At 48.3% G+C, this 72,089-nt stretch overlaps 1 long non-coding RNA gene across 1 annotated transcript; it reads right to left on the bottom strand.

Moving 5' to 3' along the window:
* Positions 1-891: 891 nt before the first annotated feature.
* On the bottom strand, positions 892-13,434 carry LOC135981081 (uncharacterized). Its single transcript, XR_010598047.1, has 3 exons — positions 13,289-13,434; positions 3,152-3,234; positions 892-2,303 (listed from the first exon to the last, which is right to left on the bottom strand). It is a non-coding gene; the product is annotated as an uncharacterized LOC135981081 (long non-coding RNA).
* Between the last annotated feature and the right edge of the window lie 58,655 nt (positions 13,435-72,089).

Raw genomic sequence — 72,089 nt, forward strand, 5'->3', positions numbered from 1 at the left:
TCGCTTGCCTGATGGCACTTTCTGGTGTACAATCTGCCATTGCTTATAGCATATGAATAATGGTTTTCATCGTACCTTAAATCCTTAAGATCTTCAGAGGGCTCCGTGCCCATATTTCTGCTAATAAAATATATCAGTACTCTTGTCTCTCGATCTGAGCACTGGAGAGCCTCTGTGAATCAGACAGGGGAGGACGTGACCGCTTATGATGTAGGAAGGCAGGTCGTCTCTTCGTCTGTGGGTCTTGGCGAACCTCGTGAGGCTCTTTGAAGAGCTCTCAGGAATGAGTCTTATTTTGAAAGTATATGGTCTGTATTGGAGCTGCTCTTTAATGAATGGAGATATCCCATCTCCTAGAACTGGAAGGGACCTTGAAAGGTCATCGAGTCCAGTCCCCTGCCTTCACTAGCAGGACCAAGTACTGATTTTGCCCCAGATCCCCAAGTGGCCCCCTCAAGGATTGAACTCACAACCCTGGGTTTAAGCAGGCTGATGTTCAAACCACTGAGCTATCCCTCCCCCCAATTTCTTTATGTTGTGGTTCTTATTTATTGAGTCTACTTGTTATTTATTATATGGACATTACCAGAGCTAGGAGAATGCCTCTGAAATCTTTCTACAAATTTTTCCTGTACACCTCTACCCCGATATAATGTGACCCGATACAACATGAATTCAGATATAACGCAGTAAAGCAGCGCTCCGGGGGGGCAGAGCTGCGCACTCCAGTGGATCAAAGCAAGTTTGATATAACGCGGTTTCACCTATAACTCAGTAAGATTTTTTGGCTCCCGAGGACAGCGTTATATCGGGGTAGAGGTGTAATTTAAAAAAAAGATTTGCTTTGCCTGCATTTACGCCCCCAAGACTGATGAAAGTTAGAACCAGGAATGCCCCAAACAGCTTTTAAACTCTTAGAACTTGTTTGGTTTTCCTCCTTGACGCTGGTTCGTGTTCGGTGAATATTTTAACAAGAGGGTCTCTTAGAAGGAATTAGTAATCCTGTTTACTATGGTAGTGCCTAGGAACCAACCAGGAATGGGGACCCTTTGTGCTAGGCACTGAATAAACACAGAGTCTCGGACAGCTGCTGCCCTGAAGAGCTCACAATGTAAGTAGACAAGACAGCCGCAGGGCAGGGGAAAGAGATGAAACATACAAGCAAAGTGAGCAATGTGATTGTAATAAATGTCATTAGTTCCATGACTTGTTGAGGGTGAGGGGTAAGTTAGGAGGAATAATTGGGAAGGGATGTTTGTAGAGAAGATGAATTTTAAGGGCTAGATCATCACAACCCTTGCTAGGCTGTACAGGGAAGTGAGGCAATCCCCGCTCCCTCCCTTGCTCAGGGTGTGACTCTGGGTATGGGAGGAGAGTAGGGAATAGTCACGGGATTCCCTCTGCTGTAAGCAAGTGGGTGGGGAATGGGCAGAGGTGGGGAAGGAGAGGAACCCTGGCTCTGCTCCTTGCTTACCAGAGGTGCTCCAAACAAAGGGGTGAATCACTTACTGCTTCCCAAAGCAAAGGGGGACCAGGGGAGGAAAGCAGTTCATGTTCTAGTCTGTTCCTGTGGTGCTGCAGACATGCATAATCCCTTACTTGGGGCAGATTGTGGTGCTACAAGGATCACATTACTAAGGAACTAAGACCAAATTTGAGGTCCTTACTCACTACTTCCTTAGTCATTATTCAACACCCTGAGACTCCCATTAAATTAAAGGAAATTTGAAAATGATCCCATCAAAGATACTCCATAGAGTTCCGTTCCCCTTTCAGACCACTATCAGGAGGTGATTCTTCAAGGGGCAGAATCTCTCTTATAATGAGGGGGAATAGAGGGCATGTCATCTCAGTATCAAAGGAGAGGATCCTACTCACCATATTTCATAGTCTCAAAAAAAAAAAAAAGGACAGAGAGTGGAGACACATTCTGGACCTACGTCAACTAAACATCGTTATTCAAAAGTTGAAATTCAGGATGGTTATGTCAGCATCAGTAATCGAGGGTTTGTGGGTCTTGACATGAAGGATGCATAGTTTCATGCAGACATTCATCCCTCCTACAGAAGGCGCCTGCAGTTTATGGTGGGCCAAGAACATTCCCAGTTCAGAGTCCTTCCCTTTGGGCTAGCAACAGCACCCAGAGTGTTTACAAAAGTTTTCTCTGTGGTGACAGCCCAAATAAGGTCTCAGAGTTATACAGTTCTCCCATATCTGGATGATTGGCTTTTAGTAGGTTGCTCCTGGCAGAAGTTTAAGTCGGTGATGGGATTTCTGCTTCATCTTCTAGTAGTCCTAGGCATCTGTATAAACGAATAAAAGTCTGTTTTTATCACCCACACAGATGATAAACTTCATCAGAGTGACACCAAACTCTGTTTCCACAAGAGCTTTCTTTCTACTCCTGAGGGAATTCTGCATCAAAAAAGCAGGTTCCCAGAGCTCCTGAAAACATCAGCCCGTTCCCTGAGGAGGATCCACCCCTTCCCAGACCTCCTAACTTAAGAGGGGGGCAGAATCAGACAGCCCAATCCAGACTCGCTCCATCTCATGGGCCTAGTGTTTGGATAGGCATCGGAAATAGAACGCCCCAGTTGGGTATCTCTTCAGGCTATCCATACCCAAAGTAGGAAAGGTTCAACTACAGCCTGCTACTTAGCTGAATGCAGACGTTTCTCTACCTGGGTGCAGCGTAGTCGGTCTACTGCAGATATTTTGGTCATTTTAGATTATTTCCTGCCTCTAAAAAACTCCAGGCCTTTCCATTAGCTTGCTGCAAGTCCATCTCACAGTGATTAGTGCTTTCCTCCCTCTGGTAGACGGACTTTGTTTTCACCCACCTAACTACAGTAAGATTTGTGAGGGGCCTAGTCAGGACATTTCGACCAGTGGTCGGACCTCAATCTCATCCTGTCAACACTCACCAGACCACTGTTTGAACTCTTGGCAACATGCTGAATGTCCCACCTGTCCATGAAAGCAGCATTTTTAGTTGCTATCACTTCAGCCAGGGTTTTGTACGAGTTGGGAGCCCTCCTGGCAGACCCTCCTTATATGGTTTTTCCACAGGGAAAAGGTAGCCCTTCACCTTCAACCTAAATTCCTCCCATGGTTACTTCTGAATTCCGTGTCAACCAAAGTGTCCACTCACCTGCCCCTTTTCTGAAACCCCTCACTTCTGCTGAAGAGAAAAGACTTCGTTCCCTCAACATCAGGCAGGCCCTGGCAGTCTACCTGCAGAGGATCAAATCAATCAGAAAATCACCAAGACTTTTTCTCGCCATCGCAGAAAGATTGGGAGGCCAAACAACATCCTCTCAGAGAATCTTTAAGTGGGTTTCTGGGTGCATCATCAAGTGCTACAGGTTACCACGCGTACCTCCTCCTGATGGAGTCAGGGCACAGTCCAGAAGGGCACAAGCTGCCTCTCCAGCATCCCTGCAGGATGTTCCAATACTGGATGTATTGGGGGGAGGGATAGCTCAGTGGTTTGAGCATTGGCCTGCTAAACCCAGGGTTTTGAGTTCAATCCTTGAGGGGGGCCACTTAGGGATCTGGGGCAAAATCAGTACTTGGTCCTGCTAGTGAAGACAGGGGGCTGGACTTGATGACCTTTCAAGGTCCCTTCCAGTTCTAGGAGATGGGATATCTCTATTAATTTACATAATTTATTTTTAATTTACACTTGAAGAAGAAATGCAGGTTACTTACCTGTAACTGGAAGTTCTTTGATATGTGCGGTCCCTATCTGTATTCCACTACCCACCCTCTGTCCCCTCTGCTTCAGGCCCTGTTGGATTCACAGTAAGAAGAGGGAACTGGAGAGTCGTTGGCCTGTACTGCCTCTGATGCCCTTGGTCAGGAGCATGAGGAGATCTATTACATATCTGCCAGCCAACAGTAACTGCTTGTTAGACTTCCTGGACGTGGGCGCATGGCACGCAGGCATACCCACGTGTGGAATACAGATGGGGCCACACATCTCAGAGGACTTCCAGCTACAGGTAGGTAACTTCCATTTCAGTCCAGGCAGAAGCAATGAGAGAAGAAGCTGTGAGCACCTCGAGCATCTGCGTTAGTCATGAGTGAAATTCCCCCCAGCACAATTCCCATGTACCCAGGGCCGGTGCAAGGATGTTTCCCGCCCTAGGCCAAACTTCCACCTTGCGCCCTCCCCCCTCCCCGAGCCCTGCAGCAGCTCCCCGCCCCGCCTCCCGCCCTGAGGCGCCCCCCCTGCGGCAGCTCCCCACCCCCATCCGCCCTGAGGCAGCCCCCCCTGCGGCAGCTCACCCCCCCCGGCCCAGGGAGTCATGCGGCAGCTCCCCACCCCAGCTCACCTCTGTTCCGCCCCCTTCCCGAGCCCCGCGGCAGCTCTCCATCCCCCCCTCCGCCCTGAGGCGCCCCCCCCCGCCCGGGGAGCCGTGCGGCAGCTCCCCACTCCAGCTCACCTCTGCTCCGCCTCCTCCCCAAGCATGCCGTCACTGCTCCACTTCTCCTGCCTCCCAGGCTTGCGGTGCCAATCAGCTGTTTGGCGCCGCAAGCCTGGGAGGGAGAGAAGCAGAGCGGGGCGGCGTGCTCAGGAGAGGAGGCGGAGCAGGGGTGAGCTGGGGTGGGGAGTTCCCCTGCATGCTGCTCCCGCCCCCTTACTTGCTGCAGGCGGCCCTCCCCGCACCCCCCTGTCCCCAGCTCCCTCCACCTAAATGCCACCGCTGATGGGGCGGCCGAAGATCCGGCCACCGCGATCGCCGCCGAAGAAAATGCCGCCCCACAAATGCTAGTGCCCTAGGCGACCGCCTAGGTCGCCTAATAGGTTGCACTGGCCCTGCATGTACCACACATGGGCAGCTGAGCCGCAATATACTAAGTCTGCAGAAGAGAAGGGACAAGAGAGAAGCATCAGCTGGCTGGCTCCTGGAAGAACAGATTCCTGGGACTGACTTACTGGGAATATCCTGGAAATATCCTGTAAGTGGTGTCATGTTCTTCCAAACACAGCAGATACTTTCGGAATGTCCTGGCTCACTTGTGTGTCACTGCCCTGGCATAAACTAACCTACGCAAGGGTCTGTCTCCACTGTTAACTTGGGCCCTTGCTCAGGAGTTGCCCCTACCACTCCTCCTGTCCACACACAAAATCCTCTCACCCAAGTTAGTGGGTTTTTCAACATGGGTTCGCTGGCCTTAGGGAAGCCATAGGCTAAAACCCGAACAAGGCTTTCACAGGGGATGGTAACCTGCCCACTTTGCAGTGAGTATGCAGGCTAAATCAAGTGCTGATAATCTTCCAGTGCCTTCCCGTAACCCCCCCTCTCGCCCCCGCCCCCGTGTGTCCAGAGCACAGACAAGTTCTCCCACAATTCAATGGGAAAGAATCAGAGCAACTGCTATGCCAAGAACCATGGGATGTGCCCCCAGAAATCTTAACGGCACACATGCAGCACGAAGGAGGACACACTAACTCCAGGAGGGCTTTGCAGTTTGGTCTCTCACACCTGGGCTAGGCTAAGGTCGGTGCTGATCCCCTGAGTTAATTCTGCCATGAAGACATACTCAAGGGCAGCAGGCATCATAGAGCCCTCGTCTTCCCCTTCCCACCAGGAAAATAAGCTTGTCCCCACCCCGCTTGGCTGAGTTAGTGCAGCCCTCCTTGATGAGTATTCCATGTGGCTTGGAAATGGGCAGAGGTGTGGGGAGAGCTTTCCCCTCTCCCTCCCCTCCCACTCCTTCCCCCTCTCTCACACCTGCACAGGGACAGGCAGGATGCATGGGGAGAGTATAGGTAGTGTGTGTGGCTTACAAAGCACTCCAAAAACTCAACACAATGCAGCTGAAACCACAGAGTCTGGGCTGCTTTTGCATCCATCCCACACAGCACCATCTGGTTCACATGGCTGAAAACTCATCCTGATTACTTCAGGAGGTTCCCCAGCCTTGGGAAACCCAGCAAAGCTCTAGGGCAGAGATTGCACTGGGGGCTGACATGGATTCACGTATTCAGCAGCAGAGCAACACCATGGGGGATCCAAGTCTCTTGCCAGCTGGCTGGCATGGACTGGAAATCCTGCAGTCATTCAGCCCTAAGGGAGGGAATATTTTGCTTCAGTTTCTAGATACACCCTCTAGCTAAAACCCTGTTGACAGGCTCTGGAGGGAGCTGCTGTAACAAATACATGTGGTATGGGCAAGAGACCCAATTACTGTTCTAGCCATCACTCCCACTGCTAGGGAGTAGACCACAGGTCTCATCTCCATGAACCTGGGACTGTACCAATGCACTAAAGCAGCAGTTCTCAACCAGGGGTCTGGGGACCCTGGGGGGCAGTGAGCAGGTTTCAGGGGGTCCTTTGAGCAGGGTCGGCGTTAGACTCGCTGGGGCCCAGGGCGGGAAGCCGAAGCCCTGCTGTGTGGGGCAGAAGCCCGGGGCCTGGAGCCCCACCACCTGGGGCTGAAGCTGAAGCCTGAGCATCTTGGCTTTTATACGCAGAAAAACAGTTGTTGTGGCACAGCTGGGCTGTGGAGTTTTTTATAGCATGTGGGGGTGGGAGGGGCTCAGAAAGATAAAGGTTGAGAACCCCTGTGCTAAAGAAATCTTTAATACCACGTATCAGAGTGGTAGCTGTGTTAGTCTGTATCCACAAAAACAACGAGGAGTCTGGTGGCACCTTAAAGACTAACAGATTTATTTGGGCATAAGCTTTCGTGGGCTAAAACGCACTTCTTCAGCCGGTGGCACCTTAAATCTGTTAGTCTTTAAGGTGCCACCGGACTCCTCATTGTCTTTAATACCAGTGATACTCAGACTGTTGCTTTCAAGCTGCAAGTGGCTTTTAAAGTGTCTCCTGCGGCTCTTTGCAGCACATGATATTAATACACTGTGTGATTTAATTACTAACCAATCTAAGTTATTAACCAATCAGGATGCTTTTACTATGTTATTAACCAATGTATTTGATAAAATAAATAATAATACTTGGTCAGTCATTTTGCTGGCATGATAATAATAATTATATATATTTATACACACTCTATATTTCCCATCATACTGTTTAATATGACTATATAGTACTATAGTAAATGAAACAATGAAATCACACTTCTGTGGCTCTTTTGGGTAATGCTGATCTCTAATTTGGCTCCTGTACCACTGAGGTCTGGGTATCACGGCTTTAACTAATACTACTAGTAGGCCCTGTAGCCTCTTTTTAGGACAGCCACTAGGGGGCAGTGTTACTCACTTATGCACACAAAGCCAATGCATTTCACTGCAGGCAGCCCACATTAGTGGAAAAGAAAAATGCTTAAATTCTGGTTTTTAGATGGCAGGGTTTTAGAAAGGGGTATTAAAAACCAGAGGGAACAGGGGGGCTCCTCCAGATTTATTAATGTATTATAAAAAAAACCTTAATTGATTTGAACTGTGCAAAACAATTGCACTGATGCCATTTACAGATCCAGATCTCTGCCTGGCTTTCCCCAGGGAATCTTGGAGTGAGTTCTGAAAAGAATGCTGAGCTACAGACTTTGGGTCTGTGAGTTCAGCAGGACTTAGCACTGTGCATGCACAGTACAGACACCAAGGTCAGGGTTTTTCCAATCCTGGGCCATCTCTTGTGCATGGTCGCTGGGTGCCAAACACTGTACTGAGTGACCAGGAGGTGTTATTCCCATGGCTTTATCTGAACTGTGTGTTAAAACACCCAGGGGTGAAAGTCTCTCCTGAAAGTCTGTACACCAGCAAAGTTTTTGCACAATTAGTATGGTTGCAGTGGAGATGGGCAGGAGTGGGTTAATGGGAACCTCTTCTTAAAATTATTCTGTACAGGTTCTTACACCATGCTCATCACCATAGTATTGGAGTGTCTTCTAGCAGTGCATTAAGCAACGGGGCTAACGTTTGTTACTTGTGGTTCAGTCTCACTCTTCCTCTTCCCAAGAGAAGAATTGTGTGTGCAGTGTAGTGCCTTCTTTCAGTAAGGTTTTGGGTGTTATTTTTACATGTATATGCTCTCTGTGTGCATTAGAGAAAGCAGGTCAAAGGGGAGGCTAATATGACGGGGAAAGGAGTCCAGGAGAGCTGGCTGTATTTTAAAGAAGCCTTATTGAGGGTGCAGGAACAAACCATCCCCATGTGCAGAAAGAATAGCAAAAATGGCAGGCGACCAGCTTGGCTTAACAGAGAAATTGTCCGTGAGCTTAAACACAAAAAAAAAGCTTACAAGAAGTGGAAACTTGGACAGAGGACTAGGGAGGAGTATAAAAATATTGCTTGAACAAGCAGGGTTGTAATCAGGAAGGCCAAAGCACAACTGGAGTTGCAAGGGATGTGAAGGGTAACAAGAAGGGTTTCTACATGTATATTAGCAACAAGAATGTCAGGGAAAGTGTGGGACCCTTACTGAATGGAGGCGGCAACCTAGTGACAGATGATGTGGAAAAAGCTAAAGTACTCAATGCTTTTTTTTGCCTCCATCTTCACAGATGAGGTCAGCTCCCAGACTGCTGCACTGGGCCCAACGGGTAGTGATGAACGGTTCGATGTCTAGTTGGCAGCTGGTATCAAGCGGAGTGCCCTGGGGTCTGTCCTGGGGCCAGTTTTATTCAACATCTTCATTAATGATCTGGATGATAGGATGGTTTTCACCCTCAGCAACTTCGCAGATGACACTAAGCTGGGAGGAGAGATAGATACAGGGCCGGCTCCAGGGTTTTTGCCAGCCAAAGTGGTGGGGGGAAAAAAAAAAGCCACGATCGTGATCGGTGGCAGCTCCACCGCGCCACTTTCTTCTTCGGTGGCAGCTCCTTTCCTTGGAGAGGGACCGAGGGACCCGCCGCCGAATTGCCACCGAAGAGCCCGACGTGCCGCCCCTTCCCCTTGGCTGCCTCAAGCACCTGCTTGCTGGGCTGGTGCCTGGAGCCGGCCCTGGATAGATATGCTGGAGGGTAGGAATAGGGTCCAGAGTGACCTAGACAAATTGGAGGATTGGGCTAAAAGAAATCTGATGAGGTTCAACAAGGACATTGTGGGTGACAGGAGCTGAATGCTGTGCTATACTATCCATACACTACAATTTTTCAGGAAATGTCTCCTCTCACCTCAGTTTCTCTTTTGGGACAGTGGTTTGCTTAAGCCGGAAAGCAAATGAATAGATTCCCCAGTCCCATCGCCTTCCTTGTGCCACACACAACTAGAGTGCGAGTGTTTTATCACAAGCCACATGGAAAGTGGGATTTAGGCAGGAGACCCTGGTTAAAATATCCAGAGCCCATGTCAGACAGAGACATTAGTGGAATCCTTTTCAAACCGTGACCTGTGATCAGAAATTGTCAAAAAAAAATTGAATTTTGACTCTGGTGAGTTTTTTTTTTTTAAATGGAGAACACCCCCCAAAAGGTATTTTGACATGTGGATCCAGAGGCTCTGAGTTCAGTCCCTGCAGGTGACCTGACCAGGTGCCTCATTACACTTGTATGTGGTGTACAATGATGATGATTTTCCAGATACAGACAATGAAATGCTTCCAAACCTCATGGTACCATGTCAAAAATTCCTCTCTCCTCCACCCAACGCCCCCTGTGTCTAGGGAAGCGCACTCCCACCCACCATTCTTCTTGCCCAGCTGCATTTTTAAGTCCCTGCCCTTGCCTGGAGCTCAATAGCTCAGCCATATATATCTTTAAAACAAAAGGAGTTCTGCGGCTGTGCTGACTTCTGGGGTGTGTGACTAATAGATCACCTGGAACCGTAGCCTGGGACATTTTGTAACTCCCTGGCAGAAAAGGCTACAGATCATTCCAGATGAATGAAGCCCTAAGTAGTTAAAGTTCCTATGAATTAATCAAGCTGTTCTCTGCTGTGTACATCATTTAAATCACCAAAGCACTCCTACCGGAATCGGTTGGTGGCGTTCTATTTTCACGGCAGGGAGCCTGTGTGTAGTATCACAGAGAGCTTTCCCTCAGCCTCCCATCCAAACCCAGGATGCAGCTAGGAATTTTAAGTTGAGACACATACAGGCTGTCTGAGCTGCTGTTGCATTCCCTTCTACTTACGCTGGAGCACTTGTAATGAGCTCCCAAAGTAGGCATCCCATTTCCACAAATTTGTTGGTCTCTAAGGTGCCACAAGTACTCCTGTTCTTCATTTCCACATTGTGAAGTCTGCACAGTCAGTGCAGTTAAACAGAGAAGTAATAGCATCTTAGTAAAAAGCTGGATGAAGAGCCAATCCTCCCCCACCCCCACCAGTCTTTAGATGAAATATTGACACTAGAAAGTGGAAGTGATGCTTGTGGGCCTTTACCTGCCTACAGCTCGGAGCAAGGACATGAACTATGGGCCTGATTCTTCTCTCCACTGTAAATCAGGAGTAACCTCACTGAAGTTAACAGAATTACACCAGTGCATGCAAAGGGAAAGTCAAGCCCACCAACACAAGGTAATGATACAATATATGTATTTTGTATGTGTTTGCACACATACAAAATGGGAAATGCCTGCCTAGGAAGGAGCACTGGGGAAAGGGCTCTATGGATCACAAGTTAAATATGAGTCAACAGTGTAACACTGTTGCAAAAAAAAGCAAACATCATTCTGGGATAGGGTGACCAGATGTCCCGATTTTATAGGGACAGTCCCGATTTTGGGGTCTTTTTCTTATATTGGCTCCTATTACCCCGCACCCCATCCCGATGTTTCACACTTGCTGTCTGGTCGCCCTATTCTGGGATGTATTAGCAGGAGTATTGTAAGCAAGACACGAGAAGTAATTCTTCCGCTGTACTCCGCGCTGATTAGGCCTCAACTGGAGTAGTGTGTCCAGTTCTGGGCACCACATTTCAGGAAAGATGTGGACAAATTGGAGAAAGTCCAGAGAAGAGCAACAAAAATGATTAAAGGTCTAGAAAACATGACCTATGAGCAGGGGTGAAAGTAAAATTGAAAACTTACTGGTAAGGGGCCCAGCTCTGTGCCCCCGCCTCCCAGAAGGGGCAGGGCCTCGGGCGGAAGGGGCAGGGTTGGGGTCAGCGTCCCCCAGCCAGCCCATCTGCGCTGCCTGGCCCACACCACCTGGGGCTCCAGTGGCGATTTAAAGGACCCAGGGCTCCAGCCGCCACTACCACAGCTGCAGCTGGAGCCCCGGGCCCTTTTAAATCACCAGACCCAGGGCAGCTGCTCTTTTTGCCTCCCCCCCGCATTGGCATCCTGGTGGGGGCAAAGGGGGCAGTGACAATAAAGTGCTGCCGCGGCAGCGCTTTAAGCAGGGTCCTTTGCCCCGGCAGCATTTTAAAGTAAGGCGGTAGGGGCCGGTACTGGTGGCCACTTTTTACCGGTACGCTGTACAGGCCTGTACCGCCTTCTTTCACCCCTGCTTATGAGGGAAGATTGAAAAAATTAGGTTTGTTTAGTCTGGAAAAGAGAAGACAGAGGGGACAGATAACAGTTTTCAAGTACATAAAAGGTTGTTACAAAGAGGAGGGAGAAAAATAGTTCTCCATAACCTCAGAGGATAGGACAAGAAGCAATGGGCTTAAATTGCAGCAAGGGCAGTTTAAGTTGGACATTAGGAAAAACTTCCTAACTGTCAGAGTGGTTAAGCATAGGCGCTGACTCCGTGGGTGCTCCAGGGCTGGAGCCCCCCCAGGAAAAAAAATGGTGGGTGCTGAGCACCCATCGGCAGCCCCCCATCAACACCTCTCCCTCCCCCCAGCGCCTCCTGCCTGCTGGCAGGCCCCACCAATCAGTGCCTCTCCTTCCCTCCCAGCACCTACTCCTACCATGGATCAGCTGTTTTGCGGCATCTCGAGGCACTGTGGGGAGGGGAGAGAAGCGAGGGCAAAGTGCGCTTGGGGGAGGGGGTGGAATGGGGCAGGAGCAGGCATTGGGGGAATTGGTGAAGTGGGGGCAGGTCCTGGGCGCAGCCAGGTGGGGACCCCCCCCCCCCGACAGGTTAGAAACTTGGCACCTATGTGGTTAAGCACTGGAATAAATTGCCCAGGGAGGTTGTGGACTCTCCATCATTGGGGATTTTTAAGAGCAGGTTGGGCAAACACCTGTCAGGGATGGTCTAGATAATACTTAGTCCTGTCTTAAGTTCAGGGGATTGGACTAGATGACCTCTCAAGGTCCCTTCCAGTTCTATGATACTGTTGGCCCTACCCAAGAGATGAGATGCTTCATCTACTTCATCCACCCTGGGCTTCTGGTTTTCCCCTTCTTCCTAGCCCTGCCCCTTTCCCTCCCTTCCCTCCCTTTTCCAACTCAAGCTGGAGCTGCTACTTGAGAGGAAGTGCTCAGTAACATGGATGATGATTGTCTCTTTCCCAGGAGGAATATCGTTGTCCCGATACTCTGTCTCTTCAAGCCTTCAGGAACTGGAAATCTGCCAGTTGTACCCAACAGCAGGTCTTCCCCACTAGGTTCTTGTTGATATTGACCTTCTCCTAGTGATTTCAAATTAGGAGTCAATAAAGTGTCCCTTCAAGTAGCCTGTTGGCACTTAGATACCTGGGTGAGAGGTACTTCAGAATCCCCTAAGAGAGATTTTACAGTTTGACCTACTTGGCAGGAGAAGACACCTTTCAAGAAGCCAGCCAAGTGAACCTGCAGTGGAAGTCGTACAAGGCACATCTATATGCAAGACCCAAGGTGTTCTTCAAGGTGACACATGATTCACTAGAGAGGCTTTAAATCTTTAATGGAAAATTGCCCTTTGTCCCATAATACATATACTGTAAAGGGCTTTAAATAATAGCTGCTCGTGTGGCCCTGAAAGAGGTCACCATGTGGCTGAACTCGATAAATCTGGACATTTGCTGAATTGACTTTGCCAAGAAGCATACTACAGCTGAAAAATGAGAGCTGCAGGAACAGGGTATATGGGGCTTGCAGAAGCAGCCACCGTGCTGTTCTGCAGAGTGCTTTGTTCCTCATTAAAAGGCTGATCCGGAGCCTGTTGAAGTCAAGGGGAGGCTTTCAGCTGACTTTGAGAGGCACTTGGATCAGGCCCAAAGCCACTCATCAAAGGGGCCTGATTAAAAAAAAAATAACTGGGAGAGAAGGGAAAAATGGTTTGAGTTAAGTAAGAGCAGAGAAACTCTTGCTCAAAGCTCAAACCAAAGCTGATTCCCGTGTGCCCCCAGCTCTTGCTGGTTTTGTCTGATGCAGGTGAGTGGTTTTTGTCTCTTGCATGTCTCTCAGCCGCAAAGGGCTTGTGTACAGGGGAGATTTTTCCAGTTATACCAGTACAGTTCAATGCTCTAGTTGTACTGTGTAATGGGGCAAGACTCACCACTGTGGCGCCTCCTGTCGATCATCCTGGGAATTAGCCCTTTGACCCAGGAGTGCCCTCTGCAGGCTGGTGTCTCGGGCCCCCATGTCCCTCCTGGACCCCGGTGCCCCTTCTGCCGGGATTCTGCCCCCTTCAGTACCCCACAGTCTCTCTGGGTCTCCCCTCCCCAGGGAACCCCCAACCCCCTATCCCCACATCACCTCAGTGGCTACTGCCAGTCACCATCTAGCCCCCTTTCGCTGGGACTGACTGCAGTCTGTATAAGCCAATCATCACAGGCAAGGGGGGTTGGGACCGGCTGCCTCTGCCTACCCTGGGCTGCACTCTTGCACCCTAGTACCTTTCTGGCCTTTGACAAGGCCGCAGCCTGGGGCTTTTCCAGGTGGGAGCTCCCTTGCCCTATTCCCCAGCCCTGCTCCCCTCAGGTACTCTGTTCAGCTTCCCAGCAGCCAGGCCTTCTCCCTCTAGAGACAGAGAGACTGTCTGCTTCTGGCCCTCTTATATGGGCCAGCTGGGCCCTGATTGGGGCGTGGCCACAGCTGAGGCTGCTTCTCCATTCAGCCTTCCCCAGCCACAGCCCTCCCCAGGGCTGCTTGTAACCCCTCTGGGTATACATACTGGTATAACCCTGTGTGGACACTCTTATCCCAGAAGAAAAGTGGGGTTTTTTGTTTGTTTGTTTGTTTTAGCTTAAACTGCTTCCAAAGCGACATAAGCTAAACTGGTAAAAAACCCTCTTGTACCAGAATCAAAGCATCCACACAGGGAGTTATACTGATATAGCTAGAGCAGGGGTCTCAAACAACCGGCCCGCGGAGCTCTTCTCTGCGGCCCACCAAGCTCCCCGCCCCCAGGTTATTTTATGTGGCAGCTAAGCTCCCTGCTCGCTGCTCCCCAATGTTTGGGGCCGGGTCTCTCCCCCGCCTGCTGCCTCCACACGTCTCCCCCGAGTGTCCCCTGGGCTCACTTGCTGCCCCCTCATTGCCCTGGAGCCTGCAGCTCATGCTGACTCTGCTCCGCTCTCCTCTGCCAGCGTCCGGCATCTCCTGCTGCCGCAGGGTCCTAGTGCCCCCTTCCACTATGGCCAGGGCAGGCTGCCCTTCCCCTGCCCTTCTGCCTTAGTCCTGAGCCTCTCCAATGCCCCAAACCCCTCATCCCCAGCCCCACAGCCCTCACCCCCTCCTATCCCCAAACTCCATCCCAGAGTCTGCACCCCCCACCCCCTGCCCCAGCCCGGAGCCTGCACTCAGCACCCAAACTCCATCCCAGAGCCTGCACCCCAGACCCCCTCCCCCACCTAAACTCCCTCCCAGAGCCTTAGGCAGGTGGGGGTGGAGTTGGGGGGGGGGCAGGTTCTGGGCACCACCAAAATTTCTACAAACCTGCCACCCCTGGAAGAGGCAGAGCAGGGGTGGAGTGGTGGTGCAGCCCAGTGCAGTGGTGGGGCTTTAACAGAAGTAAATCTAAGGGCATGTTTTGTCCTTTGAGTGTGGTGCATTACTGTTGGTGGCGCTTAGCACTTTCCAGGAAGGAGTGGGGAGGAGCAGGGAACCGTGCGCTCAGGGGAGGAGGTGGAGAAGAGACGGGGCAGGGGCGGGGCCTCATGGAAGGGGTGGGGTGGGGGCGGGGCCGGGGGCAGCGGGTGTGTGTGTGTGTGTGTGTGTGTTAGTGTTGCGGCCCTCGGGCCAATGCACTAGTCCTCATGTGGCCCTCCTGGTCATTTGAGTTTGAGACCCCTGAGCTAGAGTGTCTTAATTCACACCTGCATTATACTGGTATAACTGCCTATGTAGACAAGCCCTAAGAGTCTTCCAATGTATTGTTCCTTTCTGAAATTCTGATAGCTCCAGATCCATGGTAGGAAAGCTGGTAGGCATCTGCTCTATGATAACCCATATCAGTTTTCTCCATCCTCTGCTTCATAAGCATACGTTGTTACAAAACCAGGAAAGAATATCTTCGCTGTAGCCAAATAGCAAAACCCTAGCTGTGTTTCATTACTACATTGTATTGAAAGAAACCCAAACCATGAATGCTTCCAGGTTCTGGCCATAAAGTTTAAGGCAGCCACCTGAACCATTGTGGCACAAGGAGGATACAAATTTCCTCCACTGTGGTGGAGAAGTTGATCAACCCCACTGGTGAAACTGCTTTAATCCAATGAAGTTACAAACTCTGCCAATGGGGCTTTCCCACATCAACCACTCTGATAGCTCAGCTGTGGCTTCGAGCTGCAGACCTGGGTGTCTAGAATGGTGGCATCCAACCTCTTCAGCCTGAGGGTCAAACATCTTCCAGCAAGGTCCGGGGGCTGCAATCAGGATGTTGGGGGCAGATCCTCTGCCGGCTCTGCTCCCTTTAGAGCACTCCAGTGGCAGAAGCCAGTCACAGGACAATGAAAATGATCAGGGGGCTGGGGCACATGACTTATGAGGAAAGACTGAGGGACCTGGGCTTATTTGGTCTGCAGAAGAGAAGAGTGAGAGGGGATTTGATAGCAGCCTTCAACTACCTGAAGGGGGTTCCAAAGAGGATGGAGCTCGGCTGTAGTGGTGGCAGATGACAGAACAAGAAGCAATGGACTCAAGTTGCAGTGGGGGAAGTCTAGGTTGGATCCTATTGGGATCCAGGAAGTGCTAAAGGACCTCCCCCCAGCCTAAGGGGAGGATCCATGGGACCTGGAAACCAAGTGATTCCGGGGGACAACTAATGAAATAACAGGGACAGGAGTGCGGTCAAAGGGAACCTGACAGGGACACCGAGCCGAGAACCCCGGACAGCGCCCACTGCTCCTCGAAGGCATCAAGGGAGCCAGCGGACGCCACCCAGAGGAACTCTGCCCGGATGCATGAATGGACAGAGGATCGGAAATAGGCCCCACAGTCACAGGCGTCTCCATTGGGAGGTCTAGGTTGGATATTAGGAAACACTATTTCACTAGGAGGGTGGTGAAGCACTGGAATGCGTTACCTAGGGAGTTGGTGGAGTCTCCTTCCTTGGAGGTTTTTAAGGCCCAGCTTAACAAAGCCCTGGCTGGGATGATTTAGTTGGGAATTGGTCCTGCTTTGAGCAGGGGATTGGACTAGATGACCTCCTGAGGTCTCTTCCAACCTTAATCTTCTATGAGTCTATGATTCTATATCCCACTTCTGGGGACTCCCTCAGCGTGGGAGTCTCACAGAATTGGCACAGCTGCAGGGCCGGTGCTACCATTTAGGCAAACGAGGCGGTTGCCTAGGGTGCCAAGATTTGGGGGTGCCAAAAAGCTGTGCCCCCAATTTTTTTTACAGCGTTCCTACGCCCCCTCCCCGAGCGCGCGGTCGATGCTCCACTTCTCCCGCCTCCCAGGCTTGAAGCGCCAATCAGTTGTTTGGCGCCGCAAACCTGGGAGGGGAGGAGAATTAGAGCGGGGGCAGCGTGCTCGGGGAGGAGGCAGAGCAGAGGTGAGCTGGGGTGGGGAGCTGCTGTATGACTCCCCGGGAGGGGGGAGCTGCCGTGGGGGGAGGGCGCCTCAGGGCGGAGGGGTGGGCAGGGAGCTGCTGCAGGGCTGGGATGTGGGGGGCGCAAGGTGGAAGTTTCGCCTAGGGCGCGAAACTTCCTTGCACCGGCCCTGCACAGCTGGCTCCTAAGCCGCCTTTCATAGATTCTAGGGCTGGAAGGGACCTTGAGAGGTCATCGAGTCCAGTCCCCTGCCCGCATGGCAGGACCAAATACTGTCTAGACCATCCCTGATAGACATTTATCTAACCTACTCTTAAATATCTCCAGAGATGGAGATTCCACAACCTCCCTAGGCAATTTATTCCAGTGTTTAACCACCCTGACAGTTAGGAACTTTTTCCTAATGTCCAACCTCCTCCTTATGATACCCTTTTAGATACCTGAAAACTGCTATCATGTCCCCTCTCAGTCTTCTCTTTTCCAAACTAAACAAACCCAATTCTTTCAGCCTTCCTTCATAGGTCATGTTCTCTAGACCTTTAATCATTCTTGTTGCTCTTCTCTGGACCCTCTCCAATTTCTCCACATCTTTCTTGAAATGTGGTGCCCAGAACTGGACACTATACTCCAGTTGAGGCCTAACCAGTGCAGAGTAGAGCGGAAGAATGACTTCTTGTGTCTTGCTCACAACACACCTGTTAATACATCCCAGAATCATGTTTGCTTTTTTTGCAACAGCATCACACTGTTGACTCATATTTAGCTTGTGGTCCACTATAACCCCTAGATCCCTTTCTGCCGTACTTCTTCCTCGACTGTCTCTTTCCATTCTGTATGTGTGAAACTGATTTTTCCTTCCTAAGTGGAGCACTTTGCATTTGTCTTTGTTAAACTTCATCCTGTATACCTCAGACCATTTCTCCAATTTGTCCAGATCATTTTGTATTATGACCCTGTCCTCCAAAACAGTTGCAATCCCTCCCAGTTTGGTATCATCCGCAAACTTAATAAGCATACTTTCTATGCCAATATCTAAGTCGTTAATGAAGATATTGAACAGAGCCGGTCCCAAAACAGACCCCTGCGGAACCCCACTTGTTATGCCTTTCCAGCAGGATTGGGAACCATTAATAACTACTCTCTGAGTATGGTTATCCAGCCAGTTATGCACCCACCTTATAGTAGCCCCATCTAAATTGTATTTGCCTAGTTTATCGATAAGAATATCATGCGAGACCGTATCAAATGCCTTACTAAAGTCTAGGTATACCACATCCACAGCTTCTCCCTTATCCACAAGGCTCGTTATCCTATCAAAGAAAGCTATCAGATTGGTTTGACATGATTTGTTCTTTACAAATCCATGCTAGCTATTCCCTATCACCTTACCACCTTCCAAGTGTTTGCAGATGATTTCCTTAATTACTTGCTCCATTATCTTCCCTGGCACAGAAGTTAAACTAACTGGTCTGTAGTTTCCTGAGTTGTTTTTATTTTCCTTTTTATAGATGGGCACTATATTTGCCCTTTTCCAGTCTTCTGGAATCTCTCCCGTCTCCCATGATTTTCCAAAAATAATAGCTAGAGGCTCAGATACCTCCTCTAGTAGCTCCTTGAGTATTCTAGGATGCATTTCATCAGGCCCTGGTGACTTGCAGGCATCTAACTTTTCTAAGTGATTTTTAACTTGTTCTTTTTTTATTTTATCTGCTACACCTACCCCCTTCCCATTAGCATTCACTATGTTAGGCATTCCTTCAGACTTCTCGGTGAAGACCGAAACAAAGAAGTCATTAAGCATCTCTGCCATTTCCAAGTTTCCTGTTACTGTTTCTCCCTCTTCACTGAGCAATGGGCCTACCCTGTCTTTGGTCTTCCTCTTGCTTCTAATGTATTGATTAAAAGTCTTCTTGTTTCCCTTTATTCCTGTAGCTAGTTTGAGCTCATTTTGTGCCTTTGTCTTTCCTGCAACCTCTGGCACAGGGGGCTTGTAAGGAGGGTCACAGAGAGAGAGTGGCTGGAGACTGTTGTGTCCCAGTTACCTTATGGACCTTAGCGGAGTATAGCCACCTGGTGCAAGTTAGAATTCCTCCACCGCTGGGCTGCTCTGGGTGGCTGTCTGAGGGAGGGAAGCCATCCTTTATTAGCTGCTCAGGCAGAGCCCGTCAATCTCCTGTCAGTGCTCTCCTTGGGGCTGTTACAGCCTGGCAGGGCAGCAGGCAATGGAGTAGCCAAAGCCACTACTCTCCTCCTTCCCTTGTGATGCAGCAGTTGCTAGTGCGGCAAACAGCTGCTGCAGGGCAGGGACAGCAGCTGCTCAGACTAGCACTGCCAGGCTCACAGCGGAGCCGCTCCTGGGGCAGCCGGGCAAGCACGGGAAGGTGGTGCCCTGTGCCGTCTGCCCCCTCGTAGTGATGAGGCTGATTCAAACACTTCCATTTCAACGTCATAGAGCCTGGCTCAGGAAACACATTTTCAATTCCTAACCAAACACGCGTTTTCTGCTCAATGCACAGTCACCCTGGAGTGGCGCGTGCTGGGAGCCACTGCTCTAGGCTATGGCTTGGTCGAAGCATCCTCACAAAGGGGAGAATCGCACGGGAGACAGCTAACCAAAGCCACTAATATGGATCCTACTCCAACAACAAAGTTAGAGCTGGGGACCCCCACACTGCTGCTCTGCCCAGCCTTTCATAGGCACTTACCTACCCCCATTATCATCCTACCTGAGCACCTCACAATCTCTTTAAAGTAAGTTAATGGAAATATCTTATTTCCTAGAACTGGAAGGGACCTTGAAAGGTCACTGAGTTCAGCCCCCTGCCTTCACTAGCAGGACCAAGTACTGATTTTGCCCCAGATCCCTAAGTGGCCCCCTTAAGGATTCAACTCACAACCCTGGGTTTAGCAGGCTAATGCTCAAACCACTGAGCTATCTCTCCCCCAAAGTGTATTTATCTCCCCAGCAGCCCTCTGAGGGAGGCAGGAAGAACTGCCCAGTTACAGATGGAGAAAGGAGGCAGAGACTAAGTGACTTGCTCAAGGTGACCCAGAAAAATCTGTGGCAGAGAAGGGCTTGACCCCAGCTTGTCTGATTCCCAGGCTAGTAGCCATTGGGCCAGCCTCCCTCTCTACTCAGTACTCCTTCTCAGTCTCACCGAGGAACTATCCTGCAAAACCCTGACGCACACCCTGGTGTCAGTGCCGAATGCTGTGCAACAAAAGCAACGCCACCATTCCACAGCCTGTCTGTTGTTCTTCTCTGAGCAGGCGGTGTGCACGCCGGCAACAAGAACCGATGCAGAACTAAGAAGAATGAAGACGATCCCGTACACAATCTGCGTTTCTCCACCACTGCAGGCACTGAGGAGAAAAGCATCTGATAATGACTCCCAGGCAGAGACTGACTCCTGCTCAAAGTGTTCAGCCGGCTGTGGCAACAGAGAATTATGAGTGCTGAAGGACAGCTTTTACCCTTCCCCCTCCTAAAAACAATCTGGTTAGCTAGAGCCAGTACAAAATCCGACATCTGTGTAGCAGATAGACACGGCTCCCTGTCTGTCTCTGTTGAGTCACCTGCAGCACATGCTACAGCCCAGCTACATTACATTGTGGCAAAGAAAGACAAGGGATCTATTAGACAGAAAAAGCCCACAGTGTAATTAGGAATCAAACAGGGTTTTCTTCTTTTTTGTGTTGCCCTAATATTTCTTCCTTGCTTTACAGTCCTTTGTCCTTTTTAATTAGGCTGATACAGGGCTGACTAGTCTGGCAAATATAAGGAGCTATTTTTGTTTTGTTTTTAAAGCAAGCTTCTTCCAGTGTTTTTTTTTTTAAAGCCCCTAGCCTTCAGTTTTTTCCAGCTGAGCACCGGTTTCTGACCCATTTTGTGTGAGAAAAGTGGTATTTTCAAGTGGATAGCAGATTTGATCTGAGGCAGGGGCTCTCTAGGTGTGGTCGAGCAATCACTGGTGATTTCTCAAGCCAAAAGGCATAGTCTACAGAAACCATACAATGATAGACAGGAAAACGGTGCAATGATAGGGGTGGTGACAGGGAAGATGGGCTATGACTGTGAGAGAATGTCCCCCTTAAGTGGTCCATGCAGAAACGGGGAGGCGGGGGAATGGAGAACCACTAAGCTAAAATAAAACTTCCCCATATCTGCTAGTAAATGCAACTGCTTGTGACAAAATTCCATCCTGTGAGGAAAAGTTTACACATGCACTATGTGGTAATTTTTAATGTTTTACAGATAAATGTCAGCATTTTAGCAGCCAAAAGTGCTCCCAGCAGTAAAATGACCCATTTCTGTCCCCAGAAACAGCCATTTTTATCTGTATAAATATTCACAGGAAGGATGACTCAGAAATGATAACAGGATACATAACTCATCAACATTGTGTCACCAATTCAAATCCAGCTGTGTTCACCTGTTGCTATCTTACAATTCTTTGATTTGTGAGAAATGAGTTGGTGGTGCCAGTGTTGTCTTGGAGTCACCAGATGATGCGATTACAAAACAATCTTTCAAAAACAACAAGGAGTCTGGTGGCACCTTAAAGACTAAGAGATTTATTTGGGCATAAGCTTTCGTGGGTAAAAACCTCACTTCTTCAGATGCATAGAGTGAAAGTTACAGATGCAGGCATTATATACTGACACATGGAGAGCAGGGAGTTACTTCGCAAGTGGAGAACCAGTGTTGACAGGGCCAATTCAATCAGGGTGGATGTAGTCCACTCCCAGTAATAGATGAGGAGGTGTCAATTCCAGGAGAGGAAAAGCTGCTTCTGTAATGAGCCAGCCACTCTCAGTCCCTATTCAAGCCCAGATTAATGGTGTTAAATTTACAAATGAATTTTAGTTCTGCTGTTTCTCTTTGAAGTCTGTTTCTGAAGTTTTTTTGTTCAATGATAGTGACTTTTAAATCTGTAATAGAATGACCAGGGAGATTGAAGTGTTCACTTACTGGCTTATGTATGTTACCATTCCTCAAGTTCAGTTTATCTAAGCGTGTAGGCAGTTAGATCTCTAAGAAATGCTCTGCTGTGCTGCATGTGTTTTTAGAAGTTGTTGCATTTGTCTGTGGAGCTGGTTTTCTGCAGAGCGAGGTGAATACCTTCAAAAATATTCGTGTTCCATGACTATGGAACTCAAATAATAAACTGAATTTACTTTGTGTTTGCCTAATGCAGCCTAAGATCGCATTTGCTTTTTTCACGGCTGCATCACATTGGTGGCTCATCGTCATCCTGTGACTGACCCGTACACTCAGGTCTCTCTCCTCCCCTGTCATGTCCAACTGATGAGCTCCCAGCTTGCAGTAGAAATTCTTATTATTAGACCCTAAATGCTTGACCTTGCATTTTGTACTCTTGAATTTCATCCCATTTCTGTCACTCCATTATTCAAGGTCCACCAGATCTTCCCGTAGAACATTCTGATCTTCCTCTGTATTGACGATGCCTCTCAACTTAGTATCATTAGCAAATTTCATTAACACACTCCTATTTTTTTTGCCAAGGTCATTAATAAAAATATTGAATAAGGTTGGTCCCAAGACTGATCCTTGAGGAACTCCACTAGTCACCTCCCTCCAGTCTGATAATTCACCTTTCAACACTACCCGTTGCCTTCTCCTCTTTAACCAATTCCTTATCCTTATCTTTTACTGATCCCCCATCTTCCCTAGTTTAACTAATAATTTCCCTTGTGGCACAGTGTCAAATGCTTTCCTGAAGTCCAAGTATATTAGATCTACTGCATTTGCCTTACCTAAAAAATCACTTATTTTCTCAAAGAAGGAAATCAGGTTTACTATTTTTTCCTTCACAATTTGTTCTAAAATCTTGCATACTACTGAGGTCAGACTAACAGGTCTGTAATTGTCCAGATCACTTTTATTTCCCTTTCTTAAATATAGGGATGACATTAGCTATTCTCCAGTCATATGGTACTACCTCTGGCTAGATAGACTTACTAAAAATCCTTGCTAGTGAATTAGCAATCTTTGCCACCTTCACTGAGAAACTGCAGAAAAACAAAGGGCTGATCCAACTCTCATTGAAGTCAATGGAAAGACACCCATTGGCTTCAGTGGGCATTGACTCAGACTCTAAATGGTTATGGACATTCTACCACCCTTATGGCCCCAGCAGTGTTCTTCCCAGAACAGGGCTGTTACACTGATGGAGCAGGCAGGGGAGCTTTCACTGTCCATGCTGTGCTTGTTCTGTACCTGTCAGCTAGACGAATGAAGGGCTGCAACCTATAGGGCTTTCAGTCCAGCCTCTTACCGCAGTGTTTTCAAGTGAAAATTATAATATTCCATGGTGGGCTTGCAGGGGGGAGGGGTTCAGGAGGGAGAATTGTTTTCCCACCCAGCTGTGCTCACCCCTGACAGATTTAGGTCAAGCTCTTCACGCTGCAATAAGTGACAGTTGAATGTTGTGGCCAAACAACTTCCCTATTTCCAACGAGACTGCTTTAAAACCAAAATAAAACTGAAAACCCCAGCCAGAGTTGATGCTGTTTTCTGGGCAGCTCTTCCAGTGCTATCGCTTCAGCCCCTCCCCGGTGAGTCTTGCTTAAAATAGCAAACAGACCACAACTATAGCAATAGCCCAAACAGCAGTTATTCAAGCAGCCTCTTCTGTTTTGATATAACCCTTTCATCTCTGACCTTCAGCAACAGTCGGGGGAGGGTGGGTGTTGGTGAGACTTGAAATACTCAGTTTCAAGAGACATTACAGACAGCCCTATTGGAGTAACAAACATATTGACCAGAATGACAGATTTCACTCTTCAACGTCATGGATTCATCATGTTGTTTTGTTTTTTAAGCAAGAAGTTTCCATTATAATCATCTAATCTGACCTCCTGCATAACACAGGGGATCTCCTGCCCTGCAAGGTGACTTCCATTGGGTACCACTAAGTTCCTGTATAACAAGATCCAGCCAGGAAGAATTATAGGGCTCTGGGGTTGTAAAGTCATTGAAATTTGACAGCACTGGGGCATGCCCTTTGTTTCTACTACTTATTAAATCACTGCCCCTTCATCCTTCCAAGGTACTGTAGCACTTTATTAAGTGAAAATCACATGGACAGGCCCTTAGAACTGAAGGCCTATGTTGAAGTCCTGGTCACATTGAAGTCAAATGGGAATTTTGCCATTAACTTCAATTGGGCTAGGATTTCACCTTCCATCTGCTCTCCATGGATGTTGACGAGCCAACGGCTTCTCTCATCAGAGCAGAAGTCTGCCCTGGTGTCCTTGTCCTGCTGTTGCTTCCTTCCTATCCAAAAAATGCCAATTGTCCCTAATTAGGAGGGGAACGAGGTGCCCCTGTTTTTTCTCTCGAAATGTCCATTTAGATTTAGAACATTAGCAGGTGTTCCCTATTGTTGGTCAGCACGCTGCCCATCTGCTTCTCCCCACTTCAGAGTTGGCTCCGTTTCAGAGGTACTGTATATAAACCAGTTGTATAGTGCTGGGATTCTTTGGGATGGAAGGTGCTATACACATGTAAAATACTGTGTATTTATATTCTGGTAGCATGTAGGGGCTCAACAGAGATCAGGGCCCCAACGCATGGGAAGAGACAGTCCTGCCCCAAACAGCTTACTATCTAAATGGACAAGATAGACAAAAGGTGGGAAGGGAAGCTGATGTGAAGTGACTTGCATAAGGACATGGAGCAGCTGAGTGGTGGGACTAGAATCCAGGTCCCTTGAGTGCTGACCCCAGGCCCTATCTAGTAGACTAGACTGCTGTTCCACTTATGTTTACACTACTCAGGTAGTATGTCTGTTAGAGCAGCTGATTTAGGACATGATGACTTCGGGCTTTAACTGAAAGTGGTGCTAGTGGGTTCTTTCATTTAGCCCCTTGGCTTCAGGTGAACATGGGCTGAAGGCAAGTCTGGATAGGAGGCACCTGCTGAGTTCTAGGTACGTCCAAATGTTCCGTTGACCTCACTAGATTGTGCTGGCAGAGCAGGTGCAGGGGAAGACCAGTTGAAGGGCTACACTTGCTTTGCAGCCCTCTGCCCAGAGTGCTCGTCTATCATCTAATCGCACTTCCACTGGGCGAGGTTGTTTTGGCTGAAAGGCTCTAATGCAATGTGCGGCTGAGCCGGGACGGGGAAAAAAGAAAATGAAATTACTTTGTAGGGTCCCCACAATGACTATCTGTCAAGCAGCACACAGACAACCACAGACCTTATCAGGCTGCTCTGCTGCCACTGAGCAGTGTCTTGCTATCCTCCCCTATCAGCAACATACAGAAAACAGTTGTGCAGCTTAGTGACACCTATATTTTGGTAAATAATCTCCAGATCTCTGCACAGGAAAGGCCCTTCATTCTAGACTTCCTAATAAAAGAAACTGCTGCAAGTGTAGCCCGAAGGTTGTGGCTGTCTCACGGGGCTGCTAGAAACAGGGAAATGAAGAAAGGAACCCTGGGGACTATCAGCTGCTTCGGCAGTGCACGTGGTGCTGCCAGACAAATGGATTCCAATATGGCTTCCACACTCCTCCCTTTGCAGGTAGCGGTGAGGTTCGCAACCCATCCAAGAATGCACCAAATAGTCTCCGATCTCTGCCATGCCCTACAGGGCTGGCTTGCAGGACAATCCCATTTTGCATTTATAGATTACATCCTTCCATCCCAAAGGTCCTTATCAAATGCATTCATGCATGCGCCTGGAGTGGAGGGTGAAAGCGAGGTAGGCAGCTAGAACAAAGCATGCTGTGAATCAAGGCGTGTGTGTGTTGGGGGCAATTTGGGCCTAAGGGCACCTGGGTTAAAATCTGTTATGAAAAATGCCATGGAATTTTTAATATCCACCCTGAGCTGATGGATGTTGGGGTTTTAAGGTCTCAGCTGAAAGACTTCTGCCCATTAAACTGCACAGAATTCCACCGGGCTAACTAATAGGGATAGCAAGCCATGGTGACCCTGACATGGTTCAAACCTGCAGGAATCAAACCTGATACTAAAGGTACGTCTACACTACCCGCCAGATTGGCCGGATTGGCGGGTAGTGATCGATCTATCGGGGATCAATCTATCGCGTCTCATGTAGACGCGATAAATCGATCCCCAATCACTCTGCCGTCGACTCCGGAACTCCACCACGGTGAGAGGCAGAAGTGGAGTTGACGGGGGAGCGGCGGCCGTCGATCCCGTGCTGCGAGGACGCAAAGTAAGTGATTCTAAGTCGATCTAAGATATGTCGACTTCAGCTACGCTATTCTCATAGCTGAAATTGCGTATCTTAGATCGATCCACCCACCCTCCCCCCGGAGTAGACCAGGCCTTAGATTCCTAAACTCTTCCCTCCTGAAGCCTGTGGGACTGGAGGTGGCACTGCAGCATCATAAAGATAAGGGAGACCATGTGGTCCAATGGTCAGAGGCTAGGAGTCAGAAAGTTCTAGTCCTGCTCTCTCCCTTCTTTGCTCTGTGGCCCTGGGGAAGTCACGGGCATCAGCCAAGTTTTCAAAAGCAGACACTGATTTTTGAGTTCCTCAATATTTGGATGTCACCTTGCGACACCTTGGGGCTGACATACAGAAGAGCTGTGCCCACTTCTGAAATTGCTGACCCGTCTCTATTTTCTCATCCATAAAATGCAGATAAATCCCACCTGCCGGGTGTGTGAGCAGGAGCAGATTGAGGGCAGATCCTTGGCTCTCTGCTTGGCGGGTTGAGCGAGGATTTTAGAAGCCAACAATCTTTGATCTGAGAAGGGGCTGGGGCTGGTCTGAAAGCTCTGCACAGTTTCTGGCTCCTGCTTGCCTATCCTGCCACCCGCCCTGTGTGAATTTTACTATTTATTTGTGCCTACGAGCCGAAGTCATGGACCAGACCCCACTGTGCTAGGTGCTGTACAAACACAGAACAAAAGGACAGTGCCTGCCCCAAAGAGCTCCCAATCGACAAGGTAAGAGATAACAGAGGGACAGACAGAGGGGTGACAGCAATGAGACAATATCGGTCAGCATAATGGGCATGATCTCAGCACATCAGTAGCCGACATGTTCAGTGTTTTGAGGCCTCAGGGCAAAGGAGAGTTTTAAGGAGAGATATGAAGGAAGATCTGGGATGATTTAGTTGGGAATTGGTCCTGCTTTGAGCAGGGGGTTGGACTAGATGACCTCCTGAGGTCCCTTCCAACCCTGATATTCTATGATTCTATGATAATGAGGTAGTTTTGTGGGAGCTCCTCCCAAGCTTGTTATCCTGCTCTGCGTTATGTGGCACATGATGGAGTGCCCCATAACAAAGTAGTTGGTAGCACCCTGACCAGGAGGAGGTGGCAGATGGGCAGGGTGTACTGTGTGTCTGGCACTGAGACAGCTGAGGGTGGGCCAGATTCAGATGGGACGGAGGAACGTAGTCGTGGTGGTGAATCAGAAGAGAGTGTTTGTGTGGGCACGTGGAGGGTAGAAAGTCACCAAAATTTGGAGGAATCGAGGTTGTAGGTTAGCAGTAAACCATCTCTTCGTTGTGGAAATGAATTAGAGTTTATAAAGTACTTTGGTATCCTCACACGAAAGGTGTGCTCTTGTTCTGATTATAGACTTGCATGATTCAGAAAAGACCTATGCCAATTTGGGATGGGCAGCAACTGCCTTTAGCAGAGGTACGACATTGATGTAATACCAATTGGCATTGCAGAGTAATGCCTTGGGGGCTGATACAGTGTCCATTGAAGTCACTGGAAAGCCCCCTCTCCCCTGACTGATTTCAGTGGGCAGACCTCCTGCGGGCACTCTGGGTATTTCGGTGTTGCTGAGTTGAAGGAGGCATGCGAGATAAATGGGCAGCTGTCAGTGGGCTTAGCTGTTCTGCAAGCATCTTTGCACCAGCAGGATATAAATGAAAATGGTAGGGTGCAAGCTAAATCCGTGAAATCAGGAGTACAGATCAAGGCTCTGGGAAGCAAAGCTGGATGTGAACTGGTGCAGTCAGGATAAATTAGAAATACACACAAGTCATTGATCTAAGCTTGACCCCTGTAGCACAACCAATGCCTTTCCTAGAAGCCCATTATCACCTCAGCACAGCAACTCCCTTCCATACATAGGAAATGAATTTCAGAGGCTATTACATGAGACAAGCAAATAAACAGCACTAAACAGAAACAGCTAATCCAAGGATTGGAAGTTCACTGGGCTCTTTACCCCAAAATAGTCTATGATGCTGAGTGTGTCTGTCCCTTTTAAATGTCCCTTATTCTGAGGGGCATCGGTAACATTAGTCCCAAAATTTCCTGCATTTCACCCACATTTGGTGTCTCCTCACTTTTTGTATTACTCAACAGTCTTTGTGACTGAAATAAAGGCTCCTGGAAGAGAGACTATAGGAGGAGAGAAATGGATTATGGAAATAGACTAACGGAAAGAATCCTACATCATTTTAGGTTTCCCGCATGAATAATTTTTTGGGGTGTCCCTCATTTTGGGTCTGTCCATACATTGTATCATCCCCTGATTGGTCCTTGGCAGGTGATTGATGGAGCTGAACTGATGATAGAAAGTTTTGTTTAGGTTTTACATTTCAGATGGCTTTGGGGTAGGGGACGGCACACAATAGCAATGGATTATCTACAGTTCCCCGTGGTTGTTCACTCTTTGTACAGTTTCAATGTGCCTCACTGGGTCGTAGCTGAGGATGCCAGATTCAGGACAAACTGCTGAGAAACAGGGCAGACTCCCCCCAAGCTGGTGGTTATTCTACCATTAAGGTATGTCCAGACTACCTGCCGTATCGGCGGGCAGTGATCAATTTATCGGGGATCGATATATCGCGTCTCGTTAAGACGCAATATATTGATCCCCGAACGCACTCCCCGTCGACTCTGGAACTCTACCGGAGTGAGCAGCGGTAGCGGAGTCGACCTGGGAGCTGCGGCCGTCGATCCCGTGCCGTGAGGACGGGAGGTAAGTTGGAATAAGATATGTCGACTTCAGCTACGGTATTCCCGTAGCTACGGTATTCCCGTAGCTGAAGTTGCGTATCTTACATCGACACCGCCCCCAGTGTAGACCAGGCCTTAGATATACCAAGCCGGTAACAAAAGTAAACTTCTATCTCACCACACTGGTTAACAAGAAGTCAAACGTGCAGTCTCCTAGGCATTCCAGCATGTGTTTCACCACCCAGACACTAGACTTTATGATGAGTGGGTACTGAAAAACTATTTAATCAAACAAAGGGTTCTTCTGATCTCAAGAGACGAGCCCCACAGCCAGGTCAATAGATAACTCGGATCTTACCCAAAAATCACGCTGTTGCCAATCCTTTAAGAGCTAAAATCTAAAGGTTTGTATTTAAGAGAAAAGAAATAGAGTTAAAATGGTTAAGGAAATCATATGCATACGATCATTGCAAAGTTCTTGTATCAGGTTTGAAGCAGTGATGGAATAAACTGCTAGTTTGCAAAACGTCTCTCTGGAAATTACCCAAACAGCTTGGGGGTCATCAGCCCTTCTTTAGAGCTTCCTTGTTAGAAATCCAGTCCAGAGAAACGAAGCAGGAAATGAAGATAAAATGGAAATCTTTCCAGAAGTCTTTTATACCCTTTCCCATGCAAATGGAATTGTACTGTCCCAAACAAAGCGCTCAGTCTCAGTTTGGGGGAAATTACAGGCACAAGATGGAGTCCAGGGTCACATAAGCAAGTCACATGCCCTTACATGCTTTGATGACTCACAGGAGCGGCCATTGTCCATGTTCATTCTAAAACATCCACAGGAAGGCTCACCTGGCTGTGAGGAGTTTCTTTTCTGGCCTATTGTGAGAATCAATTGCCTTTAATGGGCCATCAACAGAAGGCTGTCTGGCTTCAAATGTAGATTTTACCTATTGACTATTACCCCAGGAACAGACACATTTGAAATGCAGGTACATAGTCAATATCATAACGTTAGATACAAGGATGATACATGCATACAACAGGATAACCATAGTTGATCAATTGTAACTTTCCCATTGATACCTTACATGACATACTTTATATACGATTTGTTGCAATTGTATAACAGTGGTAGCAACAATGATCTACATGGTCATATTCCAATCGTACAGCATCACCCACATGATCATCTTTCCAGGGATTTTTCAGATTGCACGGAGACCATTGAGACCAGCAGAAAAAAAATCATGACTAGAAAGTACAGCAGATTTGAATGTCATCCAGCAGCATCGCAGATTCCTTCCGTCTGGGTGTGCAGCCCAGGAGAGGAAGAAGGGTCTTGTTGTGAAGGCAATGGAGAGGGATTCAGGAGTTTGACATTCAGTTCCCAGCTCTGCCGCAGACTGGCCATGTGACCTCAGGTGAGTGATTTAACACCCATGCATTGGTTCCTCATGTGAAATGGGTCTTGTCAGGTGCTTAAGTATCACATTGACTGAGGTGATATAAGTGTGACATACCTGGGGTACAGTCCAGACTAATGAATATCTGTGCCATCCAAGCCCTGTAACCTGGAGTGCCCTTTACAATGCTTCGCTGCTGTAGCCTCCAACCTGGACTGCTCGCAAACAGCCTCCAGCATGTAAATCACTCCCAGCTGTGTCTGTGTGTGTGTTGCAGCCAGCCAGCCACCCCTTGGCTCTTACTAGCCTGGGTTATGCTGCAGGGTGACCCCACACACCCCTAGTCCCAGATCTTCTCCCAGAAATGCACATCCTATACTGCCCAGCCCTCTGTACAAATATTTCAAGTCTAGTATTCCTGTAAGGAAAACTTAGCCAGATTATTATTTTAAATAGTGTATCCAGATACTCCAACTTGAACACACTGGATTACATAAAACAATAAAACAAGATTATTAACTACAAAGAGAGAGATTTTAAGTGAGTACAAGTAATGAGGCCTAAAAGTCAGAAATGGTTACAAGAAAAATAAAGATAAAACACTTCCTGGTGCCAAACTTAACAAAGTTTTCTCACCACATGTTTTAGCAGCAGTCTTACTGACCAAACTCTTCAGGTCAGGACCCCTCCCCCAGAATCCAATTGCTGTTTCCTTTTGTCTTCTCAGGAGGGGCGAATGCGATGAGCAGGGAGAGATGGGTGTGTGTGTGTGTGTGTGTGCCTTGGAGTGTTTGTTCCTCCTTTTCATAGTTTCAGCCCCTCTCTTGAAAAACATTGCCAACGGAGAACCAGGAGACAGACAGTCTATGTGGAAGGATGTTCCCTGTTGTTTTTTTTCACCTGCTTGAACTTCCTTTGTTTTCCCTTCCTGCTTGATGACTCTGTTTACTGCTTAAATGCAAGATAAGGCAAGCACACATTCCTTTGTTTAGAACAAACCTGTCTGCCCACTTCTGCTTGGGCAGAGCTGTGGGGTTTGGAACATGTATTAATAACATCATACAGGGGAATCAGAACTTCATATACAAGGTTGCCACAAATATTTTATCAGGACAATACTGACCAGCAAACTATGAGTTTTCAAATGATGCGTCACAAGGCATGCCTTGTACAAAAATCATTATAATGGTGTGTAGGGTGCATTCCGTTACAAGAAGTACCTAGACAGATAGTATCACAGCAGTAGAGCAGGTATGTTCTAACTGGAAGTACTAAGTCCATCCAGTAACAATAATACCCAGCTCTTGCATAGTAATTTTCATCCACAGATCTCAAAGCATTTTACAAAGGTGCTCACTATTGTTATCCCTATTTTACAGATGAGAAAACTGAGGCACTGTAAAATGACTTGCCAAACATCACCCAGCAGAGCAGTGGTAGATCCAGGAATAGAACCCACTTCTCCTGAGTCCCAGTGTGGTGCTCTATCCACTGCCAACTACAGTCTATCTAGATGTAGCTGTTAGTCTATCATAAGTCCACAGGAGATGAAAATTAACTGCAAATTACCCTATTTGCAATTTGTTTTGTGAATTCATAACTTTCTGGACAATATGTATTCTCCTGAATCTTCACCAATATTGACTTTCTATTTCCTGTCCCCCTACCCCAATTTTACAGCCCACCTATCAAAACAGACAATATGATCCTAATAGTTGGGGAACAGAGGCAATATCCAGTTTGGGATATTCTTGGGTGAGGTGTGGGTTTGAGTGTCAGCTATTGAGACATTCCACTCAGGAACTAAACAAATGGTCCCAAATACTAATACAAGACAATAGCAAACTTTCAAGTTCATGCATGTATATATTGCAATGAGAGTGTGGGGATTATCTAGCTCTGTGAGCCAGATCTTCAAAGGAGCTGCCCTCCCATTTAGGACTGTGGGAGCTGGAGGATGCTGAACACCCTTGCAAATCTGGTTATGTAAGAACAAACTCCCTGGTTTGGTTTATGACGAATACCCTTCAGAATGACATTGGTCTCTCAGTCAAAGAGAGCATTACAGAGCGCTGATGCCCCATTCATCACTGGGTCTGTGACTGAAGAGCTTCTCGTTCAGCTTTCAGACTGAATCACTTCTAGGAGTTCGTCACTTACAGACTTGCACAGATACAGTCATAGCACTTTGTAGCTCTTCTGTGCCTGTCATCTGAGGATTCCAAACGGCTTTACTGGCATTTTATTAAACCCCACAGTGCCCTAGCGAGGTAGGTAAAGGATATGGAATGGCTTCCTTCATCAGCTAAATGCAACCGCCTCTGGGGTGGAATAGGGCAGCTATTTAACAATGCACAGCAACACTATGTTGCAGCTCTATGGCTGGGCAGTGAAATCCAGTCAGAACTGCCGGGGGAGTTTCAGTTGGTGGAATGTAATCGTCTGGGCGGGACTGTAGCTAGGTCACTGGTACCAACCCCCTGACTCTGTGAAAAGTGCCCGGAGGTCTTGACTGATTACATGTTCACAGAATGTTTCCCCCTAACTCCATACTGAAGCATTAGTTCAGCACTGTCTCTGAGGGAAGTGTGCCAACTAATTCATTACAAACACCACCTCTTGCAACCCCTTGGTGTCTCTTTATGGTGTCTCTATATGTCCCTTCCACAGATAGACCTGACTAGACCAAGATCAAGCTGTAGAACAAGGCAGGTGCCTCAGAGATGGGCGAAGTACAAGCAGAGAGATTATGGTACCAAGCGGCGTAGCTGCAAGCTGTAGATACACCCAGGTCACAGCGTCAACTGGCACTTCCACTTGTCTTCCCCACGCACATCACAAACATTGTGTTGTCTCGGGGTTAGCTATTTCCAACTTTGGTGGCTTCCCGGCTACTAACCCACTTATTCGTCATGGCCAATTCCATGACCGTTTTCCCACAGGCTGTTCTGCTGTGTACGGCCACTCCGCTGCTTTTTCCTAACCTAAATGAGGAGGGAGGGGCACAAGGAGCAGGCAGGAGTACCAGATGCTTCAGAGGAAGGGGCAAGAAACCCTGTAAGGACAATTAAAGAATAACCTGTCCATTAGAAAGATTCCGGCCTACCTCCCATCAACTAATGGCCTGAAGCATGAGGGCTTATATCCCTTACACATTTTTGTATTCTGGATGTCCTTGCTATCTCTATAAACGATCAGTCCTTTAACAACCAGGTCTTGTAATATCTAGTGACTTTATTGTTATTTATTTGCATTATTGTAGGACCTCATCCTGGACTGTGACCCCATGTGTGCTAGGCGCTTTACAGACATGACAGACAGTCCCTGCCCCCAGGAGCTTGCAGTGACTTCCACTGGTCACTTATGTGGTTTGTAAAAGCAGTTACTGTAATTCTGCATGCAGTCATAGTAGGTGCCTACGCAAATGATCAGCCGGATGTCTAGCTAGTCTGTTGCACATGCAAATAGCTGGGACTGTGCGTACAGTCATGGTAATTTCTTGAACAAATTACATGCATGCATTTTTTTTGGTGCTCACAATTCTGACAATCTGGGCCTTACTTTCTAGGTAAGGTCAGACACGAGAGAGATGCTAGTACGCATCTTCTGATGGTGTTGTCTCAGTGACTGATGCTGCCTGGGGACTGCATCTCTAAGAAAGCAGTCTTGCCCTGGCGTCTGAAAGATTGTAATATGCAATTTTATGTTTCAACAGACATCTGTGTTAACAACTGAAATAAAATGATGGCACATTAAAAACTTTACAGCACTGTTGCAAATGACTTGCAATGTCCCTGGGGAGCACCATTCATGGTTTTGCTGCTGTATGTTACTCAGAATTATGCTTGAAAATAGCAGATCCGACATTCCTTGGCGGCAGCCCCCTCTAGCAAATCTAGTTACCTCCTGGAAAATAACACAAGAAACTGAATGCACGTCTCAACTTCTATTTTCAGTGATGAATCTTACAAGTACCAATAACAGTTTCAGCATCTATGTGTTGTAGCACTTTACAAACATTAAGCCACCTTTCCCCGGGAAGCGCACAAACACTAGACCCATTTTACTGTTCGCTAATCTGAGGCACAGGACATTAGGTCAACTGCCAGATTCTACCCTGTGAGCCAATGGCATAATCAGTAAAAGAATTCAAGTCTCTCAACTTCCAGTTCACTGCTCTGCCTGGGACAGCACTTCCTGGAAAGTGATGACTCTGGGCCTGTCTAGGGGATATGTGTACAGATGCAGTTACACCAACATAGCAACTCCAGTGCAGCTCCTCTACATTGTGGGTTTGCACTGGTGAGGCAGTATTTTCCAGTGGTTAGGGCATTGGACTAGGACTCAGGAGACCTGGGGCACGTACCTGACTCTGCTACTGACACGTTGCAAGGCCTTGGGCAAGTCACTTTCCCCTCCTGTGCCTCCATTTTCCCCATCTGTGAAATGGAGACAACGATACCTACATCCTTGGTAAAATGCTTTGAGCTGTACAGAAGAGAAGAGCTAAGTGGGATTATTACACATTTACGCTCCTCTTTGGACTTAATGAAAGGTGGAAGAAGATTTTGTGGCTCAAGCCTTTGCTAAAAGTCCTGTTGCTTCCACTTTAATCCAAGAGATATTGCAATTCACAGATGCTTGAAATCTGATTTAGCAGGGGGGTGTCATGTAGCAGCAGTCTGGGAGAGTAAAATTTAGCCGTTGTCTGGGTGAGAGAACTGATTGCCTCTGTCCCTGTGTGCATGACGTGAGAAATTCTCAGTGTGACACTGAGAAGGGGTTGACAGAATTACAGTGGCCTCTCTTAATAAGCTGCAGAAGGAGGTGGTGTGTCTGTGTTCCGGCATTGTTGTCAAGCTTCGCCCACAAATCCACACTGAGTTGGGAAAGCACTGGGATGAGCGGATGGGTCCTGGCACACCTTCCATGGTCAAGAGTGTAACATGGAGAACCAGATAGGAGTCTTAATGTATCTGTGACTCAGTGGTGCAAGTGGAATCCATTTCTTACCACGTAACCTCCTCACGTGACCCTCCACGTGACTCCTCCCCGCCCCGTCCCCAGCCTGGGGCCCCCACGCTCTCCCCGTCCCCTCCCCATGATCCACCCCCCTTACCTGGGGAGGGGAAGCTCTGTCCTCCTCCCGGCATGGCTGCTGTTCCATGCAGGGTCTCCTCCACCTGTACAGCCGCCAGCCCTGCTGGAGGACAGGGCTGGGGGCAGTATAGCAGCCGCACCGGAGGAGCTGCTGGCATGGGACCGCCCGGTGGCCCCATGTTCTGCTGCTTTCCTCCCTGTGGTTCCTGGCATAGGCACCGACTTCTTCTGGCGCTGGTGGGTGCTCAACCCTCCTCTGCCCCGGCCTTGCCCCGACTCCACCCCTGCCCCGCCCCCTCCGGCCCCCATTCCAACCCCTTCCCCAAATCCCCACCCCGGCCCTGCCTCTTCCTTGCCTCCTCCCCTGAGCGCGCCACATTCCCGCTTCTCCCCCCTCCCTCCCAGAGCTTGCTACAGCTGTTTGGCGGCGCAAGTGCTGGGCGGGAGGGAGGAGCAGAGACGCTGCGCACTGGGGGGAGGCAGAGGCGGAGGCGGAGGAGGAGGTGAGGCGGGGATGGCAGGGAGGGAAGCTTGGCTGCCGGTGGGTGCAGAGCACCCACTAATTTTTCCCCGTAGGTGCTCCAGCCCCGAAGCACCCATGGAGTCGGCGTCTATGGTTCCCGGGAGAGCCCCGCGGTTCAGGGCTCTCCCGGGAACCGCGGCGGGGAAAGGAGCAGAACGCCTGCAGCTCCTCCATTGGCTGGGCTGTTCTGCCCCCTGTCCTGTCCCCTGGCACGGCTGCTGCTGGGAGACGGAGGAGCATGGAAAGGCAGGCGGTGGGACTGGGGTTCTGCTCCTTTCCCCCCTGCAGTTCCTGGGAGAGCCCTGTGAACCACAGTGGGGAAAGGAGCAGAACATGGAGCCACCAGGCGGCCCCATGCCAGCAGCTCTTCCGGCGCCATTGTACCGCCCCAGCCCTTTCCTCCGGCGGGGCTGGCTGCTGTACAAACCAGAGGAGATCCTGCGGTACAACTGTGTGCCAGAGGAGCTGCAGGCATGGGGCCGCCCAGCAGCCCCACGTTCTGCTCCTCCTCTTTCTGGTTCACTGTACCAGCTATAAATATCTTGCTCGTACGGTGTACTGGACCGTACCACCCTACTTGCACTGCTGCCATGAGTCCAGAGAACCTAACCTTCGGACACATTGTATCTTTGGGTGTTAAATGTACATCAAGAGTGCCCAGAACTTTGGCTGGGCTCCCTTTGGGGTGACATTTGTATAAGGCCAACTTTACTTGTAGCTGAAAGGGAGGCTGGCTGAAGCTAAGTGCAGAGCATCTGTACTGCTGAGATGGGATGTTGCATCACTAGTTCTGGATTATCAAAGAACTACATGGGCTGCAAGAACTGATCAGCCTACAGACCAAAAATTAATCTTAGACATGGTTCAGGGAATAACTAAGAAACAGCTGTTTGCAGACAATTTGTGAACAAAGAGGAGAAGCACCTGTGGGTATATTTTCATTGCAATTAATCTGGGCGCTTAACATGGTATTGCCTCCAAAACTGCTCCCTGTCTCCACATGTAAACCTCTCACTGGAGTTTGGTGGTGTTTTCCGCCTAGGTTAGTTGGCCGAGCTGAGGGTGTGGGTTAGAGCCTGGGTCCTGCTTTCACTCGGACTGGTAGCCTGACCACTTTGAAGTGAGGACATAGGCTAAACCACTTGAGTGACAGGAGTCCTCCAGTGCCTTCCCACAACTCCCCCAGTGTGCCCAGCAAAACAGATAAGTTCTCCCATAATTCATTGTGAAGGACTAAGAGTGGCTCATCTTACTGCTGTGCTAAGAACCATGGGATGTGTGCCCAGAATTCCAAGTGACACACACAGGGGAGAGCAGCAGCAGTGAGGGGATCAGTAACCCAGGTAGGGCTTTGCAGCATGGCCCCTGGCACCTGGGCTAGGCTAACCCAGGTCACTCAGCCCCTCGTGCTGACCACCTGAGTTAACCCTGCAGTGAAATAATACCTCAAAAAAATTAAGAGCACAAGTCCCATTAACTTTCAGTGGAACTCATGCTACTAACTTACTTAGGTGCTTTCCAAAAGCCCATGATAAAGCCATTTATTGGCCAACTGTAGCCAGAACTATATCCCTTAGACTAGGATTGTGTGACAAACTTTGGAGAGGAGAACTGGAATGGGGTAAAAATGTGGATTTTTTGGGTGAAATCCTGATCCCACTGAAGTCAATGGCAGCTTTGCTATTGAGTTCCATGGGAGCAGGATTTCACTTGCAGAATGCTTACCCAGTGGAAAGAACGCTGTCTGTATATCTGTTTTAGTTTTATGGAGATAAACACCTACTGTAAGAGGAGGACCTAGAATTTTCTCCTTTTAGGAAATAGAAAGTACTGTAGGAGGATTTCTAAGATACTCAGAAAGATACTGAGCAGAAAAGCAGCTACAAGCGAAAATATCTGCTGCAATATTGTAAACTCATTGTATGTTTGTTCTATGCCATTTGTGGGCAGGAGAAACATGTTTGGACCATCTCCTTACAGCTCCCCTACTCTTTGATAACAAAGCCACAGCTTAAAACCTAATCACTAAACCAAACTATAGTGTCCTCCCAACTGGCTTCCACACCAAAGGTTCCATCCAACCTTTTGCAATCGCGATGCACGCTCTTTGAAAAAGCATGCAATCTCAGACTAGCTAGCAATTATTTTAATTCAGTGTTATGAATAGGATCAAAGCCTTCTCTTCTTGAAACACTTCATTACGGATGCCAAAAGTTGTCACCGAATGACAAATGGATTGTCTCTCATCTTTGCGCAAGCATGTTCTAACTGGATGGGGCCGGGCAGTGTGTGGGATGGGGATTTTAATTAATAACAATATTTAATTTCTAAAGTGAAGCATTTAGATAAGAATGAATACTGCACCAGCTGCTCTGGTACAGCCAAAGCGTCTGCCTTCAGTTGTGAGTGCAAAGGCGCCCGTGCACTCATGAAGAATGACTCCATCAGCAAAAAGCATTGCCGCGTGTACTGTGTAGTGCAGGCGTGTGAGCTGAATAACAAACATCTCCAATAGTTGCCTGAAATATTTCAGTCAGGTCAATTTTTCTCAGTTACTTAGCAGCATAAGTGTCGTAGTTCCTCCAGCTGATAGTAGCTATGGAAACCATGACATCACTACAGACATAGTGATACATAAAAATTCAAGTGGCTGGGGACTGGTTGCTAGGAGAACTCAACTCAGGAAAGTCATTGGGCAGGCAGCCAAGGGACTGGAATCTACTGAACATGCTGTACTTTACCTTGGTGATTTTTTTCTCCCCTTCCCTTTTCAGACAAGTAGCTTTTTGCATTATTCATCCTTAGATTATCTCAAAAATGTCAACAATGAACTAATGATCTGATCTAATACAGTACATTTCCACAACGTGTGCGGGTCATAAAAGGAAACCTGATATTGTACCTACAACCAAATAATAGTCACTGTCAACAGTGATTTTAGTATCCAGATTATCATAAATATGCATAAAGCCAGAAGGTTTGGCTCAAACCTGATTTTTGTAGATTTGGTTCATCTCTAATATTTATGTATATATATGCTTGCATGCTTGCAAACATACCTCTCTTATCGGTGCTAATTATACATATTATATGTACAATTATGTAAACATATTATATAATATATACTATTCACTGTGTGTGTGTGTGTGTATTAAGTACACAACTCAATAGAAACTATGCAGCTTTAACTAAAACCTCTACAGGGTGTAGGTGTGCATTAAAAATGCACTGTGGTATGTATTCATTTGTGTCTGTCTGTAGATATTTAAATTATTTGTTTTTTGACCAGACAAAAAACTAACATAAAAAGTTGCTCAAGTATATTTCCTCACAGCAATACAAACACCGAAGAACAAGGAAATCCTAAACTAAGGCAACATTCATTCCTAATGATACCAGTCTCCAATCACTAGCTCCAATTTTGAAGTGCCTGTGAACAATCTTCAGACCGAAATTATGCACAGAAATTATCTGGTGAATAATTTTGTCAAAAGAATGAATTTGAGAAATGAAACAACCAGGTAATTTGCTAACAGAAAAAGAGGGGAAATTCACTGAACAAACTATTTGTTACAAATAGCTTCTGCTGTTCTAGAGGACACGGACATGGACACAGACGGACACACACACGCAAAGAGCATATGGGAGTACACACAATCAGAAATTGTTTTCATATAAATTGGATATGGTGCTCTTCATTTCTTGCTCCAAACTGTTGTTGTGCTCTATGAAACAGCGACTGTGCTTCACCCCAGAGGTGGCTGAACTTTTACTTAGTTATGGTTGTGTAATGTATTGGATTGGTGGTCTTGGAGATGGAAATCTTCTAATCAGAGAGAGGACAGATATAGCTGCAGTGCAAACTTCTCCCCTACTGTTCCTCAACCCTGATCTGCTCAGGACTGCCTGTTGTGTACAGAGACTAGTTCATTGTACATGCCTATTCAGCCCTTATTGTCTCAGCTGAGATTGTGAACTGCCCGCCCCCCCCCCCTTGTAAGGCAACTCCCATCTTTTCATGGGCTGTGTGTTTATACCTGCCTACTGTATTTTCCATTCCATGCATCTGATGAAGTGGATTTTAGCCCACAAAAGCTTATGCCCAAATAAATTTGTTAGTCTCTAAGGTGCCACACAGACTCCTGGTTGTTTTTGCTGATACAGACTAACACAGCTACCACTCTGAAACCAGAAAAAAAAGATCTGAGTTGTGAAAGGAATGCAGAGATTGGTATAATTTGCCTAAATTAAATAGCCCTGTGGCAGGAGAACCTCCTGTACAATATGTGTGTCTAGCTGAAAACATTGTGTGTATCAAAAAGAAAATCAGTTTATAAATACATGAGGGGGGATGTCTAGAAAAATAGCTACCTTCGAAAAGGCATAACCTAACCTACCAAGCTAAACAATACACACACAGGGCTAACTTGATTCCCTGTCCCAATTCACAGCTCCCTTGTGTGGGATTATGATCAATCTTAGCCATATTTTGTCTTGTTTAACATGATCATCTAAATGGCTAGCCTTCTTCCAACTTGGCTGGGTATGTATCTATCCCATCTGCACGGGCTAAGCTGTTCCTTTTTTTAGCTTGACTTTGAGACACGTAAAATATTTTCGATAACATGTTACATTTTTTGCTGCTTTAGAAAAATGGGCAAGAATTAATTTCGAATTGCAGTGATGGGAAAAAATAAGAGATTTTTTAAAAATAAAAATATAACCATAACCAGATGCAAATTTACCTCCTTTGAAATATGAGAGACATTTTATTATCCATTAGGATACGTGAGTCTTTGGCTACCATCCATGGTGTGTATAGGTGTTAATTAGCTACAAGAGGGTCCCATCATTGTACAATGGGAGCATGTTGAAATTTACAAGAGGAAAAAGCGAATAATTAAAAATTGAACACAAGCCAATAAAGTATAAAGTGTGTTCCCTCAGACTAGCAAACGAAATGTCATGGAAATTAGTGCTCCCGTTGTATTGTGCTTTTTTCTGAAACAACGAAATAGTAGTTTTAAAAGTGATTTTTGCTGTACAATGATAGTGTGTGCCTTGCACTGTTCTTACAGGGGATGACAGTGGCCTTAGGAAGGTTTTGAAATGGTATTTCTTATAAAGGATTGTTTTCTGCTTGTTCTTAACATAGAAAAAATAGGAATAATGATGATATCATGGTCGCTCCTAAAGACCTGAAATAGAACCAAGGGCCTCCCTGTATCCAGCACTCGGTAAAAAATACCAGCATTCCTTTCCTCAAATCAGGTCCTCCTTGCTACCTTTAAGCTTGGAAAACTTTGGCAAGATTGTTGGGAGGACCTGGACCTTGGTATCACAGGATGCTAATAATGAAATCTAAAGAGGGGGAAATCTCTTGGGTGTCCTGCTCCCCCTCGTTGCTACTGCAGGGTTGTTCCTGTTGTAAATTAACCAGTTTGGGGTCTAATTTGGTTTATAAATGATCAGTCCGCTGCATTTCCCTTGGGAGAGGCTAAATGTAAACCTCTGTCAGGCTGTTCTTCTTGTTCACATTCCATTTTCCCCTCTCAAATCCAGTCCGTTTGTCCTAGTTATAGCTCCTTTATCGTCACATATTTGTAGCCTATAATTTTTTGTTTCATCTGCCGCCTCTTCTACCATGTAAACTACCAGGAGTCTTATTTTTTTAAACCTCAGACTGCTGAACAGTCCCTGGTGAAACTGCAATCTAATTATACTGCCTCTTAGGACGTTCCATCTTCCTCTACCCTATTGGATTTTAATCCTTCCTTATTCAACCCTCCTCTCTGGATTTCTTTACTCCTCAAAATTTTGCTTGCCTGAAATAGAATTGCCTTACCCTACTGCATTCCATTGACCCATTCCCTGCAGGGCTGGTAACAGAGGTGAGTGGTTGAAAAATGGGCACCGATTTTATTGTTGTAAATATGTTAAAATTTTTGCAATTTTAGATCTGAAACTTATGAAAAGGAACAATTTTTGTGTACTTGAAAATGTGTGGGGAGGGGGGTTTGGCAGGAAGGGGTTGGTTCCCTTTTCTCCTCTTGGAAGAAGGAGGTAGTGAATAGTCAAGACATTTTCATTTTCAGGTGAAATTGAAGAAAACTGGCACGCTTCTGGTAAGAATTTTCATTTTACAAAAATCAATTTTTCAGCAAAAAGTGTGTTTTTGAAAGGCTTGGGCCTGTGACAGGGACCGATGTTGCGAGTAGGATAGTCCATTTGATTCACTAAACAGGGCACTGGCCCGGAAGCCACATGACATGGGTTTTTATTCTAGCCTCTTTTGTTGATCTCCTGTGTGACCTTCAGCTTGCTGTGTGCCTCAGTTTCCCCACCTGTAAAATGGGGGTAATGATTTGCAGCCACTTTTGTAAAGCATTAGACTTACAGGTGTAACGTGCTATATAACCGCCAAGACTTGTGTTCAAAGGCCCGTATCCCAGGCCCATATCCCATACGTCTGTGATACAACTTGTCAGGGAGCCAGCTGCAACAGAGTCAGTCTCCTAGCAACATGTGAGGCACAGCTGATCCTGGCAAGGGCTGTCTGATTGATTGTACTTCCTGATTGGTGGCAGGGTGGCGCTAGCTACTACTTGAGGTGTCCCATGGTCCTGACTGTTGACTCCAGCTCAGCAAAGCTGTAACCTCCAGCCTTGGCCACTCCCATAGCTCAGACCATTGGACCTGACTGCCCACGCCCCGGTTGTGTCCCTGACACCACTTTCCTCTAGTTCTGTGAAAGCTACATTTTCACTAAGGCTCAGAATTAGCTCAAGATCTTTATTGCATGTGCTTAGAATTTGTCTAACTAGGTATTGGTAAAGCGCCCGATCTATGAAGCATCCGATTGTTCTAGGCATGTCCCTGGTTCCCTGCATTTATGATGAGCTCTTGCTGCTGTACCTGCTGACAGTTCCACATCTTCATCTCATTTCAGCAGCTAAAGTCATCCTGTCACTTCCTTACCTGTGACTGGGATCCCAGGAAAAGAGTGTTACAAATTACTTTCCACTGGACATTGGTGCTATTTCCAGTATCAGGCAGCAGGGGGCTCTCAAGCAGCAAGGCCTTCCCTGTTGCCCACTTCCAAACTAAAACCTTTCCTCTCTGAAACATAGTCAGTCTCAGTGGGCCTTTCCCCAAACCTGAGTCACATACACGAGACCCCGCCAAGGCTGGCCATCTAACCGGGAGTTCTTGGAAACAAGGTTTGGGATTATTTCACTTTGCAAAGTATGTCAGTTACCGGCCAAGCTGATTGCTTTGTATAGTAGTCAGGGCCTTCCCGTCTGTAGAAGTCAATGGCAAACTTCCCATTAACTTCAGTGGCAGCAGCAGCAGACCCCTCATTATCACTGGATGGGAATACTGGTTGTTTTCCATTGTTGGTGAGATTCAGAATTTATTTTTAGCTGCTGTATAATTTTCCCTTTTCTTTCCAGAAGACCATTTTTTATCATATTTAGGGGATGAGAAGTAAAATCAGGACCATGACCATTTAAATTGGGGTTCCATTAATAATAATATATATTAAAAAGGAGATTTGGACCAAACAAAATCACTGGATACAAACTTAGGGTTACCATTCGTCTGGATTCCCCCGGACATGTCTGGCTTTTTGAGCTAAAAATAGCGTCCGGGGGGAATTTGTAAATGTCCGGACTTCCCATGCAGAGCGCGCGCGGCTAACAGGGCAGCCGGCCAGATGGTGCCACTTACATGGGGCTCTGACAGCCAGAGAGAGCCCCTCGTCCGCTTCCCCTGCAGCAGAGATCACTCCCTCCCTTCATTCGCAGATCGCCTCCGGCAGTCTGGAGCTCCTCCCCCACTGCTGCCCAGTGTGCCAAAACGAACGGCTCAGGCCATTCCTGAGCAAGTTCACAGAGACCTTAGGCGAAGACCAACAACAAGGGGGCCAGGGGGTCGGAGAAGGGGCTGGGAGGTTCTGGAGGGGGCAGTCAAGAGATGGGGGGGGTCGGGAGTTCAGGGGGGCTTTCTGGGGGTGGGGGTGTGGATAAGGTTTTGAGCAGTCAGGGTACAGATAGGGGGTGGGGTTCTGGGGGGCATTTGGGGGGTCTTAGGAGGGGGCAGTTAGGGGACAAGGAACAGGGAGGCTTAGGTAGGGGGTGGGGTTCTGGAGGGCAGTTAGGAGCAGGGGTCCCAGGAGGGGGCAGTCAGGGGACAAGGAGCGGGGGGGGGTGTTTGGGAGTTCTGTGGGGGGGGCCTGTCAGGTGGCAGGGGTGGGGAGAGGGATCGGAGCAGTCAGGGGACAGGGAGCAGAGGGGTTTAGATGGGTCAGGAGTTCTGGGGGGGGGGCTGTCGGGGTGGAGAGTGGTTGGATGGGGTGTGGGAGTCCCAGGGGTCTGTCTGGGGGTGGGGGTGTGGATAAGGGTTGGGGCTGTCAGGGTACAGGTAGGGTCCTAGGGGGCCAGTTAGGATGGGGGGAGGGTCTCAGGAGGGGGCAGTCAGGGGACAAGGAGCAGGGGGAGGGTTGGGGGTTCTGAGGGGGAAAGTGGGAGGGGCAGGGGCGGGGCTAGGGCAGGATGGGGCGGGGCTAGGGCAGGACAGGGGCGGGACTAGGGCGGGGCTCCTCCCGTCCTCTTTTTTGCTTGCTGAAATATGGTAACCCTATACAAACTCCCCTGGATTTGGGGGGAAGCATGGATTCAGACTGGATCAGAACTACATGACTGATCCCTATTTCTGTAATGCTCTGATCCAAACTTTGCAGCTTGATCCTCTCATAAAACAGGGTCTGATGGGGTGGCCACCCCACACAGGTTTGGAAGGGATTAAGGGGCAGGCCGTCCAGTTAACTCCACAGGGTGCACCTGGAGGAGCGAAGGAGCAGGGAACTAAGTGATTGTGAGCAGACCCACCTTTGCAGGAACAGACAGGGCCTATAAAGCTAGAAACAGACAGGCGCTTCCAGGAAAGGCTGCAGGAAGGCAGGCAGCAGTCACTCCTTGGGAAGAGGGTTCTTGGAGCTGGTGCACCCAGAGAGAGAAGGGGAACCAGAGTGATAAAGAGCAGTCCAGGGAAGGAACAGTGAGGGTAGAGAGGAAGCTCAGAACTGCTGAGCTGAGGGTCCCTGGACTGGAACCCAGAGAAGAAGGCTGGCCCAGGTTCCCCTACCAGCCACTGAGGGCGTGGCACAGAACTGAGGCAGGGAACAGGAAGACTGCCTAGGACTGCTGATGGACTGTACCCCAGAAGCGGGGCTGCTGTGTGACCTAGCTGGATGTCTAAATCCCAAAGGAGAGGCTGAGGGTCCTGGAGCGACAGCAGAGCTGCAGACCAGAAGGAGAGACAGAGTAATGATGGGGTGTCCACCTCAAGAACGAATCCCCAGAGCAACCAGAAGGAGGCCCCAGACCAACAGTGAGTGATGCACCCGGTGACGCAGAGGGAAGTGGGTATTAGGAAGTAAATTGACCAGCTGTGGATCTTGAGGTTGAAAAAAGACTAAATTATCTCACTAGCAGATGACTGTCGGGCAGTTTAGGTCCAGAATATGAGTGCGTGACCTATTTGACTGTTGTAATCTGCACTGATCTTGGAAATCTCCAGCCACATACCCCAAAACCACCTGGCTACATGTTTTATTGCAAACTTAAAATGTAACCCAAGCCTCTTAAAGGGTTTGCTAAGTGTCACAAGGCACGGAAGCGGCTGATTTACGATTTGGGGCTGGAGATGATGCGACATTAGCCGGTTGGAAATTTAAGTTGAGGCCAGGTGGTTCTGAGGGAGTTTTTGTGGGAAATCCCTCTGGGGTAGGGTTGCTTTTGGTCAAAAGTGCCCTGGAAGGCTAGTGACAATTCAGAAAAGGGAAACTAATATGGATAGTGAGAACAGCTACAGAGACTCTAGGTGGGGGGAAATCAGATATAAGCCTTTATGGTCCAATCTCTCACTGACAGGAGTTGAGGAGAAATTACCGCCAGGGCAAGTTCTTCCATATTTGTCCACTTATGAATGAGAAGATGCATATCGTAATAACACATAATCCCCAGTTGAGGACCAGGGCCCCATTGTGCTAGGCTATAAACACAGAACAATAATATTATCTCTACCCTCTTACATTTTAAGTATACGGTAAGACAGCAGTGAATAGAATGAACAGAAACCGGGGGGGGAGGGAACACAAGGAAACACTATCAGGGTTTCTTCCACTCTCCTCTGAAGCATTGAGTACTGGCCACTGCTAGAGATGGGGCATTGGGCACTGGCCTAGATAGACTTCTGGCCGCTCTGGTATGGCAGTTCCTATGTTCCCCACCTAAAACTTTAACCTGGAGCATCCACTGGGCTGTTGTCCAGAGTTATGTGGTGCAGCACATCCACCAGCAGGAGGAGCAGTTACACAGCTTGTCCATTGGACCAGATGGGTTTCAGGCTGTTTCATGTCGGAATTTTAATGGAAACTCACTTTACGGAGTTTTGATTTTTGCATCTTTTGACTTGAAATAGGCCCAAACCCCTGCACCCCGCCACCAAATTTGGGAATGATTTGGATCCAGATTTGACTCCAGGACCTGTGTCCATTTTGCAAACCAATGACACTCGCAAATATCTTTAGTCTCTATCACTGATTTTTCTCTCCTTTTGGGAACCTGACCTATTTCGCAGCCCCAAAGTCTGCTGCATCCTGGCAAAGGGGCAAGTATAGTGCTGCTACTTATAAATGCTTCGATAGCTGAAGCCCTGGAAAGAGGAGTATTGTGTGTTGCCCAGAAAGAGGAGGAAATGGGGCCCCTAACTGCTATAAAAATAGCCTTCTTCGCAGGATTTGTATTTAAATTTATGACCGTGCCGGTATTCCAGCTCTGTACCGTGCCAGAAAAAAAATCTCATTGCCAATTCATGCCAATCAGCTCCACACTCTATAAAGCACTCCAGCAACGGTCCTGATTAATGGCGCTTACAATAGCGTTACTACAGCATTGTGGGTGATTCCTGCAGAATACTACAGTCGTTTTATAAGAACTAAAGGGAAATAGCTTGTATTTAACCATGGAAGGACAGATCCTGAGCTGGCATAAATGGCATAGCTCCGTGCAAGTCAAGTGCTTTATATATATAAAGTCTGAAGCTGGTGGGCAGGGCTCAGGAATGGAGCTAGGCTGATTTGTGCCAGCGGATGAGCTGGCCCAGTGTCTGTTCCCAGCAGCCCAGAGGACTGGCTCTGAGCTGGCCTGGTGCCACCAGGAGAGACTGAGATGGTAGCAGACTGAGAGGGGAGAAGCAGTGTTTGCTGTGGAAGGAGGACAGGGCCTGGCCTGAGTGGAACGTCTGCGGAGCCGCATCCCCGGGGCGGACAACGTGCTAGGCTCCTTCCCAGGTCCTCTGGCCTGCCCTGTGGAAAGCAGGCACTGATTCACGTGGAGCTGGGGCTGCCTTTCCATGCTCTCTGCAGACCTGGGCCAAGGCGTTGCTGCTGGGAGCCCGCAGGAGTTGGCTCGCCATTCTGGGCAGGGTGTGGGCCGTTTCAGGGCCTGTTGCCACAGCCTCTTGGCTCCTAGGAGCAGGGCTTTGGGAGCCAGGGGGACCGCCTCTGAAGCCAACACCCCGTGGTTCTCTGCCTGAGGAAAAGCAACCTCCTTGCTGGGCATGTGAGAGACCAAGCAAGAAACCTGATCTGCCATTGTCCAAGGTTGCTGCTGGACACACAGCACCCCAGGACGGAGCCTGGCTTCCCCGGGGTCCTAGATCTCCGTACACACACAGGGCTGGCTCTGTTACGACTATTAATCTGTTCGTTACGGTGGTGCCTCAGAGCCGGCCACGGTTCTATGCATTGAACACAGAGAATCTTTGAGCAAGGGACTCCGCACACAGGGGAAATAGCCTGCTGCACTCGGGGAAATGGCTCTGAATCCCAGGGGACCCCACTGCTAGCACTGAAGTTGCCCCTATGAGACCGAACAGGATTCGTCCACAGGAGGCCAATTAGTTGAAGTCAGCGGGGCTCTGCACAGGGGTAACCGAGGGCCGAATCTGACTCTCCTCCACACATAGGGAACCCCAGATAGCAGATCCCAGCCTACAAGGCCTGGTAAGTGCTGACGCAAGCCTGTGCAGCCAGGTGTCCACACTGCCCCCCCCACACACTGATGTTCCAGGTGCCCTCCTGCCCGTGCTCTTCCCTGGGATGTGGAGCCCAGCAGGACATGTGAGGAGGGGACCTTATGCTCCACACTGGGTGGTTTCAGTCCCTCGGCCGTGCCGGGCCGCTCTCACGGCATTGCTGTGCTATGCTACAGCACAAGGCGGCCCTGGCAGCCAACCCACCCTCCTGCAGAGAGTTTCCTCCTCTGCAAAAACTGCATCCCTTTCCCCTTTGCTCTCCCCGCTGCCCTCTTGGTTCAGTCTCTGCACCACTCTTCCCTGTTGCTTCTCTTGTCCCCAGTGCGGGAGAGCAGGGGGGGGAGTGGGTTAATTGCTGCGGAAAACCCCTGCCTCTGCTTTCCTCTGCGGGGCAGGGTCATCTCCATGCACTCCCTGTCTGCGGGAGCTCCAGACCCTGCTTGGCCTATCTGTGATGCTGTCAGAATATCTAGCACTTCCCAGCTTCAGTGCAGTTTACTGATGCTAATGAAGCCTATGTGGGGAACGCAGATCAGCTGGCCCCTTCTTCCCCTAGTGTGCTGAGTAAGAGCCCTCCAGACTCAGAAACCTTTGCAAGACTTTCCCACAGCGCAGTGGCCACATCCTCTTTTTTCTGGCTGTGGACCTGAGGGGAATGCTGCTCCCAGAGGTGCACTGATGGGCTGCAAAATCCCACCAGATTTGAGAGTCGCTGTGAAAGCGGCTCCTCCGTGGAGCATCTCTTATGGGTTCCTATTTCTTTGTTTGTTGCAGTTGTTCCTAGAGTCTCGAACCAAGATCAGCACCCTGTTGGGCTAGGTGCTGTACACATTCTCAATAGGAGACAGTCCCTGCCCCACAGCACTTACATTCTACATAGACAAGGAGAAAGAGAGGCACCGAGATGAAGTGACTCACCCAAGTCACACAGGAGGTCAGTGGCAGAGCTAGGACTAGCACTCCCAATCTGTGTCCTAGCCCCTAGGCTACACTGCTTCCCAGACAGCTCCCGCCTCAGTTTCCTAACCCCCCACTCCTCAGTGGTGTAAGGTTAAGAGTAGTTTAGTTAAGTAACTGAAACATCCCCACTTGTGGGATGGGGGAGGAGAGAAATCCTGTACTTGCAAGAATTGATGATCAAGCTGGTTTTCCATCTCTGACTTGTCTGAGCCTATGATTGAAACCTGCCAGGCCGCCTGTGCCCCAGGTGAGTCAGCCGGTTCCCAGTTCCAAGAGTCATTTTGAAGGCCTGTCACCTGAGAGGTTTGGAAGTCTGGGTGGGAATTCTGTGCTGGGTCTCTGCACCCCACAAAGGGGGTCATGCTGCACCATCCAGCACGGGGTCCCATCTCCCCAGAAAGAGGGACGTGGGGGACATGGGGGCTACAGCAAAGCTAGGGCAGAGGAGAGTTCATCTCTCACCTCAAGGGAGAGTGGACTTATGGATCCATGCAGGCGGTTGTTACTAATGGAGGAGCCTATAAAGACGCCTTCTGGGGAACTGCTCTTCAAAATCCCCGGGAGCTTGCAGAGTCCACTTAGGCAGTTCCCGGATCATGTCATGGTGTGTTTGTTTCTACGTGCCCAGAGGCACTGGCTGGCCTCTGAGTCTACACTCCTTGGGGAGAGGAGATCTAAACCCCGTAAACCAGGCCACTAGCAGGGTATCCCTGTCCCCTACTTCGTTCTTGCTTATTACATAGGAGCTGGTGGAGGCTGGATGTGGTGCCGGCTACAGTGATTAAATGATTCTTGCCCTCGGTATCCACATAATATACTAAGTAGCAAAATTATCTTTTCATCTCGGATACCGGGCGAGGTGACAAACTGATGTGAATAGTGAATTTCCCCAGGGTAGCTCACCATTGACTTTACATGGAGGGGTCTGCCAGTGTTCCTAACTCATTAAGGAAGCAATCGTCAATTGAAGTGTCACATTCCGTAGCCTTCAGTCACCCCACCTTTGGCATGAGATTCCATGGCAAAGCGAGGTTGGGCTTGGTCGGTACGTGCCTGGGAGACAGCCCAAGGAAAACCCTCGGATCTGCAGGGAGTGGTGCTGGTGACTCAAGAAGTGGCACTCCTTACAGTAGGACAGTCGATACTGCACGGACGCCCTAGGGTGATGCTGTGGCAGGGGTCTCCGGTGCTGCTAGAGATCTGTCTTTCAGATGAGATCTGCAAACGAGGTCCTAAGGGTGACGCGTCTGTACACGCAGAACCATATACACTCAGTCTGACTGACTTTCATTTTAAATTAAGGAAGACAAGCACAAACAAAAGAGAGGTCTCCATGGGGAGAGCACAGTGTGTGTGCATGCGTCTCCTCTGATAATCTGCGCTGCAGTGAGCACAAAAGGGACACCTGTCTCTGCTGAGAGCAGTCCTTAGATTTTTAAAGGGCCAGGACACAGAAAACAAAGGTTACAAAGCTAATCACATCACATTAACCAGCTGTGTTCATCAGACGTCTTCTGGCACGTCTCACCATGTTAGGCATCAGAGGGGTAGCCGTGTTAGTCTGGATCTGTAAAAAGCAACAAAGCGTTCCGTGGCACCTTATCTGTTAGTCTATAAGGTGCCACAGGACTCTTTGTTGCTTTTCACCATGTTAGAGTGTTCTCACCCACTGTTCTCATCAAATTCCAACGTTTTGGCTGTAGTTTAAATTTGCTAAGAAGTGTGTGACTTGGACAAAACAGTTGAGGTAGAAGAGGAGGATGTGACTCCCCTAGAACAAGCGAGCGATAGGAGGCCAGATCCCTGGGACTGGCCCTTTTGTGTTCAGTGCAGCTTGGGAGAGGAGGTGGGTGTGAAGACAGGTTTAAGCCACTTTCACGTATCTCTGTTCATTAGGGTTGCCAACTGTCTAAACACACAAGCCCAAACACCCTTGCCCTACCCCTGCCCATTCCCTGTGGCTCCGCCCCTCCTGCACCCCTTCTCCAAGGCCTCACACTGCTCACGCCATACTAGGGTGACCAGATGTCCTGATTTTATAGGGACAGTCCTGATTTGGGGGTCTTTTTCTTATATAGGCTCCTATTACCCCCCCCCACCACCACCCCCTGTCCCAATTTTTCACACTTGCTGTCTGGTCACCCTACTCCATCCCTCCTCCCTCTGTCACTCGCTCTCCCCCACCCTCACTTTCATCGGGCTGCGGAGGGGGTTGGGGTGCAGGAGGAGGTGTGGTGTGCTGGAGTGGGCTCAGGGCTGGGGGAGGGGGTTGGGATGCAGGTTCTGAGAGGGAGTTTGGATGCTGTAGGGGGCTCAGGGCTGGGGGAGGGAGTTTGGGTGCAAGCTTTGAGAGGGAGTTTGGATGCTGGAGGGGGCTCAAGGCTGGGGCAGAGGGTTGAGGAGCGGGGGGGTGCAGGCTCTTAGAGGGAGTTTGGGTGCAGGATGGGGCTCTGGGCTGGGGAGGGGTTGGGGTGTGGGGGGGAGTGAGGGGTGCAAGCGCTGGCTGGGTGGCACTTAGCTTGGGCGGTTCCCGGGCAGTGGTGCAGCGGGGCTAAGGCAGGCTTCCTGCCTGCCCTGGCCCCACAGTGCTCCCAGAAGCAACTGGCATCTCTGGCCCCTGTGGGGGGGGGGGCAGGGATCTCTACTCTCAGCCCGCGCCTCAAGCACCGACTCCGCAGCGCCCATTGTCCAGGAACTGCGGCCAATGGGAGCTACGGGGGTGGAGCCTGCCTCTAGCCCTACTGTGCCGTGGACCGGGAGCCGCCGGAGGTAGGCAAGGCTCGAGGGCCCCTCCTTGTGCCATTCCTAGAAGTGGCCAGCACATCCCTGCAGCACCTGGTGGGGGGTCAGGGGGCTCTGCGAGCTGTCCCTGCCTTCAGGCAATGCCCCTGCAGCTCCCATTAGCCGCAGTTCCTGGCCAATGGGAGCTGTGGAGTCAGTGCTCAGGACGCGGGCAGCGTGCGGAGACCCCTGCCCCCATCCCCCAGAGGCCTCAGAGATATGTTGGCCGCTTCTGGGAGCGGCGTGGGGCCAGGGCAGGCAGGGAGCCTGCCTTAGCCCCGCTGCGCTGTCGGCCTTCTAGCGGCCTAAAATCTCCCGGATTGGCTTTAGTAGCCTCCGGGAGATAGAGCCTGATTCTGGGCTCTAGTCCATGGGGCAGTCCAGTACCAGTCTGACCCTAAGGCAGGACATGAGAACCGTTTCAAGGCTGCTCTAAGGTGCACCAGCTGGTAACAGTCCCCAAGAGGCTGTTACGGCAGTTGAGGATCTGCCAGGTGCAGCTGCGCCCTAGCGCATGCCTCTGTGCTGGGGATCAGAAGCAGGGTAAGGTAGGAGCCACTATAGCAGTTCTGTGCCAACCGGGGATTTGCTCACGCTTCGGGAATCCTCGGGGAGCTAATTAAACAGATTTCGGCCTGCTTTGTGCTGCCAGTGTAGGGCAAAATGGGGAGCAAGATCTGAATGCAGGTGGGTCTTAAATGCTGCCACCCGGGTGAGTGGAGAATTCTGATTTGATGGCATTTTGCACACACTTTGCACCGGGCAAATGTGCTACCCAAGGGGCCACGTAGTAGAGACTCAAGTGTCTTCCCGACATGCCCACAATTAACTGAAATCCAAGCCAAGCCCTTGGTGCGTGGAGCTCTTCTGAAGCTGACTAGCAATAAATCATTCGTCTAACCCCACCTGGGAAGCTCTACAAAGGCAGCCCCTTCAGAAGGCTTTCCTCCAAGCTAGGGAGAGCGCTGCATGGCTGTCCTGAAGTGGCATAAAACCAAGGGAAACTAGTGGTGCTGGCATGTGCTTGGGTGATTTGACGGACTTAGTGTGGCTTTGATTCATTTGTTTCTTTGAGAGGGAAACATTTGGCTCAACCAGAAACTAATTCCATCCTCTCCTGAGGTTTGCTTTAATAGTTAAATCTCGGCTCCCTCTTTTGCGCCTCTGCAAACAATTGAATCCATCTCTTGTTTCTAACAAGCATGCATGTGTGTACAGTTTATAGAATAAGCGAGCAAGACAACGGCCTTCACATGGCATTCTGGTTACATGTTATTGATTAACACAATGAATATCATCAAAAAGCTACCAGATATCGATTTGCTCATCTCCTGGTATGATTGGCAAAGCAAAATCTGTTACGATCCCTTGTCGGGGACAGCATGGAAGACCAGATGTAAATGCGTACCAACTTAATGTGGAAAGTCTGTCGCATGCAAAGTCTATCTTTCAAGAGCTCCAAGGGGAATGAAATTGATGTGCTTGTGCTACAAAAAACTCATGCTGTAGATCGTGAGCAAGCTGTATCATACAAAACTCATAGCTATGAACTTACTGCCATAGTGAACAATGTGAAATATGGTCTCACCACGTATATCATGCATAGTCTTAAAGATGGCTCAGTCCTGGAAGAATCCAAGGCCCTGGTAATCTCTGTTGCTGCAATAAGAATCTGACAACGGACCATAATAAATTCTACAAACCTCCAAATTCTGAATGGCCAAAGCCTATGTTACCATTTTTTCCCACCAGCCGTGTATCTTGGTGACTCGAATAGCCACCACTCACAATGGGGCTATCGCAGAAACGATGCAGCTGGTGATCAACTCACAGACCGAGCATCATTCGTAAATGTCTACCTTCTTTTCGACCCCAAAGGAGTGACTTTTCGCCCAGCCAGATGGAATACTGAACACGACCTGCACCTCTGTGGCATGACAATAGCGGTGTTCCTCTGCAAGCCTGACGAACTGTGCTCGGAAACTTCCATTACTCTGGAAGTGTGTGGAGTTCCGCTGATTGAATCAACACCAAAACCAGGCTGGAATTTCTGCAGAGAAAACTGAGCTGCACAGACTGTAGAAGCTGAAGACAAGATACACCGTATCAGGCCAGCCCCAGAAAATTATGGTTTGTTCACCATCTAAACAAAGCTGCTGTGAAATACACTCCCCGTGGCTATAGCAAGGTTTGTACACCTTGTTGGCAGCTGGAGACAGAAGCATTCTTCAAAGAGTTTGAGAAGAGCAGTGATCCTGACCCAGCAAAAGCACTATTAGTCATTGAACTCTGCCTGCCTGGAGAGAGGGAAAGAGATAGTGGAGGGTCTTGGCTTGACTTATTCCAGTTGCAAAGCCTGGACACTCCTCCATAAGCTTGGAGCTACTGTACTGGTAAAACACTGTCAACCGAAAGTGACAGCCAGTGCTGTTCCTCATCTTCTCCATAATACAAAGACCAAAACTGACTTGCCAGAAGGTTCAGGATGAGCTCTTTTGGGGGACAAAGGGATGTGTACGGTTAGCAGACCTATTCACTGCCATACATTAGATGGGAAGATCCCAAAAAGTTGGCATTAGGGGATAGTTGTTTCCCTTCTCAAGCATGATGCCACCAGCTATTATCCAATATCACTCATCCCCACAGTTTGCAAGATAATGGGGCACTAGTAGCCCCCGCCCCTTTTAGGGACCTTCCGCCACTCCTGATTCAATGTCCCCTTTTGCAGTCAGCAGATCAGAACTGAGCCTCACCTGAAGTATCTGCATGTAACTTTGGGCACAAGCTTCACTTTTAAAGCTCATCTGGAAGGTAAAAGCCGGCACTAATCTCAGTCGAAAACGTACAGGCAACACATGGGGTGCAGAGGCATACACACTTGATAAAGTGTCTTGCGTCTGCTGAAGTGGGCTAATACTCTAATACTTCTGTTAGTCTTAAAGGTGCCACAGGACCCTCTGTTGCTTTTTACACTTGATAAAGTGACTCTAGCTCTTGTGTACTTGACCGCTGAATATTGTGCACCAGTCTGGGCAGGTAGCTCACATACCAAATCCCTGGATGTGCAGCTTCACGCTACGATAAGAACTATAACTGGAATATTGAAATCAACACATGTTCAAAGGTTGCCCACTCTGGCACACATATCCTCACCCAAAATCCAGAGTGACAATATGCACACAGTTTGGGAGTAAAATCAAACCATGGCCAGCTTCAGCTTACCAATTCGTGAAGACCTCCAGCACCTTCCAAAGACACGTCTGGAATCTTGCAAGCCTTTTTGGGATTGGGCTAAAGCTCCTAAAGCATCCTCATTCAGTCCTGAGTCACATTGGAAAGAATTCTGGGATAATGCTTGTGTTCCAAACAAACACCTGGTTGTTGACCTCTCAAAAGAATGTCCAGGCATCAACTACCCCAGAAACAATGGTCCAGATGGAACCATTTTAGAACACTGTATGGCAGATACTGTCACCTCTTACCTCTGGATGATGAGAGACAATGCAGAATGTGACTGTGGACACCCGTCAAAAACTATGGACCACATTGTAAATCCGTGCCCACTTCGGTCGTTTGCTGGTGGCATCTCAAAATTACACCAAGCCACCTCTGAAGCTATCCATTGGCTCGCTATTCTGACCCTGGTTATCTGAATGTTGCTAATCACCTCTCTTGTCATAGGAAAGAAGACGGAATAAACCCTTCATTCCATTTCCCTGCCAAATCTGCATAAAATTCTGCTTTGCAGTGAATTTTCTCTTTATTTTTTGGGCATGTTAAATTACTGCATCGCAAAAGATGCAAATTAAGATGGGCCTGAAGCAAAGCCCAGATCTAAATACACCCCAAACTATAGGGAATTCAAGTCCTGATCTAGATCAACATTTTTTTGCCAGCCTGTATTTCTATGATAGATCCAAACACTTCCAAACTTCAGGAAACAGCATATTATCAGCAGATCACTCATTTGTAGTCGAGATCAAATGTCTGGGGAGTGTCCACGCTGGTTTTAATGAACATGCAGAGTACCTAGAGTTAACTGGCTATCAGTTAACTCCAGGTAAAAAAGTCTAGTGAAGACCAGCGGAGGCTTTGCTGCACTTCTAAAAATGGTGTACAGGGTAACTAATGGGCAGGTGCTATCTTGTGGTAAAACCACAGGGAAACAAAGTACTTTAGCTCTTCTGTGAGGCAAACTAGGCGAGGACAACACCAGGTGTGGGTATAGTGCTGCCCTTGCCTAGTTCCCCTCATGATAAAACCAAAGTGCCTTGCCCTCACTGCGTTTTTTCCCTCAGGATAGCGCCCATGTATTAGCTGCGCTGAGGTAAAATAGCCACTGTTTTTAGCATTGAAGACAATGCGTATGGGAAGAGAAATACCGAATAAACACACCTTGCACCTCATGCTATTTTGCTTCTTTAGATACGTTATGTGACTTCATAAATGACCATCGCCAAAAGAATGACTTCAGGTGAATTTTACCATAGATGAAGCTGGCAGTTTTGCTATATAGTGGGGTCAGAGGAGACAGACCGTGCATCCAATTCTGGCCAGCTTCCATGTTTTTTTCCCCAGCTGTGAAAACGAGGCTCTTTCCTGCTTCATCGCCGAATCTTGGCACAGCGTGACTTAAGCCACTACCAGCACAACTGCACTTCCTCTTTGTTTAGCTGGGAAGTCCCTGCTGGTGAGATGGACAAACCTCAAAGGTTCAGAGCAGATTCAACCTCTGAACCCTATGAAACTCCCAGCTTATGGTACCTCTGAGTTGGGGGAACAACTGCGTAAAGGGAAACTAGCCACATTTATAAATAGTTCATAAAGGGTTGATAAATGATGAATAGATGTTATAGGCCTGAACAGAATAGTGACAGTTAGAAGTCCATCAGTAGGAGGTTTTATAGATAGCTATCAGTTATTGACCTGAAGGACTCTATAACAATTGATTAACCATTAATTAAAATATCTATTAATCATTTAATAATCCTTTACAGACTATTAATGAACACTTCAGATAAACTTTCGTTTAAAAAGAACACATTTCTTGCCCTTGTTCCTTGCAAAGACAGCCTTAACAATAGAAACCCAACCGCTGGAGTTAAAAGGTGCTGAATCTGGGCTCTGTTTCAGCAGTAGGAAGCTGGCTGGACCCAAATATCACCCCCCAGCCCCAGCATACGTATAACTTTCATATAAAATGACTCGGTTAATTTTGGGGGTGTATCCCAAAAGATCGTCCCACTAATCTTGCCCAGACGCCTGAGCCCAGCCCTGGGCATTGTGCTGTGATCATAGGGGTGGAAATCAGTTGCGCTGGGTGAAAAGAGTGGCAAAAAATTGCTTTGCAGCTCAGAAGTGCTCAACTCAGCCCCAGATGCGTATGCAGAGCTCTTAGTGGCCAGATCCTCAGTGGGTGTAAAGAAGCATAAATGTTAATCCTCAGCGAGTCTAAATAAGCGTCGCTTTGCAGACTTCAGTGGAACCACTCCGGTTTATACAACTGAGGATCTGGCCCCTTGGGTTTGCAATCCGAAGTGGAATCCTGCAAGAACAAGCTTCCTTAGAAGATCTGCAGGACTTCCGTCCCAGCTGGCAACACCACAAGAGTATTCTGGTATTTCAGCCATCCTAGTCCTGGCTGGAAAACACAATAAACAGGAAAAGCCATATGCAAATATTTCCATCGAACAAAAAGGTTGATTCCAGCAACGTGGGGCGTTTGGAGGCTGCGGGGGTGGGGTATTTTCCCCCATCCCTAGTCTCTCAGTGCTTGCCAACTTTCCTCTGTCCATAGTTACTCCCTACAAACAACCTCCCTGCTGACACAGCTGATGCCATAAATATGCACTGCAGATGCTGGATGTTACTCCCCCATGGTGATGACTCATCTGGAGCTGGTGGATAACAAGGCATGTTGGACCCTGTGAGTCAGCAAGGCTAGTTCTTTTGAACTCACACCTACGAGGAGAGGAAGTGTATGTCAACACAGTGCTTGGAGACAGCATGTCACATCCTCGATGCAGAGATGGCTACTCCTCGAGACTCAGACCCCTAGCAGTGAGGGATGCAAAAGTTCTAGCAGGTCACCCTGCCTGTTCCCAGCTGGCCCTGGGAGAATGTAGGGCTTGATTGTGTCTGGCCTTGTGCAGTGAATTGGTCATCAGCTGGGTTTGAACCTGAGACCTTTGGCATCAAAAACACAGGCCTTGACCAGCTGAGCCAAAAGGACAGCTCCCTTAGCTGTGAGGAACCAGTAGGATTATAGTGTCTGGGTCAAGCCAGCAGAGCGAATCTTAGTCACCCACACTAGGCCAGTGTGAAATGGGAACAAAGGCCATAAAGAGGCTTCTTCCCTGGTTCCAGGGGCAGATATTGATTCCTGCTAGTGTTCTGTACCCAGTGAGAGTGAATGGGTTTGGGGGAGAAGAGCTGTGCTCCCCCAGACCCTACCCCCAGCTGGAAGAACTCGCTGGACACAGAGGACAGCCCATGGTGCTCCGCCTTAAGGCTGCTGGAGCTGCCACTGCAGCAGCATGTGTTGTGTGGGGGAGCCCCAGGAGGAATGCTGCGGTCCCTTTACACCTCACCCAGTGCGGACAGTGGCTCGTGATCAGGGCAGCTAGAGAACATGTCTGCTATTAAACCCACAGAAGGTAACTGGAGCGGAGAGCAGCTTGCCTGAATAATATGCTTGTTCTGCAGAAGCTGGAGTGGTGGCCAAGTGATGCTTTATTGGGATCAACTGAATAGGAACCTCTCTTAAATATGCAGCCCTCAAAAAGCCAGAGGAAGTCTTTTCCCGTTAATATGTGTGGGGAGGAGGGGTTTAATGCCTGGGACATGCTGGGTGGGTGCCTCTTCTGATTTCTCATCCTTTTCTGTCTTCTCTACCCCGTCCTCCATGTCCTGACTTTTGTTCTACCGGGATCGAGGACTCTCGCTAACTACCGCAGCCAGCGTTGTTGGTCAGGTTCCCAGATCCTACTGAACCCTGCTGTTTTTGCCTTTCTGACCGTGCTGACTCCTCTCGCTGCCGGCCCAGTAGGGTGCTTTCAAACAGACCCTCCCAAAGCCATAGGAATGGACATGCTGGCTGTAGAATGGAGCAGTCTGGGAGGCTTCTTGTATGGGGAAAATAAACCACCCTAACAGTCGGAGCAGGGCGGCGTTGCTTTTCCTGCTGCCAAGGCAGACGCAGTGCAATAGCATACAGTTTTAACTGGAGAGTATCTGCTGTAGAAAGCATCACTAAATGGTTTACAGAAAAGATGACTGGCAGAACTGAAGGAAGGTGGCTTTCTGGAGCTGGGTTCAGGTAGTAAGGGGCAAACAGGAGGGGGAAATGGATAGCTCAGTGGTTTGAGCATTGGCCTGCTAAACCGAGGGTTGTTAGTTCAATCCTTGAGGGGGTCACTGGGGGATCTGGGGCAAAAATCAGTACTTGGTCCTGCTTGTGAAGGCAGGGGGCTGGACTTGATGACCTTTCAAGGTCCCTTCCAGTTTGATACGATATCTCAATTCATTTATTTATTAAATTGATGGATGAAGGTGGTGTAAAGGAGAGGAAAAGCCCCTTACATTGAAAGTTGCAGTTATCCTCTTGACTAATTACACTGCAGCTGGGCATGGGGTGGTAGTTTAAGATCAGCCACGGCTTCACGTTGAACAAGAAGGCTATGGTGGGAAGTAAGCTCTAAAGATGGGAACTGACGTGGAGGGAGAGAAGGAGTTCAAGACAGATGGGGTAGCACAAGTGAGAGCAGCCACCAGTTGTGGGGAGCTCTGGGGTAAGGAACAGAGCAAGGAGGGGGGCGCTGTGTGTGCAGGGAGGGAGGCAGAGATGAGTAACACATTTCATGAGCTGTCAGCAAGACGTAATGGGCTTGATTCTCCACTGCCTTGCATCCTGTGTAACCATTTACCCCTGTAACTAGAACAGGAGTACTTGTGGCACCTTAGAGACTAACAAATTTATTAGAGCATAAGCTTTCGTGGGCTACTGCCCACTTCTTCGGATGTAACTGCGCAGCTAGATGATACTTCCTTCCAGAGGCCAGGAACTGAACCCAGAAAACCTTATTTCCAACATTCCTCTGCTGTCTAGCAAGTAGCTGTGTAAACCACTGGCAAAGCATATATTGCATCTCTTGTGGTTAAGTAGCCTACTACTGCTAGCTGTTACTCCTTTAATTCAAGTGGTAGAGATCTGTGCTGTAGATCTAAAAGTCCCAGGTTCAGACTTTGCTCATGATCTATGGCTGTGTTCCATATTGCTCCATTTGATGGGGTTTCTGGTTTTTACAGTTTGCTTTTTAAAAAACCCTAGGAAATGCCTCACAAAAACCAATGGTAAAAGAATGTTAAGGTTGCAAAGTTAAGTACTCAGGAGTTTGGAAATGCCAGAATTAAGGCTGCTGCCTGTGAAACTTGAGTTCACCATTGTGTTTAGGCATTATGATAATCTTTAAAGATGTGATCACATATGAACTTTGTACAGGACTCCAGACGCATTCAGGGCACAGGAGGGACAGTGAGACGAAGAGGTGCAAGAAAGAGTCTCTGTGTTTAAGGCAGTGGACTGGGACCCAGAGTTCAGTTCTGTTTCTAGCTATGCTACAGCCCTCTGATGTGATGTTAGGTTTGGTAAGATTATATCACAATATATATGCACAAGGGGCTGCATTAAGGTTGCTCAGGCAACCTTAATTCTGGCATTCCCAATCCTAACTTTTAAGTGCTTGCGTGTGCAATCTTAATGTTCTTTTAACTCAGTTTTTCATGACATTATTATCTAGATTACACACACAACTAGAGAGCTGGGACTAGCACTCACCGCTTTCAGCTCCAAGAGCATAGATCACTGGAATGTGAGAACTTGCTAAACTGGCTGGCCTTTATTCTCCAAGCTTGCCCAGCAGAGGGCACCATCACTCGCTGATTTATCCAGACATGACCAGCAGATCAGAGTGATTCTCACCACTCAGGAACTGGATGGCAGTTTAGAACTGAGGCTGTGTCTACACTATGCCACAGTATGGGCTGCAGGGTGTGAGTTGCAGCACACACCAAAGTGCTGTAAATTCCCTGGGTGGATGCTGCTGGTGCAAACTAAAAGGTAACCAGTTCACCTTAACATAATCCTCTTCAAACAGGCCTGCGTTAAGACAAACGAGGTGCCTTCTAGTTCATGTTACCAGCACCCCATGTCGCAGGTACAGCGTAGCACTTTGGTGCACTCTGCAATTCACAGCCCCATCATCCGAATTGCAGGGCCATGTAGAGAAGCCCTGGGTGTTGTGGTGCCAAGTACCCCCTGCTAGGGACTGAATCAGAGGCGCCGACTCCGTGTTGTGCTCCCGGGCTGGAGCACCCTCGGGAAAAAAATGGGTGCTCAGCACCCACCCGCCGATCAGCTGTTCAGCGGGTCCCACCGATTCTCACCCATCAGCTGCTCTGCGGTTCCTCAGGGCGGAGCGGGGGTGAAGCACCCACCCAGACAGAAGAAAATTGGCACCTGTGGGCTGACTACTCTGACCGCTCACTGAAGGAGGGCACTCAGCACTTTCCAGGATCAGTCCTGTAGCCAGGCAGGAAGCTAGCACAGAGAACTGAGAATAGGTGAGTGTCCCACTCTCAGGAGAGAGCACATACGAGTGGATGAGTTATTTGTACAAAACAGGATGAAGTACAGGCTTTGAAACACGTGAGGCTTACCTGTGTGATGGTGGATTTGTAGTGCTTCTTAGTGCAAAAATCTACTCTGCACTGTGGTTTTTTCCAGCTATGCAGCACCACACAACCCATCTCAGAACCATCTCTTACAATCCAGAAAAGGCAACACCCACTCCACAAGCATCTGACTAAAAATGCACCCGTGCCAAACTTGGATTAGCTTGATTTGAAATGCTGTTTAGGTTTTGTTTTATTTGTGGATACAAGAGGTTGCTGAGTGTCTTTCTAAAATAGAGACTATAAGAGGGATGTTTAAGACTGAGTTGCTTCATGCAGCTGGACTCTGCCTCAAAAGGGTCAGCTGAAGATGGCAGATACGTACTGATACAATGCCAAACACAACACGTGTTGCTGATTAGCAGCAGCGTAAACAAACCAGGAAATGATACTGTCCTTATGCTGGCAATAGCCTTTAATGAAATAAATAGATCATTGATATCTCTAGCCCTAAGGAATATGTTACAAAGGAGTATGTGGCCTAATGGTTAGTGCCCCGGTCTGGAACTAAGGAGGGTTGGGTTCTACTTTTGGGGTTGACCACTAGGCTGCTGGGTGACCTTGGGCAAGTTGCTTCACTGCTCTTTGCCTCAGTTTCCCCATCTGAAAAATGAGGATATTGATACTGACCTCCTTCGTAAAGTGCTTTGAGAGCTATTGGTGAAAAGCAGGATATAAGAGCTAGGTATTATTGTCCAAGCTAAGAGCTGAGGCCCCATGAAATCTTTTCTGGACCCAGTCTGCCATGATCAGAGCTTTTCCAACTTCAGGTTGCTTCTCGAAACCTGTTTCTGCCAGGAGGTGCTTAAACAACTGTCCTCTCACTGAAAAATCCAAACCAGACGGACGTGCATTACTCTCTGAGTGAGCACATTATTTATATTACAGTAGCACCAGAGTGTGGTACGCACGGCTTAAACAATCCCTGCCCTAAGGGTGTGCTAGGCAAGATGAAACAAAGGGCGGGAGGGGAAACAGAGACACAGAGACTGGCCCACGGCCAACAGTATGTCAGTGGCAGAACAAGAGCGGCTTCTGGACTCCTAGTTGAGTGCTCTAGGCATTGGACCACAGCACCATGTATTGTCTTCTGACTTCATCTCCTCTTGCCCTTTTCTTAATTTGCCTTGCAAACTCTGCAGCAGCAGGGACTTTGTCTGCTTTTGTAAAGTGCCATGCACATGATACAGTGGTAATTAATTACAGTCAATAATACAAGGATTAGTAATTCATAGAATAGAAGATGGCTTTTGGATCTCAGGACTCAGGAGGATCAGAGCTTCAACTGGAGATCTTACAGGAAAGCCCAGCTGAAGATGGAGGAAAAACTGGAATTGTCTGTCTTAGAGAGATGACTGAGAGGGACCTGCTAGTAGTATATAAAATTAGGGAATAATAGAGAGGACCTAGATGGTGCACTTCTAGTCATCTTGCTCGTGATGCAAGGTCAAGAAGATACAAAATGGAGAACAGCAAATTCAGAACTGATAAAGACAATTAATTTTTCATATAATTCACATTTAGCCTGTGGAACTCATTGCCACAAGGTAGCATTGAGTCCTAAAGCTTAGCAGGATTCAGAAAAAGGAAAAAACCTTCCATCTTTGGCTGAGTAACAATGGTGATTCTCACTTGCTTGCATGAGTGTGAAGTGTGGTGTCAGGAAGGAGTTTTCACTCAGGCCATGTTGACAGGAACCTCAGGGGATTCCCCTTCTGCTGGAGCACTGAAGAAGATTACATGAGCAATTTCCTGTGCCTGCAGACTGCAAGCAGCTGTGGATCTCAGTCTATTCTGTCCTGTCGGCTGGGTGACAGCATCCCTGCCAACAGACAGAAATCCATATTAATGCCAATTGTGCTGCTCGCGTACCTTTGCTGTGGTTACTTATCCAAAGTCCACACATGCCTTAGGCATCAGGGACCCTTCTTCTGAATTGCCACTCCAGCAAACCCTTCTGCAGTGAGCGGCAAGATAGATATGATTCTCCAACCTTATTCTGGTAAACACGGGAGCCTTCTGTCTAGCACTAGGTCTGTGCAATCACATGGTGACGTTCTTGCAAAAGAACCCCTGCTAAGGAATCAGCCTGCAGAGGATTGCATGTACTGGCTGTGTTGAAAGCTTCTACTGTAGTGCTGAGGATAACTGGAATATTTGTTGATCCTGGACTGCTCACTGAGGATTTGACATCATGCCACATGAGGGGCAGGGGGAACTGGCAAGTACTATAGGACTAAAAAAACCCTATTGGTTGAAAGAAAAGAGAGCCGGGAAGGGAAGTACCTCAAGCAGGAAACTGCTAATTAGAAGTTGGGAGAGGCTCCAGGGTCCTTCAATTATCGAAGCCACCAGCTTCTTATCCTGTTAATATTTCAACTCCCATGAGGACTATGGCTGTGAGTTTTCCAAGAACGTGGAGGAGGAGGATGATAAAGGGGGAGATTGTCACAGGCATAGATGGCAGTTAGGCTCCCAGTCTCCCCAACTTACCCTGGGAGCTGGGCGCCCAGCTGCTCTTTGTGCCCTCGAATCCCCCAGTCAGAAAGTAAGTGGGGAGTCATGCACTTGTGCTTAATATTTGATGTTGTGTAGGACCTGACGTGTGCTGGCAGACACCCACGAGTGGATGTATAGGACACGTGTATCATGTACACTGTGTCCTAGACAGGGCCGGCTCCAGGCACCAGCCCACCAAGCATGTGCTTGGGGCAGCACCTGGAGGCGGGCGGCGCGGCGCTCCAGCCCGAGAGCGGGGCCGCGACTGGGCTCACCGCCCTCCCTGCGGCACTCTGGCCGCCGGGGAGAGCGGAGCCCCGGCCGGGCTCTCCGCCCTCCCCCCGGCGCTCTGGCCGCCAGGGAGAGCAGAGCCCTGGCCGGGCTCTCCGCCCTCCCCCCGGCGCTCTGGCCGCTGGGGAAAGCGGAGCCGCGGCGGGCTCGCCGCCCTCCCCACGGCGCTCTGGCCGCCGGGGAGAGCGGAGCCGCGGCAGGCTCGCTGCCCTCCTCCCGGCGCTCCGGCGCTTGTAGTTGGGTCCTGTCAAGTTCGGCTTGGGTTGCAGGGCTCTAATCAATGGGCCATAATGGGATCTGGCTCATAAGAATTTATTTAAGGAAGATAAACTTCCTATAGGGTTTCTGAACCATCCTCGTGAATTAAATAAATTATGTCCCTGCTAAGCAAGTCTACTGAATGCTCTAAAAAACAGTATAGACAAGTGCTCATTCTCTGTTGGATTCTGTAGCCTTTGAGTCACTTCTTTGGAATCTCATTGGTCTCATGGCTCTTGGACTCTGGAGGAGTTTCTCCAGAAGTGTGGGCCTTGCTTCCTCTGTTAGTAATGGACTCCCAGCTGGCTCTCCAGAGGCGCTGGAAATGCTGATCTGGTGCTGGGGGGAGCCATGGGAGAGAACTCAATCCTATCCTGCTGTCCCTTCCATGGCTGTCACTCTACTGACTCCAGTGGAGTCACAGTGGTGTAGGTGGGCAGAGAACTGGGCCCATCACCAGCATTGTTCCCATCATTAATCAGCTGCTGTGTAATAGATCATATTTTCCATCCTAATGGGTACGTTAGGATTACCACTAAGAACAGCTGCACCATGTTGATCCGGGTTGCCAAGTGTGTCCAGTTGGCACAACACATTCTTGGGTGACTTCACTTGAGGCTGACAAATCCGTTCCCAACGTCGTCCTGAAAGGGCAAGTCTTGATTTTGAAACTTATTTTTTTATTTCCCTACCTGCTTGTTCCTAGACGGCTGCAGGAGGGGTCCCCGCGGACTTCCCTGGAAATTCTCATTGCAGCTCAGGCGGTATAAAGCCCAGTCTTGTCGACCCTGGATTCTCCTTGAGGGTTTCACGCAGATGCAGAGATTTTTTTTTTTTTTTTTTGCATCTTCACCATCTCAAGGGGCATATCTTCAGGTGGGTGTTTTTTATCAGCCATGTCATCGTTTAAATCCAAAATACAGTGCTACAAGAGGCCAATCTCTTTTGTAAATCCTTAACAGGGCTGCAATTTGTTTAATCACAAAGGTACAGGGAACGCTAACAAACCTAAAAGACTAGACAACATGATTAAAACTGGCAAACAGTATAATGTGAAATGATAAGCGTTAGCAAACTACATGCTATGATATAATATCAGGGCCGGCTTCAGGCTAAGAAAGTGGGTGCTTGGGGCAGCCAATGGAAAGGGACGGCACGTCCGGGTCTTCGGCGGCAATTCGGCAGCGGGTCCCTCAGTCCCTCTCGGAGCGAAGCGGCGCAGTGGAGCTACCGCCGAAGTGCCACCGATCGCAGCTTTATCTTTTTATCTTTTTTCCCTTTCTTCACTTTGCCGCTTGGGACGGCAAAAAAGCTGGAGCCGGCCCTGTATAATATTATACAGGCAGTGCTTTAGGCAGGTTTTATTGAGTGTGTTATGGAATCACAGAGAGACCCCAATCAGGGATCAGAGTCTTCCGATTGGTTCAAGACTGCACACTGCCCATTGTGCCTGCTAGAAGTGGGTGATCTGCTCCAGATCAGGGAAGGACATCTGCCTCCTTCCACAGCCCTCTATGGACAGGGTGGGTCATATTCTCTGCTACTGCAATTCCATTTAAGTTAGTGGCATTACACCAGTGGAGAATTTGGTTCAGAGTGTTGCAAAATGTCAGCAGCTGGGACTTGAAAGCCTGTGGATCAGAGAGGCTCATGCTGGACTTGGCTAATAGAGTGTGTCTGAAATACTGCCTTAGTGGGTGTGATCACAGTTCCTGTTAGTGGCTGGCTCCAGCCACTATAGCAGCTTTACTTACAGCAAAGGGAGTTCTTTAGCTCTGGCTACCTACTGAGGTCACTCTTACTGTAGTATCTAAGTGCTCATGTGCTGAAGGCCTGACTATCCTATGTTCAGTCCCCACGTTTCATCGCCTGAGCATGCCCAGATTTAGGGGAAAGCTCACATGGGGTCTGAACCTGGTAGCTCGAACCTGGCTCTTAGTTTTGAATTTTCTAGAATACTCATTGCCATAATATCTAGGTGCCAGGGTAGCAAGACTAGCTAATTGGGTCTAATCTGTTCTGGCTCAAAGAAGCAACAGAAGTGTCAGAATACTATTGGATGGGCTATTTGCCCAGTATTGTTCATCTGGCCATAAACCAGAAGTTTCAGCAATCCTGTGCGAACGTCCCTCCTGAGACTTCCAGCCTGGTTCAACAGAAACGTTTGATACCACTACGTAGGGCCAAATGCCGTGCTGCTTTATACCCTGATGTCAGTGAGGCTGCAGGGGGGGAAGAGTCATTTTATTATATCACATGATGTTCTCAAAGCGCTGTACAAGCACTATTGAATTAGTCCTTGCAGTGCTCCTGGTTGGGGAAGACGGTGGGAGGGGGGAGGATTATAATTCCCCACTACACAGACAAGGAACTGAGATGAAGAGTTTCCCATGACTTTTCCAAGGCCACATAGCAAATCAGTGGCAAAACCAGGACTAGAACTCAGGCACTGCTGGTTTCCCTGCCTGTGCTCCAACCACTACACACAGATGTCTCCTACAAGGCTGACGTGCCTCGTCAAGCTAAACTCTGAACCTTCACCCGTCACCCCAATGCCCATGCATGCAGTACAATTGCTTGGCTCATTAGACGCTGTCAGTGGCTGAAGCGCTCCCTTTAGTACTGCACATACTCGGGAGCAGCAAATCAAAGGCAAGCTTTTTTAGAGAGAAATATTTATGCTCTCGGAATAACAGTTACACCATCTGCAATCGTTCAGTATTTCTCTATTTAAGAATAAGGTAAATCTCAGAGCTTAAATTGTCCTGACTTTTGCCTAGATTTTTCCACTGCACCTGTTGAAAAGTACCATCTTTTTTTTTTTTTTTTTTTTTTGCAACAAGCTGCAAAATATCCTGGTGCTTCCTAAGATCTCAGTGTGATAAGACACGGATGAATCGCTTTGATAATGTATTACAGCGGCCAACAATAGGACCCCAACCTGACTGGCCTCTACGTACTACCGCAAGATTAATGTGTTATGCAATTAGCAAAACAGCTATTCTTAACCAGATCCACTAGAGAGCAGAGAACTCAGTGTGGACCGGAGTGTGGAGGGGAACAAAGCGTTAAAAGCCCTGGCAAAGCAGCTGCTGTTGACCTTCTGCTCTGAGGCACCACTAAACAAAGCTCCTGTTACAGCTGAACTCTAGCACCAACTTCTGCAGCGTAAGGGATCCTCTCAAAAGTTCACATGCGCTTGTGAATACCTCGGTGTCGATGTAGAACGATCAAAGATGCATTGGAGGAGTTCTCCATAAAAATCCACTAAGCCACACCATTATCCTCCTTCAAATCTCACCTCTGCTGCAATACACCCTAAGCACGCCACAGCGACTATGAGTTGTGTACTGTGACAGCTGCTGCTGATGCTAATCATAATCTTCTCATTGATGGTTCCCTTGTTCTCCTCTGGTCTGTTTGTATCTACCTGTTGTCTCTGTCACAGACTGTGAGCTCTTTAGGGGAGGTACAGTCTTTTCAGTATGAGTATGTATAAGGCCTAGAACAATGGGGCCCTGATCTCTGACTGGGGCCTTCAGGTGCTGCTGTGATATAAATAACTACAGGATACAAAGAGCTATGTTAATGAGACATCAATATGATCATGACTAGAGATGGGTCCAGACCAGAGCACCAAAACCACAGCTGAATATCCCAATTTGGCTTAATTCATAACAGGCTGGACAGAAACTACAACTCTAAACACCCCTGAATTCTTCGGATAATTGGGTTCAAAGAATTTCCAAATCAGAACGTCACAGTTAGGATCCAATCTCCTATTATGAGCCTGACAGGCAAGAGAGGAACTTCCACATAACACACTTGCACTCCATTGCTATATGTACCCCATCTAGGCCTGTACTGTGCTGTGCAGAGTATGGCTGTCCGACGATGTCACGGCATTATGTGTGTTCTCATGTTGCTCTATCGTCCGATTCGTGAGGCACAAGATTGCAAACAGATGTCACACCGCAATGTGCAGGCTCCCACTGAAGACTTGGCAGGATGCCTGGCCTTTTTTTTTTTTTAAATTTTGTGTGTGTGTCTGCCTTCTTCTAAGTGTTTACAATCTTTATTGATAGTTGCTCTTCCGTCAGGTCGGTCCTTGGCTATATCTTGAAGGTATTGAGAGTTATGCTGCCTGAGGTGAGATTCTGCCAAAGGGTGTCTTTGAAGCATTTTTTGTTGATCCCTCCTGTGCTTCTCAAGTTTGAGCTCATCATAGAAAAACTTTTTGGGAGTCTCTCATTGCCCATTCTGAGCACGTGACCTGTCCCTCTCGGCTGAGCCTTGATGAGCATTGCCTGCAGGCTAGTTGTGTGAACTCTTTCAAGAATGTTAATGTTTGACACTGTCTCACCAATGGACCTTCAGAACAGAGCGGAGACTGCGCATGTGACATTTTTCAAGCTGCTTAATGTGTCTGCAGTAAACTGTCCATGTTTCACACCCATAGAAGGGGGATGCTGCTATCTATGCTCATTCCCCAGAAGTTCTAATGATGCAGATGAGCTCAAATGGAGATGAGCAAATAGGGTGACCAGACAGCAAATGTGAAAAATCAGGACAGGGGTGGGGGGTAATAGGAGCCTATATAAGAAAAAGACCCCCAAATCAGGACTGTCCCTATAAAATCGGGACATCTGGTCACCCTATGAGCAAACCAAAGGTATTTTGGATCCATGTTCCTTTTCATCTGGGACCCCAAGTTTTAAATGGGGAAGCAGTTTGGGATAGATGGGTTTGGCCCTTCTACTTTTCAAATAGAGATGGGGGCATTTAGGGGGAAACTAACCCCCTGGGGTAGTTTGGATCTGGTCTCCATTTCATCTAACCCCCGCTCATTTGTTTACATGTGTTCAAACAAAAGGTTCTGATTTGGGTGCATGTGCATTTGATAAGAAGTCAGAATAATCAGCATTTACTTTATACGGTGCTTATTGCCTTCCAAGTACATTACAGATATGAATTCACACTGGCTTAGAGTGGGGTGCATATGAGAAGGAGCTGAAGTTTTTGCATGGAATTTCCCTGATTCTTATCACAAGTGGACCCAGATGCAAAATCTGGGGCTAGGAAATATATTTGTGGCAGAGGAGATTTTGTGAATGCTGTGAACAGTGGGCCAGCCCCCACAACCAGGACACAGGCCACCCTCCCAAGCAATAATTAGGAAAACATTTGTAGTGTTGACAATATTTGATATTTTTCTTAAAGCCCCAGCTCCTGGAGTGTTGGGAATACATGAGAATCTCAGCTTGCTGGCTTGCTTGCTTTCTATCTAGGTAGTTGGCCCTGGTGGTTGCTGAGAAAAACTTGAAAACATGACCCGAGTGTTACCAAAAGGCTCAAAAAGCAGAAATCTACTAGAACCCAACACTTCTTTTTAATCTATGATTTTTTTAGCGGCGTGATTCATGATTTTTTGAATGTTTGGAGTAGATAATCTTATATTTTATCTTTATTTGTATTGCAGTAGCCCCTAAGACTCCCCTGTCATGGAGCAGGACCCTGTTGTACCAGGTGCTGCACATACACAGAACAAAAAGATGGTCCCTGCCCCATGGAACTTACCATCTAAGGCTATGTCTGTTCCAGGGCTGGCCCTAGACCAAATGGCGCCTCAGGCGAGGAGCGTCTTTGGTGACCCTCCCCTCCATTAAACTTTTGAATACATTGGTAGCCCATTTCACAACTTTGATGCACGATTTGCACACATGATTTATCCCTGTCATACAAGATGATAAAATTACACGCTAGGATCTATAAATCTGTATTTATTCATGCCATATATAAGTGAATAAAAAAAATTGTTTCCTCTAAGCTTATGGAAACTTTTTAATTTGAAGAATAACTGAAACGTACTAACATCACGAAATTGAACTGTACATTCTAGAAGCTTAGTGAAAAATGAATCCACATACGGAATACCCGAAACATGCTATTTTCCCTTTTGTTGCTAACAACAACAAGAGCCCCCCAAGTCCGCACCCCAGGTGGTCGCCTGGCTTGCCTGCCCCTAAATCCAGCCCTGGTCTGTGCTACAAACTTCTTTTGGCGTAGTTATGTCGGTCAGGGGTGTAAAGCAGGTGTGATCCCTGACTGACACAGCTGTGGCAGTAGAAGCCCCTAGCGTAGATGCAGTTACACAGGTACAGTTGCACTTTTATCGATATATCTGATTTTGCCCGGGGGGTGGGCTATATATCAGTACAAACTGCAGCTTTACCAGTATAACTGCATCCACACTAGGAGCGCTCTGCTGGTCTAGTATATCAGTATAGCTTATATGGGTAGAGAAGTAGACATAACTTGAGTATAAGACAAAAGGTACAGCGGTAAGGCTGTGGTGGATACCCCAAACATATTGCCCAAGTATGCCAGACAGAGGAACACAAGGTGATAGGTTGTCTCTAATATCTGGTCCTGATGACATGAATAAAATGACTGTAACAGTGTTGTATTTGGAACTCTCATGACGTATGAAGGGCAGGTCTCTCAAAGTTCATAGGTTCAGTCTGGGTCAGAGAATATTCATAATGCTTAGCTCTTATGTGCTGCTTCTCATCAATAGAGTCAAAGCTCTGTGCAAAGGAGGTCAGTACCAATATCACCCATTTTTTACAGCTTGGGAAACTGAGGCACAGAAATTTGGTTGAGATCCTCCAAACATTATCCTTCCAGATGGTGGTATCTGAACCTCTGGTGTCTGCCTAACTAGACAGAAATCTGCGTGCAGCGATTCATGCCAGATTTCAGCTACGTCTGGTTGGCCAATGATTAGAGCAAGCGGCTGAGAGGTGGCACTGCTGAGCTCTGTTCCATTGAGCTGCTGGGCAATATGCTTGGGGTCTGGTTCTTCTGCACCTTACACTTTCTGTCATCAACACCTGCTCAGTGAGGATCTGAAACACTTCCATTCTCCTCTGGCACATACAGACTTGCTTTGCAGGGATGTGAATGTCCATGCAAGGTGCAAGGCAGCGGAAAATCAGTCCCTAGGTGCCTGGGCCTCTATTTACCCATCTGTGAAACTGAAGGGTGAATATTTGTCTATTTCCCAGGGGATTCCATGCAAACGAGCTCTTGCAAAGTGCTTTGAGATTAGAGGATGAAAGAGGCTATGTAAGTGCTGAGTCTTATCGCAGCATGATGGCTCCAGTGTTTCACCGTTTAGGCTTTTCTGGATCTTACTGATTGATTTTTATCTTCCCACCTCACTGTCCTAGGCTATGAGTCTAGAAAGGAAATCAGGGAATACTCATGCGCTCTCCTACCAACAAAGCTAACACCGCTCGTGGGGCTGGAAGTATTTTGTCGGCAAAATAAAGTACCGACAAAGAGAGTTTACACACGCGGACTTTAAGCGACAAGGCTGTGTCGACACAGCCTTGTCGCTGAAAGCTGCGTGGTGTAGACAAGCCCTATGTATCTGTATTTCAAATGTGTTACGTTGGGTGTCACCCCCAACTAGCCCTTCAGGTACAACAATGGAAAAGCCAGACAGGGCTAATGGCCCATTAGCAAAGGCAATAGACTGTGAAAGAGCTTAGCCTTCCTTTGGACGCTCCAGACAGCCTACGAGCCATGCCTGCCACAGCCCTGCACAGACATGGGCCCGAGTCACCGGGTACTGGACCCACCCCTTGGAATGCCAGTGTTCTTCCACTGGGAGACAAAGGGTTCCCGCCATACACAAGAGCTATATAAGGCAGGGGAGTGACATCATCATGGTTCTTCTCTTCCTCCCCACCCAAAGAGACACTGAAAAACACCTGGA

The sequence above is a fragment of the Chrysemys picta genome, chromosome 2 (genome assembly GCF_011386835.1).
Source record: "Chrysemys picta bellii isolate R12L10 chromosome 2, ASM1138683v2, whole genome shotgun sequence".
NCBI classification, from domain to species: Eukaryota; Metazoa; Chordata; order Testudines; family Emydidae; genus Chrysemys; species Chrysemys picta.